Raw genomic sequence first — 72,089 nt, forward strand, 5'->3', positions numbered from 1 at the left:
CCTGGATGGGTGCTTGAGGGCTACACAGCACCCACAAGGGAGTGAGTACAATGGCTATCATTACAGCTTACTCATGGTGGGGTGGTATCCGAGTGGTGGTTGTGTGTCAGTGGGTGCTCCTAGGCCAGGCCAGACATAGCAGCGTAGGTCCTCTGGTGGCTAGGAGTCTGAAATGAAAATAATGGCTACCTAGCTTGTTAGTATCCACTACTGACCAGGGCTGTGTGGGTCCCAGGAGTGCTGCTGTTGGCGGTGTGTGCCCCTCCTCATGCTTTGGTGGCTGGCAATACCATTGGTAGTGCAATGCATAGTGCGTAGGCCTGTTCCCTATGTGTGAGGGTGCTGTGTACGCCAACAGTGGTGTTGGTGCAGTTATTGTATCCTTTGTCTCTCTCCCCCCTTTCTTGTTTTGTCATCCTTTCCTTATGTGTATTAGCATCATCTGGTGGAAGAGCAGAGGCACCGGCGACGGAGAGTGCTGCATCCCACAGGACCCAAGAGGAAGAGTCCACCGACGCTGAGGGCACCAGTGGGGCAGAGGGCGAGGGGAGCACCACAACAGAGACTGGAGGGGACAATACAGACTCAGAAACCGCTTCTGATGAGAGCTCCTAGGTGGTGGTGGGCACCTCCGTGACCACCCCAACTACAGGTACAGCCGCCACCGCCCCATACCAGCATGCCCCTCAGCAAGTTGCCCATGCCCGCTCACCCAGGAGGGTGGGCACCTCCTTTGCCCCAGGCACCACAGGCCCTGCCCCAGGCAGCTCTGCTGCCCTGAGTGAGGAGGCTATTGACCTCCTGAGATCCATCTCTGTATGGCAGTCAACCATTGTGAATGCCATCCAGGGCTGGCAGCCCAGATGCAACATTCTAATGTATTCCTAGAGGGCATACACACTAGATTGGCATCCCAACAGAGATCGATTCAGGCTCTGGCCTCCTCTCTGATGGCAGCCATTGTCTGTGTTTCAACCATCCCCCCTCCAACTTCCACTTCCAAGTCCCATTCTCCTCAACCCCAGCCCATCCCAAGCACACAGCCTGACAAAGCATGCACACAAGACAACACCCAAGAGTGTCACAGGCAAACACAAGCACCACACTTCATCCCACAGGCACTCACACAAACACCATCCAGTTGCAGACACAACAACATCCACAATTTCCACTGTCTCCCCCTCTTCCTCCTCCTACACCTCCCACACAGTTACATCCACACCTGCATGCACTACATCATCATCAACTACCTGTATCATCACCACACCAAGCAGAACACACACCTCACTGGCAGACACCTCTACAACAGCCATGCACACGTCTCCTGTGTCCTCTCCCACTGTGTCTGTCCCACCCTCCTAAAGTACACAAACTCAAGCACTCAGACACTCAACAGCCATCCACCTCAAACAACCACTCCCTCATCCTCCACTCCCATTCTTTCTCCTACTTCCTGCCCCAATTACCCTAAAAAGCTTTTCCTTTCCACCACTGACCTCTTCCCTACTCCACCCTCCAGCCTGCATGTATGGCCAGGGTATCAAGAACCCAGCCAAGCACCTCATCCACACAGTCCACGGGCCCACTTTCATCCACACCCACTCGTGGTGGAAAAGATTCCAGGCCACAAATACTGAAGGGGAAGGAGCCTGCACCAGCCAGCAAAAAGGGGAAGTAGCCTTCACCAGCCAGCAGAAAGGGAAAGGAGCCTTCAACAGCCAGCAGAAAGGGGAAGGAGCCTGCACCAGCAAGCAAGAAGGGGAAGGAGCCTGCACCAGCAAGCAAAAAGCAGAAGGAGTCTGCACCAGCCAGCAGAAAGGGGAAGGACCCTGCACCAGCAAGCAAGAAGGGGAAGGAACCTGCACCAGCAAGCAGAAAGGAGAAGGAGCCTGCACCAGCCAGCAGAAAGGCGAAGAAGCCTGCACCAGAAGCTGTCAGAGAGCCCCCACCACCAACCGTGGTTGTGCAGCCGTCAGTGAGTAAAGGGGCTGAGCAAGAGCCTCCCTGCTACCACCACCACTACCACCACGGTGCAGCCATTGCAGGTTGCAGGGGCTGAGCAGGAGCCTCCCACTACTTCCACCACCACCACAGTGAAGCCATCGCAGGGTGCAGGTCCTAAGCAGGAGCCTCCCACTACCTCTACCTCCGCCACAGTGCAGCCACCGCAGGGTGCAGGGGCTGAGCAGGAGCATCCCACTACCTCCACCACCATGACAGTACAGCCATCGCAGGCTGCAGGGGCCGAGCAGGAGCCTCCCACTACCTCCACCACCACCACAGTACAGCCATCGCAGGGTGCAGGGGCCGAGCAGGAGCCTCCCACTACCTACACCACCACCACAGTGCAGCCGCCACCGCCGGTGGACGCATTGTGATGCAGTCTGCGTGGGCTGCTGTGCGGCCTGTCCCTTCCAGAACCAGTGGGGAAGACACCCACCCGAGAGACTGTGGCCTTCCACTCCCCAGGACAAGGCACAGGGCATGTTGCCTGCTCCAGAACCAGTGGGGAAGACACCCACCCAACAGACTTTGGTGTTGCACTCCCCAGGACCAAGCACTGGCCATGTTGCCCCCTCCAGAACCAGTGGGGAAGACACCCACCCGAGAGACAGTGGCCTTGCACTTCTGAGGACCTGGCACAGGGCATGTTACCCCCTCCAGAACCCAAAGGGAAGAAACCCACCCAAGAGACTGTGGCCTTGCACTCCCGAGGACCAGGCACAGGGCATGTTGCCCCCTACAGAACCAGTGGGGAATACACCCACCCGAGAAACTGTGGCTTTGCACTCCCCAGGACCAAGCACAGGGCATGTTGCCGCCTCCAGAACCAGTGGGGAAGACACCCACCTGAGAGACTGTGGCCTTGCAAGCCCCAGGACCAAGCCCAGGGCATTTTTCCCCCTCCAGAACCAGTGGTCTTGTTTCCGCATCTGGCTGAGGTACCCTCCCTCCCCGTGAGGTGCCTGCCTATTTACCAGCTGATGCCCCTGCAGTGTTCTCTCCATATTGATGCAGGTAACAAGTTGGGCATTCGACTTTGCCCTGTGGCCAAGTGGCCCAGGCGGACTGAGGACTGGGATGTGTCCCTTTTCTATTCATTTGTACATATCTGTTGCATTGGAAAAATTATTATTTATATTGTGTTGATCTTATTACAATTACTTCAGTCAATTCCTGTTCTCTTTGCATTATTCAGCTGATTTATGGGGATTAACTTGTTTTCTTGGGCAGCTGGTTGTGTATCTGGTGTGTGTGTGTGGGGTGTGTATGGTGCGTGTGTGTGTGTCACTCTCGTTTTCCTCCCCCCTCCCTTGTGTGCTAGGCGGCTGTACTCACCGTCATCATCTTCGCCAGCGTTGGTGTTCGTGTGGAGCATGACGTAGAATATCATTGGGAAATCTTCCAGTTCTGGTTCCATGGCGGCATGGTTCTTCTCTGTGTCTCCAATGGTGAGTCCTTTCACTTCTGTATTGTGTTTCCGCCAGGCTTTTGATGGCATTGGTACCGCCCTGGAAAAGGTGGCGGATTGTGTTGTCATAATATGGTGGGCGGAACTTTGACTTCTCCCTGGCTGTAGGTGGCTACCGCCATGGTGCCTGTTGTTTCCGCGCTGGCAGTCGGTGTGGGACATTGGCTGTCTTTCAGAGATCTTTCCACCATGGTCATAATTTGGCAGTAGTTACCACCAGCCTGTTGGCGGTATTACCTTGCTTTGTAGTGGGTACCTGGGGTACATACACCTTATACCAGGTCCAGTTATCCCTTATTAGTGAAATGTAGTACTGTTCTAGCAGCTTAGGCTGATAGAGATAGTTATAGCAGAGCAGCTTATGCTGAACTAGGAGACATGCAAAGCTCATGCAATGCCACTTATAGTTAACCAAAACTTATACACAAGCAAAGACAATACTCAGTGTTACCAAAAATAAAGATACCTAGAAACAATGTTCTAACTTTCTGAAAAGTTCTGCTTAACTTAGCAAAAGTTTTTCAAAGTTCTGAAAAGTTTTCTTCTTTTCTCTAAAATGTTAGCTCTGTTATTCTACTAACATTTTACTCACTTTCCCAAAACTTTTTTTCTTTCAATATGTCTTCTGTAGATGCTACCCCAAGAGTTATGAAAATAACATATGAAAATCTAAACTTTAAAAGTTTGAGGGGTCTCTGTATTGAAAAAAGTTTAGGGATTGGGAAGAAGCCCAATAAGGACATCCTCTTAAATCTTCTCCTCCAAGATGACCAGGGACTCAGCTCTGGTTCAACTCAGACAGGGGAAGAAGTAGAGGATTACTCCAGCCAGGAAGTCTCAGAGGAGCATGATGACAATCCTGGGGATGGTCCTTCCTCAGACCTATCTGTCAACAAGCCCCCTTATATAACTGGTAGTGGGAAGGGTTCACATACAAGTAGGGCTCCCTTCACCCCTAGAGGCCAGGTCACTAGAGTGGCCCCTGTTAGAGTTTCTAACCCTGAGGACCAGTCCCTAGATAGGGAACTCAGAACGCTGGGGTCAGAGGAGGCCAGGCTGAAGCTAATGAAGCAGCAGTTGGCCTTAGACAAGGAATCCCTGGCTGTGGAGAAAGAGAGGCAGGGTTTGGGGTTAGTTCCCCATGGTGGCAGCAGCAGTTTTAGAAATAGAAATGTTAGGGAACCTTAATTTGATTCTAGGAATCTGCACAAAGTTGTCCCTCCTTACAGGGATGGTGATGACATCAACAAGTGGTTTGCTGCACTTGAGAGGGTCTGTAAAGTTCAGAGAGTCCCTCAAGTACAGTGGGCAGCTATCCTTTGGTTCTCCTTCTCTGACAAGGGGAGAGCCAGACTTCTTATTGTCAGAGAGGATGATGCAGATAATTATCAGGTTCTTGAATGGTCTGGGCTTAACCACTGAACAATACAGACTTAAGTTCAGAGAGAACAGAAAGGAGACATCACAGGACTGTACAGACTTTGTAGAGTGTTCTGTGAAGGCCCTAGAAGGTTGGTTTCATGGTAGAAAGGTGACTGATTATGACAGCCTATATAACTTGATTCTGAGAGAGCATATCTTGAATAATTGTGTGTCTGACTTGTTACTTCAGTATCTTGCGGACTCACATCTGACCTCTCACCTCGAATTGGGAAAGAAGGCAGACAAATGGGTCAGAACAAGGGTGAACAGAAAAGCTCATACAGGGGGTGACAAGGAAGTCAAGCAGAAATATGGTTAAAAATCTCAGGACAAGCATGGGGATAAAAGTAAACACAAAGATCCTTCTTCAGGTCCAAAACACTCCTCTGGGGGTGGGGATAAAACTTCTTCATATTCTTCAAACTCTTCAAACAGTCAGAAAAAGCCTTGGTGCTATGTGTGTAGAAATTAAGGCCATTGGACAGGGGATAAGTCCTGCTCAGGTAAAGCCCCTGAGCCTACCACCACTAAGACATCAGACTCTAGTGCCCCTAGCAGTAGTGGTAATAGTGGTGGGACTACTGGCAATAGTCAAACTAAATGTGTAGTAAGGTTCCCTTTTGGGACTGAGAGAGCGTAGCTTATAAAATCTATATTAACATGAAATGTTTATGAACTAATGTGTGATAATGCCGCAGAGAAATTGTACTAATATATTTTGCTAAAACGTGCACTTGAAATGTGACCACGGGGAGTGGCCGTCAATGTATACGTGGACTAATGAAAATGACTAATGTTTATGAATTATTGTAGTTTAATAGTTTTATTCTAATTATTAATGATTATGTTATTAATGTTTTGCTAAATAAATCTTGTAGGCCTTAGTTAGCATGAGTTGAGGCCTAGCTGCCTGGCTCTCATATTAAAAGTGTTTTTCTAATGTGGAATGTGCTGACTCGCAAAAGGACATGACCTCTTGTTTTCTTCAAACTAGAAGCTGAATGTAACTATAGTAGATCCGTTCTCATGAAATTCATATTGCTGGTAGAGATGTTTAGCCAAAATGCAACAGTGTAGATTAATATAATGTACAAGGTTGTTTAAACCGGTGAAGACAATGGAGCTACTGACCAAAAGATGTGCAAAGAATTACAGAAGGATGAAATCATACCGGACGTGCTACCTATGAAGACGTCAATCATATGGACCAATAAAAAGTCTGAGAACTAATGTGGGGTGAAAGTTTAATGACATAATTCGTTTTTTAATTGGCTAAAGATAGTGGGGTATAACATTTGACCAATTAGATTTTAGGGGAATGTACAATGAACAAGGGATAAAAACCCATGACGGGGAGCCTTTTAGAAATTAGTTAGGGAATGCTATTGATTTTATCCAGAAACTCCGTTTGGTGACTCATTGATTTTACTTAGAACCATCCTTGTCCTTAGATTGCCCATTTACACTTTACCTCCTTATGAGGGAAGTGCCCCTTTTCCCTGGGAGATAAGTCCTTGACTGGTGGCGAATCGACTAATGTCCTGAAGACAAAGACTGAGACAAAGACTGAACCTGAGTGCTAACCCAAACCTTGGAGGGTAACTATGACAATAAAATTGTGATTTGTCTGTTTGCTTTCCTTTCTAGGTACCAACTGCTTACATTTTGACAGAGACCATAGCTAGATGTTTTCCAAATTAATGTTCCAAATTGTTTTGCATGAAGCCCAACATGCCAATGCTAATCAGTGGTTAGGACAGGCGTTCACTAAACTGAAGCAAATAGACAAAACAACTGAATCTATGCTTTGTTGAACCGACGTGTTAATAACACTCTGCTAAAATTAATCTATGTTTACGCCGTGTTATGTTTTGATGTTTATGATTATTGCCTTAATGAAATCCTATCAGAATTGCCATATTGTGACTATGCTATTGTGTTTCTTGGTTTTGGGATTAACACAACTGCTTTAGAATTGTAACTAATAGGGAATAAAACTCACAAAATTCTACTAAACTGGCGTGGTTAATCATGAGTGTAAGGTCATGGGTGGTGTCTTGAATTGATTAATGTCTTTGACTAAGGTGAAATGCATTGTTGTGATAAATATTGATGATATTATTGACGTATTGATTGACATATTGATTAGTGATCTCGTGCTAAGGTGTCTCTCAACTGGGTCAAAAGGTTCATTGGCCTAAAACGAGTCCTGATGTGTAGTAAATTATCATAAAGGGACACGTTTGCAGTTTTGGTAGCAGAGGACGGAGAATTGCTGTTTAGATTGTTTTTTCTGAGATAATGCAAGTTGGAGATATGATGTATTTCTAAATTCCCCGTGACTTTCCCGGGATCTCGGAGCCTGTCTAAGTGAGTTGGTAATGTTCTCGGTGTTTTAGCATGTGTGGTGTAGAATTTGCGCTTGCTTAGCTTATGCATTTTGCAGGTGAATTGTGAAGGTTGTGTGTGTTTAGGCCAGGTAATGTTGTTTTAGCAGGAGTGGGCGTACTCCGCAGTATGAGAGTAGGGAAGTCGGCGTACTTCATATGAGTGTGAAGCTTTGTGCTAAAAAATTATCCACGTGGTTGGTTGGAAATGTACGGAACCGTGGTGGTCTAAGACTCCGTAGTATATTGACAAGTGTAGGAGACAATTGGGTTTATGTTGTAACTTGTGCGGTTTAATAGGTCAATCGGGCGTGGTTGACAAGTCGAGTTTGAGTCAATTGTATGTGTGAAAACTTCGATGAAGATTTGGTAAGTTCTAAAGTGCACTAGGACAAACCATTGACAAGTTGAGAGTAGGATTTGCGGGTCGAATTCTGCTTGCATATGTGGGAACTGAGAAGGAGAGAGTAGCGGCCGAGGCTTCAAGTGAAATCTCTATAAAGTTCTGAAGTGATTGTGTACCCTTCCTGTAGTAAACCGACAAATTTGAGTTATTGTTGTTGTTGTTAAAGGTGCTCGCAGTAATTTTGCATTAGTGTGGTGTGAATCCAGTAAGGGGCGGACAAGCCGCAAGACTTTGTCAGCTGCAATGTGCGAGTGTGACGTCAGTGGTGCCGTGCTGGGATGGGTCAGTTGCCGAGAGGGGTCGCGCACGGATTGGCAGCAGTGCATGTGTAGGGCCCCAACCTTAGGTATGCCTGATTACACAAAGCCTTTTCTACTGTTTTGTCATGAACGTGATGCTTGTTCTTTGTCTGTCTCAACACAGGTCCATGGAGGTGCAAACCGCCCTGTAGCATATTTTTCAGCTACTCTGGACCCAGTCGCAGCAGCCTTACCGGTTTGTTTGCGCGCAGTGGCAGCAGTTGGTCAGAGCCTCACACAGTGTGAAGGCATAGTGATGGGACATCCCTTAACAGTATTGGTTCCTCATTCAGTTGAAATTCTGTTGACCCAAACTAAAACTCAGCACATGACAAATGCCCGATTTACCCGATATCAGACAATTATTTTGGGGTCACCTAATGTCTCCTTAAAATGATGCACTGTATTTAACCCGGCAACTCTACTTCCTGTTGAAAACACTGAGATTAACAATACAAAGGAAGTGGAGCACGACTGTCTTGAGGTGACAGAACTATGTACCAAACCCAGACCTGACATTAAAGATATGCAGTTAAAAGAAAATGACTGCATTATGTTTGTTGATGGATCCTGTTTGAGAGACTCAGTTGGAATACTGAGAGCTGGTTATGCTGTGTGTACAATCACTGGTATTATAGAAGCTTCTGGGCTCGAAAGAGTATATTCCGCACAAGTGGCTGAATTGATTGCCCTTACTGAGCCATGCCACGCAGGTGCAAATCTTAAAGTCACTATCTATACTGATAGCAGGTACAGGTTCGGAATTGTACATGATTTTGGCCAATTGTGGTCACAGAGGGGTTTCATGACCTCTTCTGGTTCACCAGTGAAAAATGGCGAACAGATTAAGGATTTGTTGCATGCGATTCAGTTACCTCTTGAGATTGCCGTGGTGAAATGCAATGCTCGCGTTAAGTCACAGGACTTTGTGTCAATGGGAAAAGGCTATGCAGATCAAGTCGCAAGGTTTTGCATGTGGAACTGTATATCGTTCAAGGATCAGTGGGAATTGTTACCGCAAACTGAAAATGAGACATGTTTAAATTTTGCATTAAGAGTTGTTGACACATTAGATGAGCTAAAATCACTGCACGGTCGTGCTAGCAGGGAAGAGAAACGCTCCTGGCAGAGAATGCAATGTGTACAAAGAGCTGACGACTTGTGGGTGTCAGAGGAGGGGAAGTTGGTTTTGCCAAACAGTCTTTTGTCACAATTTGCTAGGCTCTATCATGGTCAGGCACATCTTGGAAGAGACGCAATGATCAGGTTGTTCAAGATTGACTGGTTCAATCCATAATTCAGACAAGCAGCAGAGGTTTCCTGTCACAGGTGCATCATCTGTCAACAGATGAATGCAAGAAAAGGAACTGTGTTGACTTTGAGCCACATAGGGAGAAATGGAGGTCCGTTTAGCAAGATGCAGATGGATTTCATTGAGATGCCTGTATGTGGAGGCTTGTGGTATGTGTGTGTTTTCAGTCACTGGATTGAAGCTTACCCTACCCGTAGAAATGACAGTCTCACCGTAGCAAAGCTGTTGCTTAGAGAATTGATACCAAGGTTCGGATTTCCAGTCTCTTTAGAATCAGATAGGGGCAGACACTTCAACAATGAGGTGATAAAGCTCTTGTGTGTTGCATTAGACATTGAGCAGAAGCTGCATTGTAGCTATCGCCCCGAAGCATCAGGTTTAGTGGAACAGATGAATAGCACCTTGAAGTCGAGAATGGCAAAAATGTGCACAGCTACCAACATGAAGTGGCCAGATGCATTGCCTTTAGTGCTGATGTCAATGAGAAATACACCTGATAAGAAGACAGGACTATCACCCCATGAAATCTTGATGGGGAGAGCAATGAGGTTGCCCGCAGTACCTGCAAATGCTCTTGTGAATATCACGGATGATATGGTGTTGGACTACTGCAAAGGTTTGGCTGTAGTGGTCCGCTATTTTTCTCAACAGGTGGAGGCCAATACATTGCCACCGATCAGTGATCCAGGTCACACCTTACAAACCAGTGACTGGGTGGTTGTCAAGAAGCACGTGAGAAAGTCGTGTTTGGAGCCACGCTGGAAGGGGCCATATCAAGTAATACTGACAACAACCACTGCTGTGAAATGTCCACGTGTTCCAAACTGGATACATGCCAGTCACACAAAGAAGGTGACATGTCCAACTGATGAGGAACTTGAAGTGCCCGAAACAGCAACTCCAGAGAAGGAAGTCTCAGGGCCGGAGAGTATTCAAAGGGGAACTGAGACTGCAGGAGAGCCCACTGAGAATGGCCTAGTCCCTCAAACAGTAAACAAGCTTGAGAGAGGTGACGGTGAGCCTATCTCAGTAGAGGCGGCCGGAGGACCGCAACAAGGAGAGGTTTTCCCAGAAGTAGACGGATACGGGTTAGAGCTTAAACCCGTTACAGACCCAGAAGACGAGGGGGAGGGAGCAGAAGGAGATCAAAACATAGAGATACCTCCAGAGCCAATTGCAGGTCCGTCAAGAGAAAACACCAGAGTACAAGAGGAGGGTGCTGTTCAGCATCCTGAAAGGCCAAGCAGGAAGAAAACGCATAAAGGTGATAACTGGCCAAAGAAACAAGCTGCAAGAGAAAAGGTCATACCAGGTGAAACAATAACAGAAGAAATTGATACAACTAGAAAAGAGGATCTAAGTGAAGGAGAATTGCAAAGTGAACCCAGGCTGAAAAGGAAAAGAGTCGCAAATAGAAGATACGCAGGTCCTGAATGGGCATATGCAACAGCATCTGAATGGCAACAAGAATTCTTAGCATTTTGCTTTGATCGAGAAGCAGCAGGCCAATACTATGGTACCTGAATTCAAACAGGAAAAAAAGACTGTGTTAAAAGTTGAAATTGAAATCGAAGCTGAAAGCTGAGAAAAGAGACGTATAAATTACCAAATGTGACACTTGAAACCTGATTTGACTCTGAAGAACCGATTATGACAAGCTGCTAACCTGATCTGACAAAAACGGTCCTGGGGTGAGTGAAACGCTGTAAATACACGCAGAGAGAAAGAACGACTTTGCATGAAGAAAAAATAAAAGAGCTTTTAAATCATCGTCAAGTCGATTGTTTATTTTGAATTGATCTGCTATATGATTCTTTACAGATCATGACTTACACTAGAGGTAGTAGCAAAAGAGGTAAAGTGTGTGGTTGGTTAAGTGTTATTCTAGGTATTGTGTGTGCGATAATAATCGTAGGTGTGATTGTGGGAATGCCATGGTTGGATAAGAAAGTGACTAACAATGCTTTAAAACCTGAGACTGCTACTCTAACTCCATGGGAGAAGTTTGAGCAAGATACAAAATATTTGCATGAGGGAACTAATTCAAAGGGGAAACTTTCTACTAATGTTTTCTATTGCTTACTGAATGAGTATGTTGATACTATGGATGCGAGGAATTGTTATGTGTGTACAAAGATTCCTTCATCAGTACAAGAAGGGGTCACTTACCCTAGTCTGCCTTTAACCTACGGGATAAGTTGTAGTCTGATGCTAACAAGATTCTATGACCAGGAATATGTGCAATATTTTTATTCAAATCTAGATGTAGTGTTTTCTTTTGTGCCTGTGATTGAGTTTCTGAACAAGCTAGCTAAAGAGAATAGTATAAAATTAGTTAGAGGATCCTTTGAGCCGACACTAACATTTGAGACAGCTTATGCACACCGGAATAATCTGACCTGCTTGTTAACACCTGTTGAGAAAAGCTTCTTAGATCACACTGATGATAGACGCAAAGCACTGAAAGAAAGATTCGAAAAAGGGCTAGAGAAACGCACATATGCAAATGATTATGCTTACACCGCAATAAAGAAGCAGGGCAAATTAGCTATAGATGCATTGCATGTAGGTAGGCTTTGTATATATCGGCCGAAATCTGATCATGACACTTTATTTGTGGGAACGAGTGAATGCAGGCATGTGTTTTTGTTTCAGAGTAAGTGGACATTCATGTTAAATGGACAGGATCCAGCGATCCCTGGGATCTATTATATCTGTGGACTTAATGCTTATTACTGTCTCCCTAAGTGATGGTATGGGACATGTTATTTGGGGATAGTTTTCCCAAAGATTTACCAGATTAATGACTTAAAGCAAATACCTAAAATGTCTGAATTACAACATGCTAGACAAAAACGAGAGACAGCGGCTGCTGTCGTTGGTGACATATTTGGAGCCATAATTCCTTCAGTAGGGGTTATGTTAAACTCCATAAAGATTTGAAAGTTGTCTACTATTGTGGATAACATGCTGACAAATTTTACAGGGGCCATACTCCTGATGGATACTGAACTTGCTGCAGAAAGAGCTATGACTCTTCAAAATCGGCTTGCTTTAGACATTCTTTTAGCAAAGAGCGGAGGAAATGTAAGATGCTTAACGAGTGTCATTGTTGCTCATTTATTCCAGATAATAGTAAAAAGATTAAAGGTATGCTTACTAACTTAATGAGAGATAGTGCAGATTTGAAGGAACTGAAGGAACCTGGAGTCTGGGAGAAAGTTGGAAAAGGAATTGCCAGAGTAGGGAGGTGGTTTAGCAATATTTGGAACGGGGTGCTTGCAAAAATATTAGGGAGTTTATTAATTGTCCTGGTTTGTTTATTGGGCTTATGGGGAGCATGCACAATTAATGAGAGAATTAGAAGAAATTGGACAAAAAGAAATAGAAGAAACAAAGAAAATGAAAGGGAGAAAATGTTTAATGAAATTTGGGAGAGTTCACACAAAGGTCAAGATGTTGAAATGCACATTATGTGCAAAGTAAAAAATTAAAAGTGAAAGTTTGAAAGGGAAAGGTTCGTGTGATGACGAGCGTCATCAGAGGAGGGACTGAGAGAGCGTAGCTTATAAAATCTATATTAACATGAAAAGTTTATGAACTAATGTGTGATAATGCCGCATAGAAATTGTACTAATATATTTTGCTAAAACGTGCACTTGAAATGTGACCACGGGGCGTCCCCGCAAATGTATACATGGACTAATGAAAAGGACTAATGTTTATGAATTATTGTAGTTTAATAGTTTTATTCTAATTATTAATGATTATGTTACTAAAGTTTTGCTAAATAAATCTTGTAGGCCTTAGTTAGCATGAGTCGAGGCCTAGCTGCCTGGCTCTCATATTAAAAGTGTTTTTCTAATGTGCAATGTGCTGACTCGCAAAAGGACATGACCTCTTGTTTTCTTCAAACTAGAAGCTGAATGTAACTATAGTAGATCCGTTCTCATGAAATTCATATTGCTTGTAGAAATGTTTAGCCAAAATGCAACAGTGTAGATTAATATAATGTACTAGGTCGTTTAAACCGGTGAAGACAATGGAGCTACTGACCAAAAGATGTGCAAAGAATTACAGAAGGATGAAATCATACCGGACGTGCTACCCCCGAAGACGTCAATCATATGGACCAATAAAAAGTCTGAGAACTAATGTGGGGTGAAAGATTAATGACATAATCCATTTTTTAATTGGCTAAAGATAGTGGGATATAACATTTGACCAATTAGATTTTATGGGAATGTACAATGAACAAGGGATAAAAACCCAGGACGGGGAGCCCTGTTGTGGTTAATCATGAGTGTAAGGTCATGGGTGGTGTCTTGAATTGATTAATGTCTTTGACTAAGGTGAAATGCATTGTTGTGATAAATATTGATGATATTATTGACGTATTGATTGACATATTGATTAGCTATCTCGTCCTAAGGTGTCTCTCAACTGGGTCAAAAGATTCATTGGCCTAAAATGAGTCCTGATGTGTAGTAAATTATCATGAAGGGACACGTTTGCAGGACCATCATAGAAAGTGGAGTAGAGAGTCCCAAGACAGTTTCTGTCACACCTAGTGGCATTGGCCTTGCCACCTTGGTTGCTTGTCTCCTTAACATGGGTAAGCACAGGCAGTCAATCTTAATAAATGGTGTTGAGGCCGAGGCCTACAGGGACACAGGTGCCAGTATCACTTTGGTGACTGAAAACCTGGTGTCACCTGCACAGCACCTCCTTGGACAAAAGTACCAAGTTACTGATGTCAATAACTCCACTCAGCCTCTCCCCTTAGCTGTAGTTCAACTTAGTTGGGGTGGAGTTACTGGCACTAAGCAGGCGGTGGTATCACCTAGCTTACCTGTAGACTGTCTCTTAGGAAATGACCTAGAGGACTGAGGTTGGGCTGAGGTAGAGTTTAGTACCCATGCATTCATGATTGGTGTCCCTGAGGAATTGTTTCCTCTCATTTCTGGTGAAATGAAAAAGCAAAGGAGAGAAAAAGGCCTGAAATCTCAGGATCCCTCCCCACCAACAGGTAAGACGGGTATCAAAGTATCCCTTCCCCCCCCTGCCACTAAGGATACCATTCCTGTGGTGGGAGAAACCTCTCCCGCGTCGGGACCTGTACCAAAGGAGCCTTCAGCTACCACAGCTGGACTCCCAGAGGTAAAAGTACCTCTCTGTGGAATTACTAAGCCGGATGTGCAAAAATGCACAATTTTAGTAAATATGGAGCATCCCTCCAGCCCTCCCAGAGAAACATAAGTGCAGCAGCCCTGCACTACCTCTAATTACTTAGGACAGCAGTTGTGTTCTAGTGTGGAGCTTATAGGACAGCAGCCCTGCCCTGCTCCAACTCAAGAGAAACAGCAAGCCTGTTCTCTCTTACAGCCATATGGACAACGTTTTTGGCCAGCTATGGCTTTATTGAGACAGCATCCCTGTCTAGCATTTACTGCATTTGACATAGGCCCAGTGGACCAATCCCACTGCCTAACTTTAAAACATACTAATAGGAACTCTGAGAATTTACACTCACACTGTTGGTTAGGTAAAACATCTCCAAACAGGGTGGTTTACATCCCCACAGTGAAGTAACCATATAGTGGATGATAAAGGGAGTAACCAATCTATTGCAGATCTACTCTACACTTATCACCACTTAGACAATAAAGTCTCAGCTGGCCAAGGTTAGCCTTATTGTCCTTCATTTGGGGGCGGTGGGGGGTTGTGTGAGAAAGTAGCCTCTTTCTAGCATGGTTACCCCCAGTTTTGGCCTGGTTGTGAGTGTGTGTCAGTGTGTTTTTACTGTGTCACTGGGATCCTGCTAGCCAGGACCCCAGTGCTCATAGATAAAAACCTATATCTCAGTGTGTTTTGCCTGTCTTATTGGGATCCTGCTAGCCAGGACACCAGCGCTCATAGTTTGTGGCCTAATGTGTATGCTTGTGTAGTGCCTAACTGTGTCACTGAGGCTCTGCTAATCAGAATCTCAGTGCTTATGCTCTCTCTGCTTTTAAATTTTTCACTGTAGGCCAGCGACTACATTTACCAATTTCAATTGGCATACTGGATGCCCCTTATAAGTCCCTAGTATACTGTACCTAGTACCCAGGGCATTGGGGTTCCAGGATATCCATATGGGCTGCAGCATTTCTTTTGCCACCCATAGGGAGCTCAGACAAACTCTTACACAGGACTGCCATTGCAGCCTGCATGAAATAACACACACATTATTTCACAGCCAATTTAACTGCACTTAAGTAACCTATATGTCTAACCTTCACTTGCTGAAGGTTAGGTGCAAAGTTACTAAGTGTGAGGGCACCATTGCACTAGCAAAGGTGATCCCACATAGTTCAGGGCCATTTCCCCGGACTTTGTGAGTGCAGGGATGCCATTACACGAGTGCACTACATATAGGTCAATATCTATATGTAGCTTCACAACGGTAACTCCAAATATGGCCATGTAACATGGCTAAGATCATGGAATTGTCCCCCCATTCCAAATCTGGCATTGAGGAGACAATTCCATGCATCCTGGGGGCTCCACAGTAGACCCCCAGTACTGCCAAACCACCTCTCTGAGGCTTGCACTGCAGCTACAGCTGCTGCCACCTCACAGACAGGGTTCTGCCCTCCCGGGGTCTGGGCAGCCCAGTCCCAGAAAGGCAGAACAAACCATTTCATCTGAGAGAAGGGTGTTACACCCTCTCCCTTTGGAAATAGGTGTTACAAGCAGGGGAGGGGTAGCCTCCCCCAGACTCTGGAAATGCTTTGAAGGGTACAGATGGTGCCCTCCTTGCATAAACCAGTCTACACCGGTTCAGTAACCCCTTCTCCCCGGCTCTGGCAGGAAACTGGACAAAGGAAAGGGGAACGTCCACTCCCCTGTCCATCACCTCCCCAGGGGTGGTGCCCAGAGCTCGTCCAGTGTGTCCCAGACTTCAGCCATCTTGCTTTGCAAGGTGTGGGGGCACTCTGGAGGCCTCTGACTGGCTAGTACCAGCATGTGATATCAGAGACCCTTCCTGATAGGTCCTTAGCTGATAAGGTAGGTAATCCCCTCTCAGGGCTATTTAGGGTCTCTCCTATGGGTTCTCTTCAGATTCTGCTTTCAAGTTTCCTTGAGGAATCCTCTGCAACAACTTCAGACTCTTCTGACCGTGGATCAATCACAGCCTGCTCCAAGAAACGCTGTAACTGCAACAAAGTGTCGACAAGAGACACTTTTCTTCAGCAACCCCAGCTCCAAGTCAGCAACTGCAACAGTTTTCACGGTGTGCACTCTCTGGGGACTCCCTCTCTTCATCCTGCACCAGAAGAGCCAAAGAAATCTCCCGTGGAGTGATGGAGTCATTCCCCTGCTCCAAGCAGGCACCTTCCAAGGCAAGGACCAGTACCCTGGGACTCCTCTCACGGCACCGAGCGTGCTCGTAAGGACACAGAGCATGGACATCATCCACAAAGACTCTCCTGAGGTCTTTCTGATGCAATTTGGAGGAGGTAAGACCTTGCCTTCCCCAAGAACAACAGTTCCCCTGTGTATTGTGTCTTCTTTCCCTCCTGAGGCCTCCCTGCAATCTTTGCAAAATTCTTTTTGTGCACAACCTGACCCAGGTCCCCAGCACTCCAGCCTGCGTCACTCAACTCGCTAAGTTGTTCTCCGGGGGAGTGGGACCTTCTTTTGTTGTGCTGCATCAACAGTCTTTTGCACCTTATTTGAACCCGGATCCTGTGGCTTCTGGGGTTGCTTGCTGGCATCCTGAGGGCTCTCTAAAGTGCTGAGAGACGCCTCTTCCTCCTCACACAGAGTTGAGGCCCCCAAGTCCCTCCTGGGTCCATCCAGTACCATTTTGATGAAAAACACACTTTTGTCGTAGCCAAGACTCGTTTGTGCCCTCGAACACGAAATCTCATCTGCAACAATCTTCATGCCGTGGGACATCTTTTGCATCATGCAATAACCTGCTGGCATCTTCCTAGGATGCATTTCTGCAGTCTTCTACCAACTGGGTACTCTTCTTTTGAACCCTCTTCTGGGTTGGCAGGGGCTCCTGTCCTTTCTGGAACTTCTTTTGTGTTCTGGACTTGGCCCCCTTCCTTTGCAGGTCTTCAGGTCCAATAATCCAGCAGTTGTTCTTTGCAGACTTGGTTGGTTGCTGCAAAATCCCAAAAACGAGGTGTAGTGTGTCCTAAGGAAACTTGCAGTGCTTTACTCCTGCTTTTCTGGGGTGGGGTAATTTACTTACCTTTACTGTATTCTTACTCTCACAGCGATTCTGCACATGCTACACTTGTCTAGGGGGGGATTTATGATTCACGTTCCACTTTTTTAGTATATGGTTTGTGTTGCCGCTGGACCTTTTTTCTCTCATTCCATTCTATAGGATTTCCTACTGTTTGCATTGTTCTATGATTATTTACTTGTCTTATTTTGGTGTCTAATGTATCTATTGTGTATAATACTTACCTCCAGTAGGAGTATTGTCTCTAAGATATTTTTTGTACTGTGTCACCCAAATAAATACCTTAATTTATGGTAACACTGAGAATTGCCTTTACTTGTGTATAAGTACTGTATAACTGTAAGTGGTATTGCATGAGCTTTGCATGTCTCCTACTTCAGCCTAAGCTGCTCTGCTATATCTACCTCTATAACCTAAGCTGCTAGAACCCTACTACATTCACTAACAAGGGATAACTGGACCTGGTGTAAGGTGTAAGTAAAAACAACAGAAGATGGACGGAATGCAGAACAAATCAAACATTCACCCCCAGTCACAGATCTGGGATTCATCCACGTTTTTTTTTTGCTTGCCATTCCAGCTCAGGCCCACCCATATTCAAATCAGGCTTGACCCTGTTCCCCACGGGAACAGTCCAACCCGAACTGCAAGGCCTGGTCTTCCCTGGACCAGAAACAAGCATCCTGGGACCGGTTTCTGGTTATCACCCTTCATCAGCCAGACTAGCTTGAATCTGGTGGCTTGGCAGTTTGGGCTGGACAGTTCCCATGAGGAACAGGGTCAAGACTGATTTGCATATGGCTGGGTCCAAACTGGGGTGGCATGGTGAGCAAAAGAACAATGGATTAAACCCAGAACTGTGACTGGGGGTGAGTGTTTGCATTGTTCAGCACTCCGCCCATCATCCTTTTGTGTTGCTAAACTTTCCCTAAGTGGGAAGGGCATGCCCAGACGTGGGTCCCTTGCTCACTGTGCCACTGGATTCAAACTAGCCTGGCTGATGAAGGGTGAAACCCTGAAACCGGTCTCAGGATGCTTGTTTCCGGTCCAAGGAGGACCTGGCTTGGCAGTTCGTGCTGGACAGTTCTCATGAGGAACAGGGTCAAGACTGATTTGCATATGGCTGGGTCCAAACTGGGGTGGCATGGTGAGCAAAAGAACAATGGATTAAACCCAGATCTGTGACTAGGGGTGAGTGTTTGCATTGTTCAGCACTCCGTCCATCATTCTTTTGTGTTGCGTAAGGTGGAAGTACCCATGGTACCCACTACAAACCAGGCCAGCCTCCTACTTCTCACACTTAGTAACTTTGTATCTAACCTTCAGCAAGTGAAGGCTAGACATATAGGTGACTTATAAGTTAATTAGGTGTGCGTTATGTCACGCAGGCTGCAGTGGCAGTCCTGTGGTAGGGCTTGTCTGAGCTCCTTATGGGAGGCAAAAGAAATGCTGCAGCCCATATGGATCTCCTGGAACCCCAATACCCTGGGTACCCATGTGCCATATACTAGGGACTTATAAGGGGTATCCAGTGTGCCAATTGAAAATTTTAAATGAAGTCACTAGCCTTTAGTGACAAATCTAAAAGCAGAGAGAGCATACACACTAAGGTTCTGATTAGCAGGGCCTCAATGAGACAGTTATGTACTTTACAGACACATGCATTAGGCCCAAAACTATGAGCACTGTGATCCTGACTAGCAGGTTCCCAGTGAGACAGGCAAAAACATACTGACATACAGTTAAAAATGGGGGTAACTTGCCAAGAAAGATGGTACTTTACTACATTACCGCCACTTTATCATCGGCCGCCAGGGTCGTAATGAGGGCAAAGTTATATAAAAATAAACTGTATTGTACACAACATCATTAGACCAAACAAAACATGTCATTAATACCCTGCTACCCAAGTAGTTGTCATAACATACACGGTAGTGTTACTCTGCAGAAATAAGCAGTAGTCACATATAACACACAAGTTACCCACTATTCTGCAACATAAGCACTAGTCAGGAAAAACATCACTACAATAATGCACTTGTCATAACATCATCATAAATATTCATACCATTGGAAAACACATGGCAAGTCATAAAAACAGGTTAGCATAACATTCCAATAATGCCCATAAAATGAACATCAGAAAAATATATGGCAAGTCATGACCAGAAACATATTACCATAAATGCATGGGTCATAGTAAACATGCCACTAAGAATGCACATGCCCTGGTAAACATGTTACCCTTCATACCCATAGAAGGGACATCATTATGGCTGCACCATCATCGATACATAGGACATCCAACTGCCTATGTGCAAATGGGGGAAATCCCTGTCCCGGTACTGGAGCTCCTATGTCCTGATTGCTGTGGGGACTCCTTGCAGCACGCTCCACCCCGGGGACACCGTTAGGAGTGCGTTTGCTCCATTCTTCAGTTTGCGGTACCCCGGAGGCACAGGACACAGCGCACTTTCGGCGCGCTCAGATTTTCAAACTCCCCGGTCACGGCGCTGATTTCTTCACTCTGCAACTTTTGGAACACCGCTCACAAGGCTCTAACAAATAAAAGAACAAGTGCTCTCAAGGCACTCAGGCAATAAAGATAAGCGCTCTCCAGACGCTTCTGCTCCAACACAGGAGCTATAAAGCACAGTGCTATCCTCGTGCTGAAAAGCCAAAGGTGGCATGGGCCACATTACCCTGGCCCTGGAGGACATGAGGAGAGCACAGGGCAGTAGGGCCCAGCAACAGGCCACCACAAAGGAGATGCAGACAGTGGCAGTTCCTCCTAGTGACCAAGCTGGGCACAGGTCAGTACAGCAGCAGCAGTCCAAAGCAGTTCCTGGGGAGTCCCTACAGCAGCATTCTGTGTCCAGTTCCATAAAAATTCCTTCAGTGTCTCATTTTCATGGGGAAAACCCCCTGTCCTTATACTCAGTTTTGCAGAAGGTTTAACAAAGAGGGGGCAAGGCGGTTCCAACCATTTACAACTGGTTCCAGGAGTGTCCCTCCCTCCTCCAGCACAGGCTCCAGGCTCCCCACCTGTGCTGTGACCTCATTCACTATTAATATTCAGTGCATGCTACTTGTTCCACTTCATGCTTGTGACCTTGAGTAACTATTTGCTAGTCTACATATATATATATACGGTTTAACTAATATATGTCCCTCAGCATTTGTATCTTTGTCCATGGCTCCATTACACACATGTTCCTTTGGAGAGTAGTTGGCATCTTTGCGTCACACAGTCCATTGTGCTTTACTTAGTTCAGCCTCCAACAGACATACAACACACAGGTTAAAGTTAGGGCATTTATTTACATGTGCAACAATTTCTAGGATCACAGGCACAATTATTAGGGGAAGAACATCAAAAGTTTGTTTGAGCCATTGGATGTCCATACAGAGTCCATGGGTGATACTCTACATGTAACATAAAAGGAGTGTTTCAGTGAGGAAGAGAATTAACAAGTTGCCAATAGGAAAGATAGGCCACATTGCCAGTCCACAATGGGTGAGATCAACAAGTGGGTCAGTGAATTGAGGATAGTACCAGTTGGGAAGTACACTGGCATTCTCATCAGCAATGAGCAAAGGAGAAACTGACAAATTGGCACATGGAAATTCTACGGCACAGTTTTACATTGGAAAGAGGTACACATCTTTCTCCTCTGATGTGTGTGTTACTTCCCACGAGGGAGGTGCCGTAGGTCCTTGAGGTGATGGAGGCACACATATATCGAGGGCTGAAGATGTGGATCCCCAATTTAAAGCACCATTTCTCTGTGCCAACAAGTGAGGCAGCACTGCACTAAATGGGCCTGCTGATTTGCCAGCATAGCACCAAGTTTGCAGTGGTAGATACCCATTGTGGTGATATGTGTCCTGCTTCCGCTCCATGGCCTACAGGATGTTGCAGATTCTAGCACCTTGGCAACCTCACTGCTGCCACTTTGGCAAGGCACCAGTGATGTTAGGCAGCAACTGTTGGAGTCCACAGAGAAGAGGGTAGATGCTTCATATAGCGGCTAAGGTGTCCTCATTGAGACTGAGACACCTACGGAGTCTCTAGAGAGCCTGCCATCGTCTCCATCCCCACCCGCACCACATCTAACATCTCCTGCTGGACTCCTACCACATGACTTCTACTTGGGGGTCCTTGGAGTCCAGGGCTATGTGGTGTCTGTTGGGTGAGGGGTGGATCCTCTGGAGATACTGCAACTCTGTCAGCTCTTCCTGAAACAGGATATAGAGTGTCAAAGGAGGCCAAGATTTGCAGGATTGTGTCTTGGTCAAGGGTTTGCAGGCTGTCATCCCCAGCAGGATCATCATCACAGACAGGCAGCTGCTCAGGAGGTGTACGTACCCCCTTTATCCTATCTTACATGTTTTTTTGTTTAACCCACTGGGAGCCTTGGACGTAACGTTATGTCCTGGGCAGCACAGATCAGGTGCCCAGAATGTAACCGTTACGTACTGCACCAGGCCCGGAGGGCAAATGTAAAGGCTCCCCCTGAGGGCCTTCCTCCTACCCCCCCAGTACAGGGCTGGAAGGGGAATCGCTTCCCCTTCCCCTTCCACCCTCACCCCCCCCCCCAACCCCCATCTAATGACATCAGTGCGCAATCGCGCACTGACATCATTAGAGGCCGCCTGACGTGCTGGAAGCCATTTGCTTCCAGTGCGTTGAGGGAGAAGAAGGTGAGTTTCTTATCCGTCCAGGCATCAAGGGTTTTCCTTTCACTCGATGTCTCTTTAAGCATTCCTGCTGCCCAATTGCAATGCGATAGGGCGGCAGGAATGCCCACTAGGCACCAGGGATTTTATTTTTGTTTCATACCATGTTTGATGTGTCAGGGAGCAGTCCATTAGGCACAGGTCGCTCCCCTAGAGGAGCATAATGTTTTCCGCCATTTCTGCCCGAATGGGGGCAGATTCACTGATTATTGCTAGGCCCATCTGCCCCCAAGGAGGGCATAATCCACTTAGTGTCAGGGACCTTGAGTGTGTGTGTGTACTTTGTGTGGGGGGGTGGCCCCTTGGGCAAGGGTCACTCCCCAAAGGGGGCAATATATTAGATTGACCTATTTTTTTTATTTGTTTAGGCCCATCTGCCCCCAAGGGGGCAAAAGCCACCAAAACGCCAGGGAATGTTTTTGTTTCCTTTGGTTTTTTTTGTGTTGGAGTGCCTCCTATGGCAAGGGTCGTCCCACAAAGGGGGAAATTCACTGTTGGGCAGTTCTGCCCCCCTTGGGGGCAGATTAGCCAATTTTTTTTAGGCCCATGTGAGGCAGAATCCACTTCTAGCCAGGGATCTTGCGTGTGCTTTGTGTGGGCCGGTGGCCCCTTGGGCAAGGGTCACCCCCCCAAAAGGGGCAATATATTTTATGCCATTTCTGCCTCCTTTGGGGGTGGGCAGATTGACCTATTTTTTTAGGCCCATCTGCCCCCAAGGTGGGCAGAAGCCACCAAGAAGGCAGGGATTTTGTTTTTTGTTTCCTTTCTTTTTTTGTGTTGGGGGAGCCTCTACTGGCAAGGCTCACCCCCAAAGGGGGCAAAGCACCATTGGGCAGTTCTGCCCCCCTTGGGGGCAGATCAGCCTATTCTTTTGGGCTTCATAGCGCCAGGGATCTTGTGTGTGTGTGTGTGCTTTGCATGGGGAGGTGGCCCCTTGGACAAGTGTCGCTCCCCAAAGGGGGGCAATATTATTTACACTATTCTGCCTATTATTTTTAGGCCCATCTGCCCCCATGGGGTGAAGAAGCCACTAAGGTGGTAGGGATTTTTTTTGTTTATTTTTGTGTGGGTGGCGCCCCGTTGGGCAAGGGATTCAGCACACTACTGGAGGCCACTTCTGCCCCCCTTGGGGACAGATCGGCCTAGTTTTTTTAGGCCCATCTGCCCAAAAGGGGGCAGAGACCACAAGACACCAGGGAAAATGTGTAAATGGTTGGTGGCAGGGTGTTTGTCAACTGGCGGAGTATTTGCATTTGTAATTCTAACAGTTTATTTCTCCTTTTTGTTCTAGTTTAAAGCTTTTGCTTCCTTTACTGTGGCTTGTTGCAGTTTTGGTAGTGGTTGACCTGCAGTTTGCGGAGTTGCATGTTTTAGGTAAGTAAAAACAATTTACTCCAAAGGAGTATTGTTGCCATGCTTGAATGACATGTTTGTAGGTGGTGTACTAAATGCATGATTGTGTGTGAACTTGTCCTTAAATTTGTGCACAGTGATATTTGTGTTGTCTTATGTCTAATTTGCTTTTCTTTTTTCTTTTTAGTGGGATATCATTGGTGATTGTTGTGTCTGTGCAGAGTAGTTGCTGGTGAGTCTAGCTTTATCAGGCAAGTGAGTGGTATAGTTTTTGAGTAGATAACTCTTTGTGATAAAGCCACGCTCTGTTTATTACTTATTTTAGACAGTGCTGGTTGTTGTTGGTGCATTTGTCAAGTTACACTTCTTAAAAAGTATCATGGCTAGCCGCAGAGTGACCTCTCAGCAGGTTTTTGGCATGCTTTTTGAGGTGTCTTCTGACCATGATATGAGACTGACTCTGCATCTGAAGCAGAAGAGGAAGTGAGAGATTCTGGCAGTGAGTTTTCTGTTTAAGAGGAATCTTCTTATGAGGAAGCCACTCTGACTGCAGATGAAAGGTCTGTTTTAGAGGAGGACAATGATGTGCCAATAGCACAGCAGCCTGGGGCTGGAAGGTTTGTCATTGGAAGACCTGACACCTGGGTTGCCCAAACATGGAGCAGCCACAGTTGCCTGCCTTTACTGGTCTCCCATGGTGCAGAGTAAATACAGAAAACTTTTTGCCTGTCAATTTCTTTGTGTTGATTATGGACGATATATTTTTGAAAGAGATTGTTGAGCAGACTAATTTGTATGCAGAGCAGTATTTGAGGGACAACGCTGCCAGACTTAGGCCTCAGTCTAGAGCTACCCAGTGGATTCTCACCAATCTGGAAGAGATGAAAAAGTTATTGTATTTGACTTTTTTGATGGGGTTCATAAGGAAGCTGTCACTGGCTTCTTATTGGTCTAATAGTCCCTTGACGGAAACAGCTATATTTCCTGCAACCATGACTCGTAATCAGTATTTGCTTCTTCTTCGGATGCTGCATTTTGTTGACAATGCTTTATTCTTGCCACAAGATCACCATGATTCTGACTGTCTTTTTAAGATTAGGCTTGTCCTTGATCATTTTGTAGATCGGTGTTCAGAGGTGGATGTTCCAGGCAAAGAAATTTAGTTTGGTTTTAGCAGTACATTCCTAGCAAGAGGGCAGGGTATGGAATTAAATTGTATATGCTCAGAAAGTAGTACAGGATATGTTTATAATTTATGAATCTACACTGGTAGGGATTCCTGTATTGACCCCCCTGGTTGTCCGCCCACTTTTCAAGTTAGTGAGAAAATTGTGTGGGAACTTTGTAGACGACTGTTTAACAAAGGTCACCATTTGTAAGTAGATAACTTCTACACTGGAGTGCAGTTATTCAAGGAATTGCAGCTTGTGGCACAATCCTCTCTAATCAGAAAGGCTATCCAAGGGAGCTTGTCTGGAAAATCTTGAGAAGGGACAGTGCAGTGCCTTGCGGAATGATAAGCTGCTTCAGACATGACGGATGTCTACATGCTAACTACCATCCATGATGAGAGTACTTCACCTGCGGCTGTTTGGGGTCAAGTTGCTGAAGTGCGCAAACCTGTGCTCATTTTAGACTACAACAAGCACAAGGGTGGTGTTGATAGAGTAAATCAGAGGTTGGAACCTTACACTGCTATTCGTAAGTCTTTGGTTTGGTACAAGAAGTTGGCAATTTATTTGTTTAATCTAGCAACTTTTAATGCTTTTATTTTGTTCAATGATTGTTCCCCTGAGTCAAGGATGAAATTTGTTAAATTTCAGGAGTCAGTGATAGAGAGCCTTGTTGTGGTGGATCATGCAAGAGTTCCTACAGTAGCAGTGGTGGAGGATGTGGCTAGATTGAAAGATCGCCACTTTCCTGATCAGATTCCTCCCACCCCCAAAAAAGACTTTCCTGCTAAGAAATGTAAAGTCTGTGTGTCCGGAATGTCCTTCAAAGACTGGGCTGTGTGTGGCCAGCTGTTTCAGGAGTTACCACACAAAAATGTTTTCTTAGAAATACCGTGAGCAAAAACTACCTGTTTTATATTTTCCTATGTTCAGTTTCACGGATGGCATTACTGTCATGTATTTAGAATGTTGGGGGATCCAGCAAGCCACAGCTCCCTGGACTCCTCCAGGTGTCTAGTTTTCAAACATGTCTGGGTTTGGTAGGTTTCCCTAGATGACTGCTGCACCTGGGACCAAAAACGCACATCCTCCCAACACCCCCCATGCCAAAACAGAGAGTTTTGTAATAGATCATTTTGATGTGTCCACATTGTGTTTTGGGGCATTTCCTGTTGCTGGCAATGGGCCTACCCACACAAGTGAGGTACCATTTTTATTGGGAGACTTAGGAGAATGCTGGGTGGAAGGAACTGTGTGGCTCCCCTCACATTCCAGAACTTTCCATCACCAAAATGTGAGGAAAAGTTTTTTTTGCCAAATTTTGAGGTTTGCAAAGGATTCTGGGTAACAGAACCTGGTGAGAGCCCCACAAGTGACCTCACCCTGGGCTCCCCTAGGTGTTTGTTTTTGAAAAATGCACAGGTTTGGTAGGTTTTCTTAGGTGCCAGCTGAGCTAGATGCCAAACTCCACAGCTAGGAGCTTTGCAAAAAACAGGTCAGTTTTATTTAGGAAAATGTGGTGTTCCATGTTGTGTCTTGGGTCATTTCCTGTCGCAGGCACTAGGCCTACCCACACAAGTGAGGTATTTGGGGGAACACAAAGTGGAAGGAAATTTGTGGCTCCTCTTAGATTCCAGAACTTTTCATCACCAAAATATGAGGAAAAAGTTTTTTTTTTTTGTGCCAAACTTTGAGGTTTGCAAAGGATTCTGGATAACAGAACCTGGTGAGAGCCCCACAAGTCACCTCATTGTCAATTTCCTTAGGTGTCTAGTTTTAGAAATGTCCAGATTTGGCAGGTTTTCCTGTGTGCTAGTTGAGCTAAAGGCCAAAATCCACAGCTTGGCACTTTGCGAAAAACAGGTCAGTTTTCTTTAGGAAAATGTGATGTGTCCACGTTGTGTTTTGGGGAAATTTCTGTCCCAGGCGCTAGGCCTACCCACACAAGTGAGGTACCATTTTTATCAGGAGGCTAGGGGAAATGCTGAGTGGAAGGAAATTTGTGGCTCTTCTTAGATTCCAGAACTTTCCATCACCGAAATGTGAGGAAAAAGTGTTTTTTTGCCAAATGTTGATGTTTGCAAAGGATTCTGGGTAACAGAACCTGGTGAGAACACAACAAGTCACCTCATCCTGGGCTCCCGTAGGTGTCTAGTTTTGAAGAATGCACAGGTGTGGTAGGTTTTCCTAGGTGTCGGCTGAGCTAGACGACAAAATCCACAGCTAGGCACTTTTAAAAAAACATGTCAGTTTTCTTTAGGAAAATGTAATAAGTCCATGTTGTGTTTTGGGGCATTACCTGTCGCAGCACTAGGTCTACCCACACAAGTGAGGTACCATAGTTATTGGGAGACTTGGGGGAATGCTGGGTGGAAGGAAATTTGTGGCTCCTCTTAGATTCCAGAGTTTTCCATCACTGAAAAAGTGTTTTTCACCAGATTTTGAGGTTTGTAACGGATTCTGGGCATCAGAACCTGGTGGGAGCCCCACAAGTCACCCCATTCTGAATTCCTATAAGTGTCTAGTTTTTAGAAATGTCTAGGTTTACTAGGTTTTCCAAGGTGCCGGCTGAGCTAGAGGCCAAAATCCACAGCTAGGCACTTTGCAAAAAACAGATCTGTTTTCTTTAGGAAAATGTGATGTGTCTATGTTATGTTTTGAGGCATGTCTTGTTGCTGCCACTAAGCCTACCCCCACAAATGAGGTACCATTTTTATTGGGAGACTTGGAAAAACTGGGTGGAAGTATATTGTGGCTCCTCTTAGATTCCAGAACTTTCCATCACCGAAATGTGAGGAAAAAGTGTTTTTTTTTTGCCAAATTGTGAGGTTTGCAAAGGATTCTGGGTAACAGAACCTGGTGAGAGCCCAACAAGTCACCCCATTCTGAATTCCCCTAGGTGTATAGTTTTTAGAAATGTCCTTTTTTGCTAGGTTTTCCTAGGTTGCAGCTGAGCTAGAGGCCAAAATCTACAGCTAGACACTTTGCAAAAAACAGGTCAGTTTTCTTTAGGAAAATGTGATGTGCCCATGTTGTGTTTTGGGAAATTTCCTGTCACGGGCACTAGGCCTACCCACACAAGTGAGGTACCATTTGTATCAAGAGACATAGGGGAACGCTGGGTGGAAGAGAATTTGTGGCTCCTCTTAGATTCAAGAACTTTCCATCACCGAATGGAAGGAAAAGTATTTTTTCGGTCAAATTCTGAGGTTTGCAAAGGATTCTGGGTAATAGAACATGGTGAGAGAATCACAATTCACCCCATTCTGGATTCCCATAGGTGTCTAGTTTTAGAAAATGCACAGGTTTGGTAGGTTTCTCTAGGTGCCAGCTGAGCTAGAGGCCAAAAGCCACAGCTAGGCACTTTTAAAAAAACAGGTCAGTTTTCTTTGGGAAAATGTGATGTGTCCATGTTGCATTTCCTGTCGCGGGAATTAGGCCTACCCACACAAGAGGTACCATTTTTATCAGGGGACCTGTGGGAAGCAGAATAGAAGAACAAGTGTTTTTGCCCCTTGCCTTTCTCTACATTTTGGGCCAGATGTAGCAAAAATAAAAATTGCGACTCGCATTTTGCGAGTTGATGCGACTCGCAAAATGCGAGTCGCAAATTGGAATGTCAGAAAAAAAAGCGATCCGATTTTGCGACTCGCAGCCGGACTCGCAACGCTGTGTGCGAGTCCGCAGTTTGCGAGGTCGCTGTTTGCGAGTGTGCAAAAAACGAACTTGCAATTAGCGAGTGGGTGTCGCAAATTGCGATTTCCTTCAAAATTGCTTGCAGGTGCAGCAGAACACTCCAGAAAGCATACCAGAACACTCTGGAAACACTTCCTGGCACATGATGATGACATCACAGCCAGGAAGTTAACAAATACACCTGGGAGGAGGCAGGAGATCATAGATAACAGCCAGGACAGATTAATGTGGCACATGGCGTTAATGTGCCACATGACTGGTTGGCATTTTCCTGCCCATGGACAATTTCAACTTGTATATAGTTTCTTCATGACATTAATAAAACAGTTATTTTTGTTCCACTTAAGAAATGGTAAATAGGTGAGTATGGTGGGAGTTGACACGTACCGTCCAAAATATTGCGTTGCAATGTGGTCCCGTCTCAGTCTGCCTTGATTAGCTAGACTCCTATCCCCATGATGGCGATGTGGTTGTTCTTGCTCTTCATCATCAGGATCTGGGTCTGCAGGGGTGAGAGGTAGCCCACGTCGGGTGGCTATGTTGTGGAGGATGGCGCATGCGACCACAATTTTGAAAGCGGTAATGGGGGTGTATTGGAGGGCGCCTCCACTGCGGTGGAGGCATCTGAATCTTGCCTTCAGCAGTCCGAAGGTGCGCTCGATCAGGTTCCTGGTCCTCTTATGCGCACTGTTGTATTGCCTCTCAGATTCAGTTCTGGGTGTTAAAAACGGAGTCATGATCCAAGGCCGTAGAGCATATGCACTGTCACCTGTTGGGCACAAAAGTACACGGTTAGGAAGTCCAGATTGTCGTGCACAGTGACCTGTGTGTATGTCTGCAAGTGTCTGTGGCTCTACCTAGGAGGTAACCGTCTCCAAATTCCCCACGTTCCAGGCGTTGATGTATCCACTATGCCTAAAAATGTATGAGTCATGAGTACTGCCAGGAATCTTAGCTACGATGTCCGTGATGACATAATGGGCATCACAAACAACCTGTATGTTGAGTGAGTGGGTACACTTCCTGTTGCGGAAAATGTGTTCCAGATTAGCAGGGGGGCATATTTGAATGTGTGTCCCATCTACACACCCTATGACATGAGGAAAGTGGGCAATGCGGTAAAAGTCCAGCTTGGTGCTGTTAATTTCTGCCTCATTCCTCGGTAAGTATATGAAGTGAGACATGTGCGTGACTAAGGCATCTAGGAATGCCCTGAGGAACCTTGACACTGCACTTTGGGATACCCCACCTGCCATGGCAATGACCCCCTGATAGCTCCCTGAGGCCAAGAGGTGCAGTGCGCATAGTACTTGCACATACGTAGGGATGGCGCAGCCACGCAGAGTCTTGTGTTCTAGCTGTGGTTTCAGTAAATCTATTAATTCTAGAATGGCTGCACTGCTAAGGCGGTATTTGTCATAGATCTCCTCTTCAGTTTGCTGAAAAAGAGTCTGCCTGGTTCTATATATCTTCTCCTGTCTGTGGCCCCTCCTCCTCCTCTGCTGGGCTGCGTAGACTCTCCTCCTCACTGCTATCAGGTATATCTCCGCCATCTTGAGTAACCCAGATGCCTTCTGGGTCCCCTTTTATACTTTGGTAATGGTTACCACCTGCTCTGAGTTAGTGGTAAATGGGACATGCAAACTGGGCTTTTTGCGACTAGTCGCAATTTGCGAGTTGCAATTGCATATGGGTTGCGACTCGCAAATTGCGACTTGCAATTTGCGGGTCGCAAAATGGGGTCGCACCGGATGCGACTCGCAAACAGGTCCCATCGCTTTTTGCGAGTCGGAAATGGGCTTTTTGCATCCCATTTCCGATTTTGCACTGTCGCAAATTGCGATTTGGCCCGTTTGCGAGTCGCAATCGTTTGCTACATCTGGCCCTTTGTCCTTCCAAATGTAAGACCGTGTGTAAAAAGATGTCTACCCTGTAATTCACATGCTAGTATGGTGACCCTGGAATTCAGAGATGTGCAAAGAACTACTGCTTCTCAACACCTTATCTAGTGCCCATTTTGCAACTACAAAGGTTTCCTTGATACCTATTTTTGACTCACTGTATTTTACCCAAAAAATTGCTGTATACCGAGTATACAATGAAAACCCATTGCAAGGTGCACCTCATTTATTGACTCTGCGTACCTAGGGTTCTTGATGAAACTATAAGTCCTATATAGCCCCCACAACCAGAAGAGTTGAGCAGATGTAACGGTATATTGCTTTTGAAAATCTGACATGGCAGGAAAAAGTTACAGAGTAAAACGTGGAAAAATGGCAGTTTGTTTTGCCGCAATTTCAATATTTTTGTATTTCAGCTGTTATTTTCTGTAGGAAAACCTTGTACGATATACACAAATGACCTCTTGCTAAATTCTGAATTTTGTCTACTTTTCAGAAATGTTTAGGTGTCCGGGCTCCAGCATTGGTTTTACATGTATTTCTGTCACTAACTGGAAGGAGGCTGAAAGCACCATAAATAGTAACAAGCATTTTCACCTCTAGAATCCCTTGGATGTTGGAAAAAAAGGACACAAATTTGGTGTGGGTAGCCTATTTGGACAAAACGTTGTGAGGGTTTAAGCTCAAACTGCTCCAAATAGCCAAAAAAAAGGCCTTGCATGTGAGGGGGGAAAGGTCTGGCAGCAAAGGGGTTACATTTCTTTATTTGCATTTATGTCAGATACTAATAACAAGCATTACAATATAAATTGAGCAGCTCTTGAATATCTCAAAGACAAGGCTTCATCTCCTATCACAGTAATGTTTACACCAGTATAAAGAACCACTAGTAGGCTGGTCTGAGTCTTACAGCATCATAGTGTGAGAACCAGTGAGAATAAGTAATCAGGTAAGTCGTCACAGTATCGACTATCAAGTCTAAGGATGATCATTCCAAAAATAAAAACAAAAAAGAACAACAAATAACCAAACTTCTACATAACTGTCAATCACCTCTGTCAAATGTTCCATCACTTGGATCCATGTGGTTTGCAGTAGCGGGCAGTCCAATTTCATATGAATAAATGTGAAATCTCCGTATCTGCACCGGGGACCAACCAGTGGCGTTCCCCGGGATATCTTATGTGAACAATGTGGTGTGAGGTATGTGTGGTGTATGTAATAAAACTGTGTGAATTTCAGGCGTGCGTTAAGTGACACTCGCTTCACCTCTTCCAGGGCAATGGACTGTTGCTTGGCAGTGAAAGCTGTGCCCAGGCAGTTGTCTCACTTAGTTTTGCTACTAGTCTGGGGCAAACCATCCCTCCCCATTAAAGCTGTGTATAAGCCATGCCATCCATAAGCTATGCATTAGCACATATTGTATTGCACCATGGGTCAGTGGTTCAGCCAAGCCAAGCCCCCAAATACCTCCAAGGACTGCCCTGACCACAGCATATGCAAGAAAATGCCCCGCCTCTAGACTATAAGTATCCATGAACTTCTGGAAGGACAGTAGAGTGCCCTCTCTGTACAAATCCCCCACTAGAGTAATCCCGGCCTCCCCGTGTCCTATGTAACACGATGACACGAGTAATCTGATTGACTAACAGAGTAGCTAATATTTGAATTTCAATACAAAATGTATGTGTAGAATGTCCGTGACACGGAGGTATGGAGACCAAGTTGCACTGTAGTTGCCATTCACATGGCAGGATCACTGCATTCTTAATACAACAGCTGTGTAACAAGACATACTTTTTGGGTCATGGAACATATTCCAACACTTGTACACAGGTCACTGGGCCTACCATTCCTGGACACATAATAAGAGGTCAGGTCCACATCTGCCAAGGTGATTTGAACTGTTTTTCAGGATGCCTATAGTGATTGTATTTTAATATATTGCAAGCATTATTGTTCAGATTGCACCTAATCCCCAGCATACCTGCATTTCCTGTGGCCAGTATTCACCCCACTCCTCCTGTGCTGGTGATGTGTGTTTGACCATAAATTTGTGATGACCCTGCCCTCTGGGTTTCACACTGTCCATTATAGCACTATGCCTTGTGCATCATGTGGTTAAAGGCTGATTTGAAACACCTATCCTGCACAACTCTACTCACCAAATTACCTTGCTACACTCAAGGAGTGTGTAGGGTCATGTACTTATGAGATATTTCCTATTTCTGTCTCCTCAATTGATTTGATTGGATACACTTTTGGCTTAGTCAGTGTGAACAATGGCACTGTGTACCACATCTGAGGGCATTGGCGCTGTCACGCTAGGTAGGTTGTTAGCACTGACACTCACCCCAGTTGATAATTGCCATAGTTGGTTATCTGCAGGTATGACACATCCTTTGACTCAGGCCCACTCACTTGTACATGTACATGCCTCCTCAGCTACTCCTCATTTATTGCTAGTGATACAACATATGCCACAAAGTGATGGAACCCAGATCATACATTGACCCTGATGTGCTTACGACAACAACAGTATGTGTGACTATATCCAATGTACTGACATGTCTGGCTGTTATTTAGGGGTATGGGTCAAGCTGTACCCTGCATGGTAGTAGTGCTGGAATTGGTGACATGTATCTACCCAGGTTTGCCACATGAGTGGCCACATCCATCTCAGTCTCCAACCATTGCTGATTCCTGCCCTTTGTGGTGGCAGACTAGTTTTTCCTGTACATTGACATATCCCTACTTCACAACCTACTACTGAGACTTATGTAGCATGGTGAGACAATTTTCCTTCAGACTCTCTTCTGCCACATGCTACAAATTCACCCAAGACCACACCACATATAGAATGCTGTATCCTAATGGGCTCTTCTCTGTCATCCATTCCCAGCTGCAACACGAGTCTGACACTGTCAGACACACCAGTGCATGTGCATTGATCTGGCTATCTTGCAATACACATATCCATTCTGACCTATTTGCTACTCAATGGCTCCCCATTAATTCAAGCTACTCAGCAAGCACTTACAATGCACTGCACAACCATGGATCCACCAAGAACACACCTGAGCTTTGATTAAAACACACATGGTCCTCTGATGTGCATCACTTGCATTAACACAGTAACTGACCCAGTTAAATGTAATACATGGCCTGAGTTCTGGTGGTCTCTACCATGCCAACTGACACCTGTGTGATATTACCACGCACATCGACAGATGTGTGCTATGTATTGTCATGCCAGTTAATATACATGTGGCTCTTGGCATGTTCTTATGTGTTGATACTTCACATGCCCCACACCTGACTCCCCTCTCACGTGAGATTTCTCCTCTGACAAGCACGTTCCTTTGGTTTCCTTTACAATGTATATTAATGTTTATGGGCCCATGTACGGCACAATGGACTCATGGTGCAAGGTGGGTTGCATTGCTACCATCAGGTTTTATAGGGTACAAGGTGCCCATGCATGATGAGCTGTTCCAGTACATGGGGCAGTTTTAAGGTGACACATCATTTATACATGGAGACTGTTTTGGTTCCGGTCCAATGCCTTCCTGTTATTACTTTTTCCTGATGAAGACCGTGGACAATTTATTTCATTAGTGATCAAAAAGTCAACTTATATATGGTCAATCCCTGTTGATTCACATTTGGAAATTGGAATGATTTATGGATTTTTATTGATTCTCATGAAGTTCAATTTATGGGCTTGACCTAATCTTAAATTTTTTCACTTTTGTTTTATTTACTTTATTTTGCCATATTGGTTTTCACTATTCACTGTGCCACCACTTGGAGCACCATTTTGTTTGACAGATCAGTTTCTGTACAAGAATATGTTTAAAAAAATGTATACTTTGTTCAAGCATCTACAGTTGTGTCTATTTGTCATGGGTAGTGCAGCAGGTTTCCAAAGGTTTCCCATGGGTTTTGTTGCATTTCCTGATTTAGAAGAATCTGTGAACAGGGGATTGCTACAAATTCTTACACCTTACCAGAGGAGCCATAACAAGAAGTAATGATTTTAACTCCTTGTTTTCTCCTCTTTCTATGTGTGCTGCTGCAGCACACATTGGAAGAGAACGAAGGCTGACATGATTGTTTTTGTGCAGGAATATATCCCTTTCTGCACAGAGACAATCCTGTTTGCAATGCAGTCATCCTTGCACACCGGTGTAAGGGTGATTGCGTTGGGGCTAGGCAGCCCAGTACGTGCCCGCACAGGGAAAGAGGACAGGAATGTCGATGTGGCACAGGGCAGCACCGCAAGGTGACTTGCAGCACTGCCTGCACCACTTACCTTTTGATTGGCCCCCATGTTTTTAATCTTGTATCGTGGGACTTGTAGTTCTGGTCAATCATGTTGTACATTCCACCACACATGCCAATACAATCGCTGACGGAGGCTGGGAGATCGCAACCTGAGCTGCATGGTTTTCAGATCATCGTGTGGCTGAATTTCCAATGCAAGTACCGCTGGGCATGTAAAACAACGCAAGGCCTGCCCGGACCTGAGAGGGCTGACCGGATCGACGCATCGCTCTCCTGCAGAGAGAAGAAACAACGCGCCTGACCCACGAAAGGAGAAACAACGCAAGGTCCCGCTCGTGAGTGGAATGGGCGCATCGCAAGCCCTTTTTGATGCACACTCGCCCGTGCAGGGTTATTTTTGATGCACCCAAGGTACTTTTTCATGTTAACAGTGTTAGTGTGTTTTTAAAACTTCTTAAATACTCTTTTTGCATTTTTATTGATAACTTGACTTGTGTATTATGGATTTTTGTCTTTCTGGTCTTGTTTTGTTTAGATAAATATTTCCTGTTTTTCTAAACTGGTGTTGTGTCATTTTGTAGTGTTTTCAGTTAGTCACTGTGTGTGTTGGTGCAAATTCTTTACACCTAGCACTCTGAAGTTAAGCCTACTCCTCTGCCAAGCTACCAAGGGGCTAAGCAGGGGTTAGCTGAGGGTGATTCTCTTTTACCTTGACTAGAGTGAGGGTCCTTGCTTGAATAGGGGGTAACCTGACTGTCAACCAAGGATCCCATTTCTAACAAATGGTTGTTTGTGTCAGGTGTAAATGAAATATCATGTACTCTGTGCCTGGTGAAAAACATAATGCCTCCATTTAGCCACCTACATATTTATTTTGCACAAGATACAACAGCAATATAATAATATAATATAATATAATCTGTTTCTGTTACTTGTACTGCCATTTATTTTTCTGTGTTGCTATAAATTGTTTCTGTTACTTGTATTGCCATTTATTTTTGCTGTGTTTTTCTGTGCGTTTTTCTGCCCCCCCCTGTATATCTTTTGTTTTGCCTGATTCTCACTGCCCGTTTCTTGCTACCGGCTCCATCCGGTCACTGTTCCGCCTGCCGCTGCCTCCCCTGCGGCCCGCCCCCCTCAAACACCCATTGGCCCAGCCTCCCAGCTGCTCCACCCTCCCACCCCACCCTCTTAAAGGAGGCCGCTGCGCGGAGCCCCGTGTAACTCCCTGACTGGGTTCTGGCCAGGAGTTTCACTTGGCTCCACCAGCCTGCCCCCGTGCCCCTGATACTGCTGACTGCTGCCTGAACAGCAGTTCGAGGCCCTCCTCCACCCGCAGGCACCCGCCTGCGCCTCATCCCTGGTGCCTAGTGGTAGGCTTTCCCTGCTTTCGTCGCATGAGTAATCCTTTCTGTGTTGCTATAATCTGTTTCTGTTACCTGTATTGCAGTTTATTTTTCGGTGATGCTACAATCTGTTTCTGTTACTTGTATTGACGTTTATTTTTGCTGTGTTTTTCTGCACGTCTCTGCCCCCCCTGCCCCCTCTGTACAGCTTTCATTTTGCCTGGTTCTCATCACCCGTTTCTTGCTACCAGCTTCGGCCGGTCACTGTTCCCCCTGCCGCTGCCTCCCCTGTGGCCCCGCCCCCTCGCACACCCATTGGCCCTCCCTCCCGCCTCCCAGCTGCTCCACCCTCCCACCCCCCCCTCTTAATGGCAGCCCCTGCGCGGAGCCCCATGTAACTCCCTGACCGGGTTCTGGCAAGGAGTTTCTCTTGGCTCCACCAGACTGACCCCGTGCCCATGATACTGTCGACTTCTACCTGGACAGCAGTTCGAGGCCCTCCTCCACCCACAGGCACTCGCCTGCACCTCATCCCTGGTGCCTAGTGGTAGGCTTTCCATGCATTCGTCGTGTGAGTAATCCTTTCTGTGTTGCTGTAATCTGTTTGTGTTACTTGTATTGCCATTTATTTTTCTGTGTTGCTATAATCTGTTTATGTTACTTGTATTGCCGTTATTTTTTTTTGCTGTGTTTTTCTGCGCGTCTCTGCACTCCTGCCCCCCCCTGTATATCTTTCGTTTTGCCTGGTTCTCACCGCCCATTTCTTGCTACCTGCTCTGGCTGGTCACTGTTCCCCCTGCCACTGCCTCCCCTGCGGCCCCGCCCCCCTCGCACACCCATTAGCCCTCCCTCCCACCTCCCAGCTGCTCCACCCTCCCACCCTTCCGTCCCACCCTCTTAAAGGTGGCAGTGCCGCTGGCGCGCCAGAGGCAAGCCCATCTGCGCCCGTCCCAGCCTGGACAGCATCCAGCACCAGTCCTCCTGTTCCCCCTAACCCAGACGCCCCTAGACAACACTACTCAACAACCACACTCCACTCCCTCAACCCAGGACTACTCCCCGCCTGCACCCAAGCCAACACCAAACACACGCAGGGACCTTTCACCTGCTATGCCTGCCAGTTCTCCTGCTCCCCCACAAACACCAGAAAAACCCACATGCCCCACACCAACCCCAACGCTCCCCACAACAAACACCACAACTTCGACGCAGAAGACTCTCACACAGTCCCCACCCACCACAACAGACCCTACCCCAAAACCAACAAGCCCCACAACCCGAACACACTCCACAACAACACTACCACAACCCACAGCAGAACCAAAAACCCCCACACCAACACCATTGCGCACCACAACAACAACAGCCCCCACAACTACCTTAACTGCATGCTCCTAAACACCCGCTCCCTACACAAGCATGCCATCGAACTCTGGGACCTTATCACATCACACTCACCAGACATTGTCTTCCTCACGGAAACTTGGATGAACCACTCATCTGAGCAAGACATAGCCACAGCCACCCCAGATGGATACAAACTCCATCGCAGAGACCGCATAAACAAACCAGGAGGTGGCATTGTCATTATACACAAAAACACCATTTAGGCCACCACCAACACACATGACACCCTAGACAGCGCAGAACACATGCATTTCCTAATTCACATAAACGACAACACCACCCTCAGAGGAACCCTCATCTACAGACCACCAGGGCCTCGCCCCGCCCCTTCTGTGACGCCATCGCTGACACCATCAGCTCTCAACTCCACAGACTACATCCTCCTCAGTGACTTTAACTTTCACCTGGAGAACCCCCACAACCACAACTCCTCATCCCTTCCAGATAACCTCACGAACCTCAGACTCAAACAACTGGTCACAGCACCCACCCACTCAGCAGGACACACACTAGACGCAATCTTCACCTCGAGCAACCACATAACCTACACTCACACCACCGAACTCCACTGGACAGACCACTAATGCGTCCACTTCTCCATCTCCAAACTCCCCACACACCAACACACCACACCCTACTGCGTGTGGGACAAGATCACCACAGAACACCAGAACTCCCAAGTCACGCAGAACCCCCCCACAACAACGACCCCAACATTACTGCCCATAACCTCATACAATGGATCACAACCTGCGCAGACTCACTCGCCCCCTCAGAAGAAACATCACCACCCGCAACATCAAGAACACCCCCTGGTTCACCACTGAACTCCAAGCCTCCAAGCGTAAATGCCACAAAACGGAGAAAGGTTGGCGACAGGAACCCCAAACCACCAACTTCTCCACCCTCAAAACCACCATTTGCAAACACCACCAACTCATACGCACCACCAAAACAGCATACTACAAGGAAAGATAGACAGTAACTCTCACAATAGCAAGGAACTCTTTACCATCATTAAAGAGCTCTCCAAACACAAAGCCAGCAACATCGACCCCACGAACACACAACTCCTCTGCGACTCCCTCTCCAACCATTTCCACCACAAAATCTTAGACATACACAACAGCTTCACACCACACGAACCCGCCACACACACCACCGACTCGATCAGCAAAGAGCCACCACCCCCCCCAACCTACTACTCACCTGGGCCCCTACCAACAACGAAGAAACTGCAAAAACGATGAATTCCATCCACTCAGGCTCCCCCTCGGACCCCTGCCCCCACAGCATTTAAAACAAAGCCAGCCCAAGCATCGCTCCCAAGCTTCGCGACATAATCAACAGCTCTTTCGGCGGAAAATTCTGTGAATGGTGGTTCAGAACTTAAGTTGCAATTACTTCACAAAAAAATTGGAAAATTGTTGAGGAAGGAGATTTCTAAGTGGTGGGAGATTGAATCTTTCCAAAAATACATAGATGTGGAAAGAGTAACGAGAGGTCTGAGAATATATACCATACCTACGTATGAAGATCCGGACCCTGATATGCTTGAGGAGTGGGCGGAAAATTTAAAAAATAGCTCGCTGAATATGATGAAGATTTTAATCAAATATTGGGAGGAAGCACTGGTGAACAAAAGTTTTTTGGACCTCCATTTGGTGTCCGGGAACTTTCTGCATGTAACAGGAGGATTGTTGGCAATATATATATATATATATATATATATACCATTACTTAAACTTAATGTACTCTAACTGTGATCATGCCCTGTTACCTAGGTGCCTTGCAGGTCATTCAGGTCCTGCTCCTGCTCAAGGACATCTGCCCAGCAGTGCGTCAGCTGCAAGTGGGTGCAAATGATCCCAGTGCTGCTGCACACACACTGCTACACTCAACCCAACAGCAGTTGAAGCCCACAGGGCCAAGCTCTTGTCGGGCGTGCCACCTACTGATAGTATGTTGGGAAGGTGGTGCATCACCCAAAAAATGAGTGCTTCCACTTCTGCCTCGCTAAAGATGGGGCAGAGCGACATCCCTGCGCTTCTCTGCCACCAGCATGGTGTGGGGGTGTGCCTGTGCTGCCTGCTTCTGCCATAAAGTAGTGGAGATGAGGGAGACAAAAAGGGAGTGTTACATGAAGAATTAGGACTGAAACAAAACAGGAGGAGGGCAGACAGGATAGGCCAGGAAAGGAATAAAATACAAAAAGATGCCAAAAATAAAAATAAACACCAAAATAAACACAGAGTGTTAGAATTGACAGCCTTAGGATGGTCATCCCCAAACGTGTTGCCTGCCTCCCTCCACTTTTCTGACACTGTTTTTGCTGGTTTTAGGACTCTGAGCACTTTACCACTGCTAACCAGTGCTCAAGTGCATATGCCCTCTCCCTTAAACATGGTAACATTGGTTCACTACCAATTGGCATATTTGATTTACTTGTACATTTGTAGTGAAGTGCACTACATGTGCCCAGGGCCTGTAAACTGATCGCTACTAGTGGGCCTGCAGCACTGGCTGTGCCACCCACATAAGTAGCCCCTTAACCATGTCTCAGGCCTGCCATTGCAAACCCTGTGTGTGCAGTTTCACTGCCACTTTGAATTGGCATTTAAAATTACTTGCCAAGCCTTAAACACCCCTTTTTCGACATATGATTCACCCCTATGGTAGCACCTAGGTAATCCATAGGCAGGGTACTATGTAGGTAAAAGTCATGACAGGTACATTTGTGTTTTATCTATCCTGGTAGTGGAAAACTCCTCAATTTCTTTTCCACTACTGTGAGGCCTGCTCCTTTCATAGATTAGCATTAGGGCTACCCTCACATATTGTTTGAGTGGTAGCTTCTGATTAGAAAGGGTTAACCAGGTAATATTTAGTATGGCCAGAATAGTAATATAAATTCCTGCTTATTGGTGAGGTTGGATTTTGTTACTATTTTAGAAATGCCACTTTTAGAAAGTGTGCATTTCTGTACACTTAAAATCCATCTGTGCTTTACAGCCTGTTTTCAATCAACGTCTGGGCTGGGCTGGTTGACAGCTTCCTTGTGTATTTCTCCCACAAACACTGGATACTCAGTCATACCTGCACTCCTTTGCATACTGAATGGGTATTCCTAGGCCAGAAGAGTGGAGGGCCTGACACTTAAATTTCAAAGGCTAGAGGCCTGCCCTCACACAATGGACTGACAAACACCCTACTGGAACCCTGGCAGACAGACCTATACTAAAAGGGGACCTTGTGCACTTTAAAACCACTCTTTGAAGTCTCCCCAACTTCAGAAGCATTTTTGGGTATATAAACTGGGTCCCTGACTCCACCAACTCAGACACTTCTAGACCTGAACCTGCAATCTGTCAAGAGGAACTGCCTACCTACCCAAAGGACTCATCTGGACTGCTTTGCTCCGAAGGACTGCGGCCTTGCGGTTGCCCTTTTGCCCTTTGACTTTGCTGAGAAGTGCTCTCCAAGGGCTTGGATTGAGGTGGCCTCCTGTTTTCTGAAGTCTCAGAACCATAAAGACTTAGGTGGTCATTTTGACATTGGCGGTCTTTTACACAGACTGCCAATGTCACGCCTGCCAAATGACTGCCAGTTTTGGCGGTCTTCAGACTGCCATAGTATGGCTGCTGACTGCTCTCTGCCACTATTAGGTCGGGAAGCAGTCAGCAGCCATACTGGCAGTCAGCGGTCTAGTGGAGGTTGCTCCACCACCACAGCCACGTCACCACAACACCGCCCGCCATATTACATCACTGTAAACGGAGTGGCGGTGTAGTGGTGATGGAGCACTGGTGGCGAAGCAAGCGCCATCGACCCCGTTCCCTCCCAGATGACCACCGCAACCACCAGGTAAGGTGATCGACTGACGGGGGTGTTGAGTGTAGTGTACGTGAAGGGTGGTGTGTCTTTGTGTGAATGGAGGTGGGTGGGGGTGTTGTTTGTGTTTGTGTGGGTATGTATGCAAGTGTGTATGTGCTTGTGTGAATGCATGTATGTGGGGGTGGAGGGTGTCATGGCCGTGTGTGCATGTGTGTGCGAATGAGTGTGCATGTATGTCTGATGTGTGCCTGCGTGGATGTACATGGCGGGGGGTTCAGAAAGGGGATCAGGGGTGGGGTGGTTCAAAATGGGGATCGGGTGGGGGTCCCGAATTGGGATTGGGGCGGGGGCTCAGAATGGGGATCAGGGGCGGGGGGTGGTGGGAGGGTCCTACATGGAGCAGGGGTCGTTGGGCAGTACTGCAGTGGCAACAGGAATGAGTATTCCTGTCGCCAGTATCGTTACCGCCAGGGATTCTGTGGTGGGGATGCCGCCACTGAATCCCTGGTGGTAAGGATGCTCAAAAAACTGTGGGTGGGGTTAGGTAGACTACCAGGTAGAAGGGGGTGAACCTTCGGCCAGCCGGTCCTACCCCCAGGTAGTACAGGTGGTGAACTGGCTGCAATGCAGACAGGTCACCACCATTGCCCTAATTTAGCGGTTCTGCACTGACACGTTGTCGGTGGTCTGGCCGCTACGGCCAGCGTGGCGGAGCAGGACCACCAGAGTCATAATGACCCCCAGAATCTCTTGAGGAAACTTCTTGTGTGCCAATAATCAACGCACAGCCTGCTGGACAGGCCACACAGCCATTTTGCAGCTGAGAAATTGCCGAACAGCCGAGCCGGAGTGACGCAGCCCGACTTCCTGAGAGAAAGATCGATGCAGCGCCTGCCTTGCTTCTGGAAATTTGACGCACAGCCTACCAGATCAAAGCACAGTCGAACTGGAATGATGCAGCCCGACTTCCCAAGTGAATAATCGATGCAGCGCCTGCCTTGCGACAGAAAATTCAACCTTAGCCTACCGGATCGATGCAACGCCTGTGACTTCTTCCCACATGCCCAGGATTTTCCCGCATCATCCCTAGGCATCAAAAAGATCTTTGCATCACAGTCAGGAACCAAGACTGTGTGCCACAAATCGATGTAAAGCCCCTTGCAGCATGGAAAGAAACAACGTATCATCTGTGTAGCGCTGGAAAATCTAACACACACCCTATTTTTCCATGCATCTCCTCCTCTGGGGTCTCCGTGCGTGTTATTTTTTACACAAACCAGGGACTTGGTGCAAACAAGAGACAACTGTTGATTTCTAAGGTTTAGGACTCTTTGTGATCTTGCAAAAGTGATATCTCAACTTGTGCTTATTGAATCTTTATCGTTTTGACCTTAATTTAACCAGATAAATATCATATATTTTTCTAAACCTATGTGGTGTATTTTTGTGGTGTTTTCACTCTGTTACTGTATGATTTATTGCACAAATACTTTACAAATTCTCTTCTAAGTGAAGCCTGACTGCTCAGTGCCAAGCTACCAAAGGGAGGGCACCAGATAATTTGGATTGTGTGTGACCTAGTGCACTGCACTAGTAAATCAAACATGCCAATCATGGAAAGCCAATTACACATACATTTTACATCGGAGCACTTGCACTATGGCACTGGATAGAAGTGGTAAAGTGCCCAGAGTATCAAAAACAGCAAACACAGAGTCCAGCACACATCCACAATCTAGGAAACAGAGGCAAAAAGTTAGGGAAGACCACCCCAAGGATGCCAGTTCTAACACTTACCCTAAGTAGGATTGTGGCTCCTATTTGGACAAGGGTTTATACCTCTGCCAACTAGAGACCCCATTTCTAACACAGAGACAATGACACAAAACAAAATAAGTGCAACAAGATAGGGCTGGAGGAATAGGAAAGAGTAGATGGGGCTTGCTAAGACCTTTTGGATCATTGGTATGTGGGAAACCCATTAAGAAGATCCTTGGGCCAAGGGCCGAACAGGACATCTTTTCCCACAGCTGGCTGATCCTGAAATAGCAACAGGAATGTCATAAATTTAGAAGTTTGTTGGGTCATGAATACACTTAGAAACTAAGGACAAAGTCCCAGGAACCCACAGAGAATATGCTTAGATCAGGTCCGCCTGAGTGAGAGAACCCCCCGATTATGTAAATGTTCCTAAGGGTCAGTTGAATGTGTTCGGTCCAAGAACCAATACGTTGTTTGATTAAGATTAGAGAGGGAAAACTTATGCTGAACTGACCGGTCAAGAAACACATTGCTATTGTATTGTTGGTTCAGTCCACTAGAGATTCCACCTCAATAAATGTGCAAATAATGGAACTCCCCTCCAGACAGCCACTGAACTCTTTCCAGTTAAAGGTCCCTTGTTAAAAGTAGGAGGCAAGATCACTGAATTTAGGGATTATCGTAGAATTAAGTCCTCACAAATCTCTTGAAAACTCACTCAATAGCTGAGAATGAAAAGTAACACCAGACCTAAGACTTAAAATGGAGTATGCTCACGAAAGAATGCTCAGAGTTCCAGTCATAACACTCTGGACTTGAAGCTGTTAGTGTTGAAAAACACTTATATGCTCCTTAGTAACTGCAACAGTACTCTCAGCCTGATTCTCCTGGTTTTTAAAAGATATACCATCCCCTAGATTGGATGGAATCTGACTCTTATACACTCCAGCTTCACAGATGGAAAGGGAAGAGAATCCTGCCAGTTTCCTGGAACCTAAAGTGCTACAGAGTTCCCACTCTTACCTCTGTACACCCCTTTGACTGGGTCTTAGAAGGGGCAGATATATAAGAACGCCCAACTGTGCATGGACTACTACCCTCTGAGGATGGAAAACGTCTAAGACAAAACTCTGTGGGAGATCTACAGCCCAAAGGCAACACCTGCCTGAAAATGTAGATTAAGAGGAAATATACAGCTTCATTCCCTAAAGGTCCTGTAAACTATAGAAAGCCCTGTGGAAGCAGCCTAGAACTATTTCCTCCAAAAGCACAGGATAGATGAAAGAGTAAATGATATCTGACAGTGATTGAGTCTGTGGACGTTCTGTCTGCAGACTGGAGCCAAAAATATAATATGCAATAAGAATAGGTCTGGCAATCCAAACCCCCTTCAAAGTAGGAAGACTGAAAGTCCCTAGCTAAAGAGAGAAAGGAATGTAGGCTACAGACTTCATCCCTTAAAGCAAGGCTAAGCCCTGCACTTCCTCCTTTTAGGTACTGTCAACTTTATAACTACAAAATCTGAAAACTTTGTCCAAATTCATCAATTCTCTTGTCAAATGTTTTGATCAACAAGGATCATATGCTCCTAGAGAAGAGAGGGTGTTTGGCAGTGCAAAATACAGTCCCCGTCTGTGCTAGACTGACTGTCTTCCACAAATTGTTGACATTGGAAAAAAGGGAAAAGAGAATGAGGATGAAGACACAAAAGCAATGCCACCGTAAGACCTGATTGACGCCAGACAATATACCTTGTTCCTGAAACCCCATAGGTATCTCGCCAAATAAGGAGAAGAAATGATGAGAATCTTTAGTCTGTCTTTCCTCCATAACCACAACTAGTTGCTGCAAAGAGAAAGTATGAAAACTAAGCAGACGTAGCTCACACAATCCATAATACTAAAAGACCATTACTGAACTTCAGTCAATGGCTGTTAGAGAGGACCCCTAGCACTCACTACTAGGGATTGGCCCCAACATGTTCTCATCAAACATCCTCTGAGAGCAAGAGAGAAAATAGAAAAACAGAAAAAATGACACCAAGGGGAAAGGTAGGTACCAGCAAGAGTGGGACAAGGGAGCAATGGTGACCTGCACTGAATCATAGAGGCATGAAGCAGCTGCAAGGTGGCTCAGCCCTGGTATTATGTGGAGCAACATTAAAAAGCAGCTGGCTGGGCTGAGCAACACTTTGAGCATCTGGAGGCATAATATACCAATTAAGCACTCCCTGAGCCAAAGAACTGACAAAGAAAAAAGAATCCTTTGGTCAAACTCTGAAAGAGCATTTGTTAAGCCTCTGTAAGAAACCAAGGCACGATAAATATACTGTCCCTTTTGTCAGACTAAAGAAACCTGTTCATCCCTGTCTCTGGTATCACAAAGGGGGATGATCAAATACCAACAAGTTTCATGCTGTAATCACAGTGCTACAGCGGCTACAGGGAGGAAATTTTTAAAACTAACCTCTAGGCCACAAAGTAACTGCTGAGATCAAGAGTTATAGCGATTGTGGCACCTGCAATGTCCAAAGGATAATGCTGGACTTCTCCCTTGAAAAGAAGAACAATGCAGTGCCTCTAAATATTGTGTGTCTCCTCTCTCAAAAACAATCCACAAAGTGTGCTAGGAGTAGCTGAGTTACAAATGAATAAGCGTCGCCACCAGCAACCTATAAATTAACTATAAGTGGTGTTTGCCCCTGCCACTAGTGAAAATGTGGTAACATCAATAGGCAGTGCCTGTGCAGCCCCACTACTAATAATTAAGCAACAACTGTGGAACTACATTTGACTGCACACCAGTGGAATTTACCCCTCGGGTGCCCTGGACATAATCATTACGTCCTGGGCAGCACAGCTCGGGTCCCCAGGACGTAACTGTTACGTCCAGCTAGGGGCCCCCAGGGGGAGTGCTAGTGCTGGCAACCCCCTCCCCTGGGCAGGGAGGAAGGAGAATTGCTTCCCCTTTCACCTCCGCCCCCCTGGCCCCTCAGTGGCATCTAATGACATCAGCGCGTGATCACACGCTGACCTTATCAGAGGCTGCCCCCACTGCGCTAGAAGCTGAGGAGGAGAAATGCAAAAGCATTCCTCCTCTGATCACGTGGAGGGGGCGAGAGAGGCATGAAAGGAGAGGGAAGGCCTTTCCTCTCCTTTCATGTCTCTCTCAGCATTTCTGCTGGCCGATCGCCATGCAATCGGGCAGCAGAAATGCCACTAAACACCACGGAATTTTATTTTTTTGTTGTTTATGTCATGAGGGGAGCGGCCCCTTGGGCAAAGGACGCTCCCCAGGGGGGCAATTTATTTTTAGGCCATTTGTGCCCCCCTTAGGGGCAGATCATCCTATTTTTCTTAGACCAATCTGCCCTCAAGGGGTGCAGAAACCACTAGACACCAGGGAATTTGTTTTGTTTTCTGTGTATGTCATAAGGGAAGTTGCCGCTTGGGCAAGGGCTGCTCCCAAGGGGGGCACTTTATTTTTAGGCCATTTCTGCCCCCATTAGGGGCAGAAACCGCTAGCCACCAGGGGTCATTTTTTTTTTTTTTTTTTTTTTAATGTATGTGGGGAGAAACCCCTTAGGCTAGGGTCGCTTCCTTGGGGGCAGATCGGCCTATTTTTATTAGGCCAATCTGCCCCCAAGGGGGGCAGAAACCACCAGACACCGGGGAGTTTTGTTTTTTATTTATGTTTATACATAAGGGGAGCGTCCCCTTGGGCAAGGGCCGCTCCCTAGAGGGCAAAATATTTGTAGGTGTTTCCCCCTGGGGGAAGATCGGTCCCCGGAGGGTAGAAACCCTAGACACCATGGACATATATTTTTTTATGTTTACTTTTATTTTTATATATGGGGAGCGACCCCTTAGGCAAGTGTTGCTCACCTGGGGGCAAATTGTGTTAAGGACATTTCTGCCTGATCAGCCTATTTTTGTGAGGCTAATCTGCCCCCAAGGGAGAAAGAAACCTATAGACACCAGGGATTTGTATTTTTGTGCGTCAATTTCGCGCAAGGGGAGCGACCCCTTAGACAAAGGTCATTCCCCGAGTGGGGGGGAATTTGTTTTAGGCCATTTCTGCCCCCCTTGGGGGCAAATCAGCGTATTTTTATTAGGCCGATCTGCCCCCAAGGGGGCAGAAACCATTTGGCCCCAGGAATATATTTCTTTGCACCAATTTCACGCAAGGCGAACAACCCCTTAGGTAAGGGTCGCTCCCCTGGGGGGGCAAATTTATTTTAGTCCATTTCTGCTCCCCTTGAGGACAGATCAGCTTATTTCTATTAGGCTGATCTGCCCCCGAGGGGTGAAGAAAACACTTAGGCACTAGGGATTGGTGTGTGTGAATGTGTGTGTTTTGTTTGGGGGGCAGCCCCTTTGCCAAGGGTCACTCCCCATGGGGGCACATTACTGTTGCCCATATGTGCCCCCTCTGGGGGCAGATCAGCCTATTTGTGGAAGGCCCATCTGCCCCCAAGGGGTGCAGAAAGCCCGCCAGAGACCAGGGAAGATTATTTTTCTAAAATAAGAGGGTGGGGGTATGGCCATACTTCGACCCCAAATAAATGGGGCCAAAGTTGCTCTGTCCACCGGTGGGGAGATGGGGCAATTACCCCGTATCCACTCCGTTGGAGGCAGAACGCATACTAGATGACAGGGAATTGAAAAAATATATAAAATAGTGGGGTGGTGGCTACCGACCAGTATGGGCCTGGTTATGCCTCCACCCCAACTGAAGGGAGTAACAGTCTTTCAGCTCTCCCCCAGCACACTAAAACATCTTATCCCATGGCAAGCAAGAGTACATTTGATTATTTTGGGTTTTGGTTTTACTTTTGGGCCATGAGAGCTTGGCTAACTTTCAAAATCGTCCCACTTGGAATGGTGAGGACAGCACTTTTTGGACTTTGGGACGCTGCCATGTAGAAAAATCCACAAGACCTAGACACATCTGAAAACTAAACATCTAGGTGATTCCAGGGTGGTGTGCTTCACATACACCCGCACCATTGTGTTACCCACAATGCCCTGCAAACCTCTAACTTTGCTGGAAATCACACTTTTTTCCCACATTTTTGTGATGGAACCTTCAGGAATCTGCAGGAATCCACAAATTCATACCACCCAGCATTGTCACCTCTATACTAATAACAATTCTGCTGCACTTGTCAGCCTCAAAATGTTTTTTTTCAAACTGCCCTTTAGGACCCGCTTTGGTTCCCCCTCAATTTCAACATGTTTTTGGCTCTTCCCTGTCACAGGCACTTAGCCCACCTACTAAAGTGAGGTATTATTTTTACCGGGAGACTGAGGGGAATGTTGGGTGGTAGGAAATTTGTCCTGGTGCGGTGATCCCACACAGAAAGGTGGGGAAAATGTGATTGTTTAGCTAAATTTGAGGTTTGCTGAGGATTCTGAGTAAGAAAACATTAGGGGATCCATGTAAGTGACACCTCCCTGGACTCACTTGGGTGCCTGGTTTTCAGAAATTTCTGGATTTTGTAGGTGTCCCTAGATGGCTGCTGAGCCCAGGACCAAAATCGCAGGTGCCCCCCCCCCCCTATAAAAACAGGTAGTTTTGCATTTGATCATTTTGATGTGTCCAGATAGTGTTTTGGAGCATTTCCTTTTGTGGGCGCTAGGCCTAGCCACACAAGTGAGGTACCATTTTTATCGTGAGACTTGGGGAAACACTGTGTTTAAGGAAATTTGTGGCTCCTCTCAGATTCCAGAACTTTGTGTCACCAAATATGAGGAAAACGTTTTTTTTTATTTTTTTGCCAAATTCTGACGTTTGTAAAGGATTCTAGGTAACAAAGCCTGGTCAGAGCCCCACAAGTCCCCCATCCTTGGATTCCCATAGGTGTCTAATTTTCAAAAATGTGCAGGTTTGATGGGTTTCCTGAGGTGCCTGCTGAGCTAGAGTCCAAAATCCACAACTAGGCACTTTCCAAAAAACAGCTGTTTTCTTAGGGAAAATGTGATGTGTCCATGTTTTGTTTTGGGGCATTTCCTGTCGCGGGCGCTAGGCCTACTGACACAAGTGAGGTACCATTTTTATCGGGAGACTTTGGGGAATGCTGGGTGAAAGGAATTTGGTGCTCCTCTCAAATTCCAGAACTTTATGTCACCAAAATGTGAGTAAAAGGTGTTTTTTTGTCCAACTTTTGAGGTTTGCAAATGATTCTGGGTAACAGAACCTGGTGAGAGCCCCACAAGTCATCCCATCTTGGATTCCCCTAGGTGTCTAGGTTTCTAAGATGTGTAGGTTTGGTAGGGTTCCATAGGTGCCAGCTGAGCTAGAGGTCAAAATCCACAGCTAGGCACTTTAAAAAAACAGGTATGTTTTCTTTGGGATAATGTGATGTGTCCATGTTGTATTTTAGGGAATTTCCTGTCATGGGCGCTAGGCCTACCCACACTAGTGAGGTACCATTTTTATCGGGAGACTTGGGGAAATGCTGGGTGGAAGGAAATTTGGTGCTCCTCTCAGATTCCAGAACATTGTGTCACCAAAATGTGAGGAAAAAGTGTTTTTTTTGCCAAATTTTGAGGTTTGCAAAGGATTCTGGGTGATAGAACCTGGTGAGAGCCCCACAAGTCACCCCATCTTGGATTCCCCTCAGTGGCTAGTTTTAAAAATTGCGCAGGTTTAGTAGGTTTCACTAGGTACTGGATGAGGTAGAGGCCAAAATCTACAGCTAGGCACTTTGCAAAAAGCACATCAGATTTCAATGTAAAAATGTGATGTGTCCATGTTGTGTTTCCTGTCGCAAGCATTAGGCCTGCCCAAGCAAGTGAGGTACGATTTTTATTGGGAGAATTGGGGAAACACAGAATAGTAAAACAAGTGCTATTGCCCCTTGTCTTTCTCTACATATTTTCCTACCAAATGTAAGGGGTTCCATACTTCACCAAATCCCAGCGCCCACAATGGTAAAGCGCAAGGGGAAAAGAAGCCCTAATATGGGCTCAGTGCAACCTAAACTTCCGAGACTCCATAAACCATCAAAGGCTTCTAATAACTGTGTATCCAATGAGATTGACAATTTGATAGAAGAGGTCGAATCCATAATCAAACAAAAAGAAATGAAGCTCCCACAGAAAAGGCTAAAATCTGGTTCCCTTGTCCCCTTCTTTTTTCCAAGTTGCTCGTCCAAGGGGAATTCCACTCTGAAGGAAGTCATTACGCGGGCATCTGGATCTTAGCCTGATGGCCCAGATGCCAAACTAACTGAACAGACTTTAGTACAACTGGTACCAAACGACATTACGCCAGACATTGACATTGTCCATAATATTCCATGTTCACATGGTTTCCTTCCATTGGTCTCACAACCAAGTGACTCCGGGAGCCCGCCACTGAATTTCCAACCTTCGGATTGCTTATTCCCCGTGGTTTCTTCCCAAAAGGAGCTGATCTCTGTTGTGCTGGTTCTGCAAGAAGAGGTCAGGGATTTAAAACAAGTATTATCAGAAGTATTATCTATCTTTTGTGTTATTAGCCCGTCAGGGGCTTTAGTATCTGCACAAAATAAAGTTTGGATGAGCACTACTGCTCCTTCACTTTTGCTCCCCAATCCTATTGCGAATGCAGCTGGTTCTAGTGACTGGCCCTGGCCACCTCATAATGTAAGAGAAGCTCCGATCAAGCACCATGAGCCTTTGCGTTCTAGCGCACCATCTAGTGTACCATCGAGGACAAGCCGGTATCCCAAAATGAAGTGGGACTATATGGTAACTCAATTATCTTGTACACGTCCCACCACGATCAACTCTTTATATATGTGCAAGGTACCTCCTTTATCTCCCAACTTGCGTGAAGATGATGTATCCTTGAAAAATAAGGTTGTCCATTGGATAAGACACGCTAGACAATGTAGTTCCATTATTTATTCTGATATAATTTCGGCCAACAGTTATACTGATCCGCCAGGCCAATGGGACTTTATCAGATTAAATTTAGCCAGTCCAAGTTTGGTAAAGGGATTGTTATCCATGGAAGCATGTCTCCCCATGCAAAATGACTCAAGTATTGGTCTTCAAAACAACCACCCGAGCCCATGTCTACGCAGAATATAATCCCCTTATGTGTAAGTAACAGGCCCTCCAAGGTGGATGCCGATTCACTAGAAAAGCCCAAAACCCAAAGTCGTACAATCATGGAAGGGTGTCGATCCGCTGAATTCCAAACTAGGAAACATGACTCTATAGAGTACCGATCTTGCTTATCTGTCTTAGACCTTTCAGAGGTCTTATCAGACATTGACTGACTATCATTTAGGCCAAGCCCAAAAGACAGAAGCTTACCCCTTCCTAAATCTATTGTAAACACAGCCAAAGGTCGGCCTACAGAGCCTCTCTTGCAGAGGATTTTACCTTTGCCTCCCAAAGATATTATATCTAAAACACCACTCTCTCAGCCCCAAGCTGGGGTGAGTTTACTTGATATCCCCCAGGAAAACCCTAGGGTCCATAAGATACTGACCTCAAAATTCTTAACATGGAATGTGGCTGGGATTAGAAATAAAATAGATGATATTGATTGGGGGCTGTTTATAGATAAATTCAGTATATGTCTGTTTCAAGAGACCTGGGCTATTACAAATATTCATAGAGATGGGTTTACCTCCTTTTGTACGGAAGCCTGGCTGTCCCCTGCGGGTAGAGCAGCAGGAGGGCTCATCACATGGCTAAGAATATCGGATGTGGGTGAAGTTAGCGAACTTTATGTGGAGTCACCAGATATATTAGCTCTGTCTAGCCAGACAAAGCAAGATTTACCCTTGCTTTTAGTCAATGTATACAATAGACCTGGCCACCACAACCAATCATCCAAAACTATCCAGATTTTGAACACTTTTTTGTCAGATTATAGCACGACTCACTGCATTATCATTGCCAGGTATTTTAATGTAATGCTGGAACCCATTTCCGCGTTCACAGAAGCTACACAGATAGATGATAGTGTATGGAATATTCCTCCCTACGCAGCTCAGAGAAACCATCCAAAATCCAATGCCAGGGCTTTGCAAATCATTGACCTTATGCTAACTTATGGTCTTCTTCCAGGAAATGGCCGTTTTCCATCTGATACCCCTGCTAAATCCACGTATTTTAGAGGGTCCTACAGCAGTATACTTGACCTCATACTTATTGATGTGAGGCAGTGACATACTGTTCTAGACCTCAATGTGGGTGACCAATACAATAGCGACCATGCCCCTCTTATTATAACTTGCAATAGCCAACTTCTTTTGGGAAATCATGCACGATCACCTCATGAAGTTTCTTTCCCCCTAAAGGTTTGTTCCAACAAACGTACCCTGAAATGGGATTCATTTAGAAACTCACCCAAACTATGGGAGAAACTTTGCAAACTAATTTTTAGTTACCAACAGCCTATTACCTCTTTTCTGCACTTCCCAAATGAAGTGTTGGATTTGCATGGGGACTTATTTGTGCCTGTAAGAATGCTATCCATTAAATCCAGTGGTGGGAACAAACGACTGGGTAAAGAATTGCACTTAAGGTGGTTTGGCAAGCCATGTAAGGTTGCAAAGAGCAATCTCTTACGAGCTAACAAATCGAAAGACAGAACTGAGATAATGCATGCTAGGCGCGAATATACATCTGCTATTAAGTCCAGTAAACACTTATGGGAGGAAATATCATGGCAGGAACTATTGATGGCGGCTAGGGATAAAGACTCTTTTCGCTTTTGGTCCCTGGTAGCCAGAAATATACGTGGTGACAATTTAAGACCTGATTGTCATATTTCTTCTGAGGTTTGGACTGCTCACTTTACTGAATTATACAGTTGTGATCCCATCATTGCTTGTGTCCTTGAAAATGATCTCATTGAGGAATTGCCTCGTACATCCAGCCTTACTCCCTTCTCCCTCAAGGAAACCGGGATGGCTCTCAGGGCCCAAAAACCAGGTAAAGCCCCCGGACTGGATGGTATACCGGTGGACCTCTTTAAATCTGATCCTGTCTTCTGGGGTCCGTACATAAATAGGGTGTCCAATGCCATTTGAGAAAGTGCCAACTATCCTAAAACCTGGAAGGGAGCAATTATTGTCCCTATTTATAAAAAAAGGCAAAAGGGGGTTACCGGGAAACTATAGACCCATTAGTCTGTTGGACAACTTACTAAAAATATTTTGTCATCAGGTACTGGGTAGATTAAATGACTGGATGGATGATAACCAAGTATTGAGTCATTTACAGGCTGGTTTCTGAAAGAAGATCAGTACGGTTGACCAGGCTTTTAGTTTCCTCACGATCAAATGGAAGGTAGTGGACGTGGATGCCAGGAAACTCTTTGTTGCCTTTGTCGACCTTAAGTCTGCCTTCGATTTGGTCCCACGTAGGAAACTTTGGGGAGTTTTGAACAAAGCTGGAATGCCGGGCCCCTTGTTAAATCTGATTAAGGAGTTGCACTCAGGGAGCTATGCCAGAATTAGATGTGGGACGCAAGGAGAACTTACAGGCGAGATTGCTCAATGCAGAGGAGTCAGACAGGGATGTGTGTTGGCCCCTACCCTATTTTTACTGTTTATCAACGCCTGTATCCCCTACCTAATGGATTGTGACAGTGATGCCCCCAAGGTTGTGTGAGAAAGGGTACCGTGCCTGCTCTTTGCAGACTCTGCTATTATCACAAACTGCCTCCGGCCTAACTAAATTGTTAGATAAGTCCACATGCTTTTGTAAAGACTATGGTTTGGAAATAAATTCTTCCAAAACCAAGTATATGGTGTTTGGTGACCCCAAACAAAAGGCCAGGAAAAAAATATATTTGGAAAGAGAGGCTTTAGAAAGAGTTTTTGAATTTGATTATTTGGGTTTTAGGTTGGAGAACTCCCAGAAATGGAAGGCACATTTGGCTAAGTCTGCCATGAGTTTAAAACAGAGATCAGGATGCATTTTGAGATACGTTGCCAAATCCCCTAGCTTCGCAATTACTCCTCCATTAGAAATATACAAAGCTCAGGCCCGGGGTGGGGTACTATATGGCGCAGAGCTATGGGGTTATTGTAATTTAAATGATCTGGAGAAAGCTGAAAACTCCTTTTTGAAAATGCTATTAAAAATTCCTGCGAGCTCTCCAACCTTGCCCATTCGGTTGGATGTAAATTTTCACTCTATCTCACATATTGCCGCCCTACGGCCATTGATGTACTGGCCTAGGTTATGGTCCTCGGATATATTTGGCCCATACAGAGCCGGGTTTAGTACCTTAGTGAGTGCGCAAGCCCTAAAAAGAGTTAGGTGGTGTAAATATGTGAAAGAATCTCTCCTCGCTCTTGGATTGAGCAGTTTCTGGCTGGATCCTGCACATATTCAGCTTGTGTAACATGCATATTGGCTGAGAGTCCAAGTGGAAAAACTAGCAGAGGTTCCCTCACCCAGTTTAACTACACATTTTTTCTCCGTGAAGTGCCACTACGAATTTGAGAATTTTATGGACGTGATTGTTTCCCCTTTTGCATGAGCACTTTTTATTAGATTTAGGTTGGGAACACTACCACTCTGTCCATTTACTTGTAAATGGCCTAATTCAGGTGCTGATAGTGATTTATGTCCAATGGGATGTGGAGTTGCTGAGCACGTAGCACATGTATTATTTTGTTGCCCTGCGTATCGCAAGCAAAGAGCACGTTGGCTCATTCCATTCTGTAAATCCACGGGCTTTGCGAGTGGGTCAGTAGATTTTAGGATTCTTAAATCAAACGCCCATGGCGAAGTGGCATGTCCACTGGCGAAGTTTCTGGAGGCCATATGGCCAACCAGACATAAATTTCTGAAGTCAGGAGTATGTCACCCAATTTAACCCCACTTCGCCATGAGCTGGTAATAGTAGCTGAAGCTAATCTTTGGTGCTGAGATTTAAATGAGTTTTATGTGCTGCGGATTGTACTTATTTATTCTTATTTTTATTCATTTGATACTTTTCTTTTAAACACAATTTATGTACAGTATTTTAAACGAGGGTTGAGGTGCTTGATGTATTGTTTTATGTTGTCATTTTTATCCACTTAACTTAATACCTTTTTCAATACCATGTATTTATGTCTTTTTATCTGCTTTGATGGCATTATTTTGCTGAATAAATCTATCTATCAGGTTTCACACCCATTTCTATCACTAACTGGAAGGAGGCTGAAAGCACAAACAAAACAAAAATGGGGTATGTCCCTCTAAAATGCCAAAATTGTGTTGAAAAATCGGGTTTTCTGATTCACGTCTGCCGGTTGCTGAAAGCTGGGAACCTGGTGATTTTAGCACAGCAAACCATTTGTTGATGCCTTTTTCAGGGAAAAAAACACAAGCTTTCTTCTGCAGCCCTTTTTTGCCATTTACATTTTTTGGGCTACTTCAGGGGAACACACTATGGTCCTCATTACAACCCTGGCGGTCGGTGTTAAAGCGGCGGTAATACTGCCAACTGGCCGGCGGAAAAAAAATGGAATCAAGACTGTGGCGGAAACCGCCAACATAGACAGCCACTTTAACACTCCGACTGCCATGGCGGTACAAACAAACAGCGAGGGGGACAACGCCAACAGACAGGCAGAAGGCAATGTACCGCCCACACTATTATGAGAGGCCAATCCGCCACCTTTTCCGGGGCGGAACCAAAGCGAACAAAAACACGGCGGAAACAGGACTTGGAAGGGAAAACACTCACCACTCCACACCCCACGAGGAACCAGGACGCCATGGAGCCAGAACTCCAAATACTTCCTGCAATGGTATTCCTGCTCCTCTATCAGGAGCTCCAAAGACGGCGGTGATGACCACGGTGAGTACTGCACCTACAACACAGGGGAGGCAAAAGAGAGTGACACACACACGCAACACGCAAAACCCCCACCCGCACCCTCACCCACAACAACATACACACAAATACATGCTGCAACATTACATTTACACATTTACTGGAAGAACGCAAGGACGAAAGGAAATGAGTTGAATGATTGTAATAAATAAAAATCCATTAGTCAAAACTTGAAATACAGTATATACAATTATGTACACCAACTACACAAGTCCGGATAGTGCACCAATTATAGTCCATGGACCACTGGGCCCAAAATGCATGGGCGAGGCCCACACTCGATATCAGACTCCAAATGGAGAGAACACTGCAGGGGCATCAGATCGAAATTAAACAGGCACCTCAGGGGGAAGGGAAGGGCGGGGCACCTCATCCGGATGAGTGCACAATGCCACTGCTCCATGAGGGGGCTCCATGCCCACTGCTTCATATTGGGGAGTGCAAAGCCACAGTCTCTCAAGTCTTTACAGTGGGTGGTTTGCCCACTGCTGCATCCTGGGGAGTGCAAAGCCACAGTCTCTCAAGTCTTTACAGTGGGTGGTTTGCCCACTGCTTTATCCTAGGGAGTGCAAAGCCACAGTCTCATAAGTCTTTACAGTGGGTGGTTTGCCCACTGCTTTATCCTGGGAAGTGCAAAGCCACAGTTTCACAAGTCTTTACAGTGGGTGGTTTGCCCACTGACTTATCCTGGGGAGTTCCAAGCCACAGTCTCACAAGTCTTTACAGTGGGTGGTTTGCCCACTGCTTTATCCTAGGGAGTGCAAAGCCACAGTCTCATAAGTCTTTACAGTGGGTGGTTTGCCCACTGCTTTATCCTGGGGAGTGCAAAGCCACAGACTCACAAGTCTGTACAGCGGGTGGTTTGCCCATTGACTTATCCTGCGGAGTGCAAAGCCACAGTCTTTCTAGTCTCTCCAGTGGGTGGTTTGCCCACTGACTTATCCTGGGGAGTGCAAAGCCACAGTCTCTCAGGTGGATGCCTTTCTCCACTGGTTCTAGACGGGGCTTTGTGCCCAGAGTGCTTCATCCTGCCAATGACTGAGGTAGTGGACGCCTTTCTCCACTGGTTCTGGAGGGGGCTCTGTGCCCAGAGTGCTTCATCCTGCCAAGGACAGAGGTAGTAGATGTAAATCTCCACTGGTTCTGGAGTGGGCATTGTGCTCAGAGTGCTTCATCCTGCCAAGGACAGAGGTAGTGGATGTGATACTCCACTGGTTCTGGAGGGGGCTCGGTGCCCAGAGTGCTTCATCCTGCCAAGGACAGAGGTAGTGGATGTGATACTCCACTGGTTCTGGAGGGGGCTTGGTGCCCAGAGTGCTTCATCTTGCCAAGGACAGAGGTAGTGGATGTGATACTTCACAGGTTCTGGAGGGGGCTTGGTGCCCAGAGTGCTTCATCCTGCTCGTAGCGGCCTCAGTAGCGTCAGTGTTTTTGGCGCTCATGGGCCTGCGGTGCTTGTGGAGGCGGTGTCCTTGGCAGTGGTGCTTGTGGTGGCGGTGTCCTTGGCAGCGCTTCAGCTGCTGGCGGTCCTGTCTTGGGCAGCGGGGCTGATGCTGGCGGTCCTGTCTGGGCCAGCGGGGCTGCTGCTGGCGGTCGCCTCCTGGGCCGTGGGGCTGATGCTGGCGGTCGCCTCCTGGCCAGCGGGGCTGCTGGTGGCGGTCGCCTCCTGGGCAACGGGGCTGCTGCTGGCGGTTGCCTCCTGGCCAGCGGGGCTGATGCTGGTGGTCACCTCCTGGCCTGCGGGGCTGATGCTGGCGGTCGCCTCCTGGCCAGCGGGGCTGCTGCTGGCGGTCGCCTCCTGGGCAGCGGGGCTGATGCTGGAGGTCCTGTCTGGGCCAGTGGGGCTGATGCTGGCAGTCGCCTCCTGGTCAGCAGGGCTGATGCTGGCGGTCCTGTCTGGGCTAGCGGGGCTGCTGGCGGTTGCCTCATGGGCAGCGGGGCTGATGCTGGTGGTCCTGTCTGGGCCAGAGTGGCTGATGCTGGCAGTCGCCTCCTGGTCAGCGGGGCTGATGCAGGCAGTCCTGTCTGGGCCAGCGGGGCTGCTGGCGGTTGCATCCTGGGCAGCAGGGCTAATGCTGGCGATCCTGTCTGGGCCAGTGGGGCTGCTGCTGGCCAGCTCCTGGGCAGCGGGGCTGATGGCGGTCTTCTTCGCCGTGCTGATCTTCCCAGACTTGCCAGGTGTCTTGTGCCCCTTCCCCACCTTGGAAGGTGTCGCAGCTGACTCCACACTCCCACCTTTACCCCTGGAAGCGGGTTTGCTGGCTGGTGTCTTCCCCCTCTCCCGCCGGGCACTGGCCAACTTTTGATGCTTGACAGGTGAGGGACTGTCCGTGCTCTGGCTCCTTGCCACATTGGCTGCCCTGCTGCCTGGTGCACTCCAGAATCCGGTGACTACTGGCACCACTGGACCCGCCGATGTTGTGGCTAAGGTGCTAGGTTGGGACATGGATAGTCGGGCCCTAGGAGACTGACGGGGTGGGAGAAGTGAGGGAAAGAGGTCAAGGGTGGACAGGAAAGGTTTCTTAGGAACACTGGGGCGGGTAGCTGGAGGGGGTTTGGGAGTGGAGGAAGAGGTTGTGGTTGTAGGAGATGTACGTTTGGTGACTTTGGGTGAAGGTGCATGCGCTGGAGGCTGTCGTGAGGTGGATGGCTGTTGGGTGGGTGTGTGCCTGCGTTTGTGCACATTGGAAGGTGGCGTCACAGACACACTGGGAGAGGACACAGGGGATGTGTGAATGGTAGTGGGGGTGGTGACTGCACGTGAGAGGGGTGTGGTGGTGGGTGTTCTGGTGATGGAAGTAGTAGCAGTAGATGTAGTGCATGCAGGTGTGAGTGGCGACGAGACAGGGAGGGAGGAGGGAGACGAGGAGGAGAGGGACCCAATGGAGGCAGTGGATTTTGGTGTGTCTGCATGTGTGTGACGCCTGTGTGAGTGCCTGTGGGATGTGTGGTGCTTATGATTGCCTGAGCTTCCTTTGTGTGTTGAGGTGTGTGCATGCTGGTCTGATGTTGTGCGTGGGGTAGGCTGAGGTACAGGGGACTGGGTCTGGGTGGAGGAAGTTGGAGGGGGGAGGCTAGAGACAGGGACAATGGCTGCCATCAGTGCTGAGGCCAGAGTTTGAAAAGCTCGCTGAAGGGCTGCCTGACCAGAAGGAATGCTCTCCAGGAATGCATTGGTTTGTTGCAACTGTCTCTCTACACCCTGGATGGCATTCAAAATGGTAGACTTCCCAACAGTGAGGGACTTGAGGAGGTCAATGGCCTCCTCACTGAGGGCAACAGGGGTGACTGGGGCAGGGGCTGAGGTGCCTGGGGCAAAGGAGATGCCCAGCCTCCTGGGTGAGCGGGCACGGGGCAAAGGCTGAGGGGCTGCTGGGAGGGCGGTGCTGGAGGGGGGGTGGCGGCTTTACCTGTAGATGCAGGGGACACAGATGGAGCCGCCACCACAAGGGAGCTCCCATCAGAGGACGAGTCCGTATCACTGGTGTCAACTCCTGTCCCCGCCGTGGAGCTCCCCTCGCCCTCCGTCCCACTGGTGAAATCAGACTCCATATTGTCACCCCCCAGGGCCATGTGGGATGCAGCTCCCTCCTGCTCCGGTTCCACTGTTCCTCTGCCTGAGAATGCTAATGCACACATGTACAGGGAGACCACAAAAAGGGGGGGGACAGAAGAAAGACATGTTCAGTGCATGCATTACCGCTACCGTTGGCGGACATGACAGACACAAAAGCCCCCTGCACTACGCCACGCACTTGGGGTCCACTATTCAATCCCTGGGACATGGCCTACAAGGCTATGGCCGATATCTGCACACATGGATGTCACAGGAGCCTGACTAGGTATAGTTGGCACTGTACCCAGGTGGGGTGGGGTGCCACAGGGTCTGCCTGAAAAAGGGGACTCAACTTGCACACTCGCCCTGGCCTAGGGAAACCCACAGCCCACCTCCCCCACCCAGACACCTCCACTGCGCGCTGAATCAGCAGAATGAGAGTGTACTCACCCCCTTGTTGCTGCTGTGATGCCCTCAAGCACCCATCCAACTCCGGGTACGCCACCGACAGGATCCTGAACATCAGGGGGGTCATGCTGCGACAGGCACCCCTCCCAATTTGGGTGGCCATCCCCAGCTGGGCATCCGCAGTCTTCTTGCTCCAGCGGCGAATGCCCTCCCATCTTTTATGGCAGTGGGTGCTCCATCTGTGATAGACCCCCAGGGTCCGGACGTCCTTGGCGATGGCATGCTAAATATCCTTCTTCTGGTGGGCGCTGACCTACATGAATTGTACAGGGGAAAAAGAGAAGTTATTACCAACTGCACCGTCACAGTCATTGGCCCGCATCCCTATCCTTGCCATGTGGCACATGCACTCACCGTCGTTTCATGCATGCATCATTCGCCCCCCGTATCTTTCATCCACACCACTCCACACAGGCATTGCCCATACAGCATGCTCACAGTGTACTTACCTGTTTGTCTGGAGGACCGTAGAGTAGAGTGTACAGGGTGAGGACGCTATCCACGAGTTTCTCCAACTCCTCCGTGCTGAAGGCAGGGGCCCTTTCCCCAGACGCACATCCATTGTCTCTTCCAGACTGAGGTCACAGCAGCACTTGCAGTGTAGGTCCTCTCCTGTCGAAGATCAGGTATCGAGTGATTGAACAGATAGAAAATGGCGGTCACGTCCGCGGTGGTGCATACTGTCACCTCCTGCGTACATCGTCATTGGCTCCTGGGACCCATAGGGTCCAATGTTAACCAATGCAGAATTGCGCTGCGGTCTTCGACCGCCTACCGCGACGGTGTACAACGCCAGCGCAGTTACCTCACATCCCATTTTCCCACTTTACAGGTCAGGCAGCCGCCAATTCAGGGGCCCACATGGCTTTATTTTTAACTGTGTCACACATACCTAGGCCTTGCCTCAACACTCATACAGGCAAAATTCGGGTTATGAATGGTTTTCTGAATAAGCTGTGTTTACGTACCTCTGAGTTGGTTGACTCTATGCTCGCTGTTGTCCTTCATAGGCACCGTCCGCTGGGACATGTGAGGAGATGGCGGCATCCTCTGGTGTACAGACTGCTGGTGGACCTGTCGACAATGGAGGAAAGACATGTAAACATCACCTACAGGCTTGATCGTGCCACAATCCTAGAACTGTTTGCCCAGTTGGAGCCAGACCTTATGTCAGCTATCCGCCATAACCCAGGAATCCACCCTCAAGTGTAGGTGTTGTCAGTACTCCATTTCCTTGCAAGTGGGTCTTTTCAAACTATAGTGGCCATAGCATCAGGGATGTCCCAGCCTATGTTTTCCAACGTGTTGGCCAGAGTGTTGTCTGCCCTGCAGAGCTACATCATGTTCCATCAGGTGGAGGATTTCCCTACAGTGAAAGGTAACTTCTATGCCCTTGGACATATCCACAACATCATAGGTGCCATTGATGGGACACATGTGGCCCTGGTCCCCCCGCAGGAGTGAACAGGTGTACAGAAACAGGAAGAGTTACCATTCGATGAATGCGCAGATGGTGTGTTTGGCCGACCAGTACATCTCCCATGTTAATGCCAAATTCCCTGGCTCAGTGCATGACGCTTACATCCTGCGGAATAGCAGCATCCCTTATTTGATGGGGCAACTCTAGAGGCACCATGTGTGGCTATTAGGTGAGGACATGGACCCAATACAGTGTGACTAGGTGTCTAGGTCTGGGGATGTCCCTAGGAGTTAGTGTGTGTCTAACAGTTGTACCTCGCCATAGGTTACTCAGGGTACCCCAACCTGTCATGGCTACTGGCCCCAGTGAGGAATCCCAGGACAAGGGCAGAGGAACACTACAATGAGGCCCATGGGTGAACTAGGAGGATTATTGAGCGGACCTTCGGCCTCCTGAAGGCCAGGTTCCGGTGCCTCCATATGACAGGTGGTTCCCTATTCTACTCACCAAAGAAGGTGTGCCAGATTATCGTGGCCTGCTGTATGCCTCACAACTTAGCTTTGCGATGACAGGTGCCTTTTCTGCAGGAGGATGGTCCAGATGGAGGTTTTGTGACAGCTGTGGAGCCTGTGGACAGCAAAGAAAAGGAAGCAGAAGAAGAGGACATCGACAACAGGAGCTCTGTGATCCTGCAATATTTCCAGTGAGCCACAGGTAAGAATACAAACCTGCCTACTACATGTACTTTAACACTACTACCTAGATTGTTTTGTGCTTTAAGTGTGTTTATTTAAGTGGTCTATATTGGAGGGGGTTGTAAAATCATGAGGGGTGGTGGTGGAGGTATGTCCATGGCAGAGTCCAAGCTAGTAGTCTCATAGGTGCTTTGTCCAAAGGGGCATAGGAAGTGGAGCTGGGGCAGTTTGAGGATGGACAGGGTGACAAGATGGGACAAAAGGATGACATTCAGGGCGGTCTCATTTCTTGGCGGGGGTCTTGGCATCCTTCTCTGTCTTTGTCCTGGATCTCAGGGACCGTTTGCGGGGTGGTTCTCCCTCTGCAGGGGGTGGGGTGCTGGTGTGGTGGTCCTGTGGTGGTACCTCCTGTCCAGCGCCAGCGGAGGTGGTGGGCAGTTCATCGTCCAGGCTAGTGTCAGGGGCCCCTTGTTGTGCCACTGTGTCCCTCTTGGTGTTGAGGACTTCCTTCACGACCCCTACAATGGTGCCCAGGGTGGAATTGATGGATCTGAGTTCCTCCCTGAAGCCCAAATACTGTTCCTCCTGCAGCCGCTGGGTCTCCTGAAACTTGGCCAGTACCGTTGCCATCGTCTCCTTGGAATGATGGTAGGCTCCCATGATGTTGGAGAGGGCCTCATGGAGAGTGGGTTCCCTGGGCCTGTCCTCCCCCGTCGCACAGCAGCCCTCCCAGTTCCCCTGTTTCCCTGGGTCTCTGTCCCCTGAATGGTGTGTCCACTGCCCCCAGGTCCCTGTTGTTGTTGGGGTGGTGGGTTAGCCTGGATTCCCTGCAGTGGTGGACACACTGCTGCTTGACATGTCCTGGGGACAAAGGTATGGGCCCGCTGGGTGGGTGCTGTGCTGGTATTTCCAGAGGGGGCAAGCTCTGTAGTGGCCTGTGCCAGTGTGAGGGGAACCGACTGTCCCGAGGTCCCAGATGGGCCGGGCTGGTCGTCTAGATCCAGTTGGACAGAGCTGCTGTCATCACTGTGGGCCTCTTCTGTTGGTGGTGTGGACATGTGTGGACCCTCCTGTGCGGTGACGTTGGGTAGGGGTTCTGCAGGGGTGTAAGCATGATTATTGCATCTGGGTGTACCATGGTGTGCAATGGGTGGGTGACCGTGTACTCCAGTGCTTGCATTCCTGTGTGGGACCTTGTGTGATGATGGTTTAGGGGGGTGTATGGGTATGTGCAGTGGCCATGCATTGGTGATGGGTGTCCATGCTTTGTTGTTGCATGCAGGGCTTGGTGTTGGGATGTGTGGTTTGTGATATTGGGACATTTGTGAGGAGTTGGAGTGATGGGTGTGAGGGCGAGGGTGGGGGTATGTGATGGTATGCAGGTAGGGTGGGGGATATAGTAGTTAAAGTTTGACTTACCAGAGTCCGTTCCTCCAGCTACTCCTTCGAGGCCCTCAGGATGCAGAATAGCCAAGACTTGCTCCTCCCATGTTGTTAGTTGTGGGGGAGTAGGTCCGCCGCCAGTCCTCTGAACCGCAAGGTGGTGTCTTGAGACCACGGAACGCACCTTCCCCCATAGGTCATTCCACCTCTTCCTGATGTCATCCCTATTTCTTGGATGCTGTCCCACTGCGTTGACCCTGTCCACTATTCTTCGCCATAGCTCCATCTTCCTAGCTATGGAGGTGTGCTGCACCTGTGATCCAAATAGCTGTGGCTTTACCCGGATGATTTCCTCCACCATGATCCTGAGCTCCTACTCAGAGAACCTGGGGTGTCTTTGTGTGCCATGGGGTGGTGTGGGTGATGTGTGGGGTGGTGTGTGTTGTGATATGTGGGGTGATATTTAGTGGTGTGTTGTGTGAGGTGTGTGGATGTTATGTGGGTGATGGTATTGTGTGCCTGTGGATGCTTGGTTGTAGATTGTAGCGTCTCTCTCTGGCCTTCTGTCGCAATTGTGGTCGTAGGGGTTTGTGGGTGATGTGGGGGTGTGTTTTATATTGTATTGGGTGTGTGGGAGTGGTGTGTGTATGTGTATCACGTGTGTGTATTTTGAATTGTCCAATGTGGTAGTGTTTTGTAAGAGTGTGTGCATTTTGAGCGCGGCGGTGTGTACCGCCAATGGAATACCGCGGTTGAAAGACCGCCACGTGGATTCGTGGGTCGTGATAGTGTGGGTGTATTTCTGTTGGCGTGACGGTGGAGGTTTTGTTTTCGCCAGTTTATCACTGACCTTTGGTGTGGCGGACTTGTGTGGGTGTCTCAATTTTGGTAGATTCCAAGCTGTGGGTCATAATGACTGTGGCGGAATTTCGCTGCGGCGGCGGTGTGTTGGCGGTCTTCTGCACAGCGGTAAGCGGCTTTTACCGCCAAAGTTGTAATGACCCCCATAATTTGTTGGCTCCTGCCATTCATGGATTTCTAGCCAACGACATGTTGCATTCCGGGACTTGTATGTTTAGATGTTTACATTATAAATTTGTGCCCAAAAAAATAATAACCCATACATAGAGCTCTTGGCTTAGTAGTCATGACTGACTAAAAATTACCGACAGGACTATGCTGGGAGTAGGGAGGTAAATGACACCATATGAGGCAGCCAGGCCAAATATTTTAAGGAATTAAATGCCACCAACCATGCATGAAAAATCTATGTAATTCACTAGGTACTGTAACTAATAAAGCCCGAGGAGGCATGCTTTATATGATCTTGGAAGTTTTCGGTGAATGAGAATGAAAAGTTGGGGTCCTTTACTCCATAAATAATGTCGATTGGTGGTGCCATGCTTACGTTTTTTGAAAATGCGGCCTTTTTCTGTAACCACGTATTGTTCGAAGAATTAGAAACGTTTTAAAAGAGCGTGCATATGCTAACTTACAAAGGGATAGTTGAACTATTTATCAAATACTAAGCTTTGAGTTTTTCCCTAAGGAAATAAAAACGGCCTTTATTGACAAGAAGTATCAGAGATCACATCGGAGATAACTACTCACCTTAAATTACAGTGATAAAAGTCAGTGCTTGTGCTTTCTCTGGAACAAATGAATTGGAGTTTATTGTAATGGCTGCCAGCTATCTTGTGGTATTTTGTACCATAGGCTGCCTTACACTGACAAATAAATGGACAGCGGTATATATTCTGCCAGCTGGGTGTTTCTTTCTCTGGTTTCCTATTGATTTTCCAATTAAGGTCAATAACTATAAAGTTACAGAAATTATTGTGCACAAACTCTGTTATTGACGCAAACTCTCTAACCAAGGTGGCAATAATTTTTCAGATTTTCACTATATCTGGTTAATTTCACTTACCTTCTTGTTTCCGTAAGGGTGAAGATATCTCACACGGTTGCCCATACAGAAACCAGCCAACATTTTCCGAGCTATAAAAATAAGCCAACGATATGCTTGTGCCTTTACTGGATCTTCACAAACACTTCTTTCCATTCTGGACCAGTGTTTGCTGCCTACATTTTTTATGCATTCATCGGGGTAGCATGGACTGGCTTCTTTGATTCACAGGCTGTTAATCATCTTTTTGACGTCATTGATGAGGTCATTGTGATTGATATACTGATCATGATAGCATGATATAGCCATGTCAGGCGGACAATGTAGCGCTGTATTCTATTTTCACAGCATCTAAGAAGTTACTGTGAAACTTGCAGCTGTGCATCTGCTGACCTCAAGATCATTTGGAAACGTTGGAAGGGATTGCAGCGCATGTAACGTTAACTGTTCCATGCTGCTTGAAGATGTCAGCAGTTAAGCACTGAAGTGAGCAGGAAGCAGTAAGCGTGCTTGGCAGAGGAAGGGAGCTTGTAAAACTAGTCATCACTGCATTATTCCCAGATAGAGATACACAACTATCCGATGCCGATAGGGCCAGAACAATGGCACCCAAGAACAGCTTGACTACTAATCACTGTGGGGTGAGAACCTTCAAGTGTGAGTGTTGCTTCTAGTTAATAACAAGCAGAGGGAATTTAACAACACTGTAAACTTGGCTCTGTGCCTTGTGATGGTGTATTCAGCATACATCCTGACCTGCTTGTGGCTCAATTAATACACAGCACACCACTGTATATTTGGGGGCAGACTGACCTAGACACCAGTCTTCCCTTTCATTTAAAGACCTCTGGCCTCTCGGCCCGAGGAAGTTAATTCCCGGCATCCGGGTCACGGTCACGAGCCCACATGGGCATGACACCAGACCTCGACATGCCATTACATCCCTATCCAACTTTCTTCAAAAACGTAATAATGTAATGAACATACAAAGTCTTTCAGTCTCTGGCTGGGCGGCAGATTGGGCCAGAGGTTGTATCTCTGGGACCGTAAACCGTGTTCTTCTGCTTGGGTCCAGACTGGTCATCCTCTTGAGAGCATGGTGCATCCAATCCACCTGTTGACTGGCTGAGATGTGGGCTTGGGGTTTCCAGACTATCTGACACATGCCTCTGGTGAGGGTGAATTAGCTCTAGTTCTTTAGTTTGTGGTTCCTCAAACATTACTTTGCGAAACCAGGGGATGTTTCAGGACACTGTATCCCCTCCTTTTCGCACTGTCACCATGATGTCTGCATTCTGGTGGCAATCCATACACCTGGCTCATATGATGTGTGGAATTTCCAGCCAGGCTTTCAGTCTTTGATGATTACTCGTTCGCTGCACGCCTCTTCCTGCTTGCCTGGCCATTCGTCTCTCATCCTCTTATTTGGACCTGCTCAGGATGAAATTGAGGTGCTCGCCATCCGGGATGGGTGGGCACAGTGTCTTCCCTTGCCCCCACCAGCATAAGGGACTATAATGCTTGCATTGTAGTCCAATGGGGCGTTCCTCTATATTTACTCAGGAAAAGGTGCAGGTTGATTTCTGTGTCCCTTCCTTCCCGTGTGGTAATATGGAGGGCCTTCTTGAGTGTGCGCATGAAGCACTCGACATCACCATTCGCTTGAGGCCACTGCAGTGTAATTTTGTGTTTGATTCCCAGGTTATTCAGAAATTCCTGGAATTTGGCCCCTTGAAACAGGGACCCATTGTCCGTCTTAATTTCTTCGGGTAGCCCGAACATGGTGAAGGTTTTCTCGAGGCCTGGGGTCTTGTTAAGGAAAGCAACAGAGGTGATGTCCTCAACAATGGGATATTTGGACTAACTGTCTATCAGCACCAGCATGATCCGGCCACCGGGGAAACTTCCAAAGTCAAGGCTGACTCTGGACCATGGCTTGGTGCACAGCTCCTCGGTTATAATTGATGCTGGTGTTTCTGGGGTGCTGGTTATCTGGCAAGCTGTACATTGCTTCACCAGGTAGTCCACTTCTGCTTCTAGATTCAGGCACCACACCTTCTCCCTCATGCACACCCAAATTTTGGCGGAACCTTGGTGTCATCCATGTGCGAGAGTGGTGACTCATTGTTGTAGACTTGCTGGGATGACCGGGCAATGCCCTCGCAGGATGGGGCCATCTGGGGTCAGACTAAATTAATCCCAGACTCTCCACAGTTTTGCCAAACTGTCTCTCTCACTGCTTGCCCACCCATGGGTGTCTTTGAGAAAGTCTCTCCATGAGCTTCCATCCAGGGCTTGCTTTAGTCTAGCTAAGACAGTGTCCTCCGTGGTGGCTGTGGATATTTATTTCAGGTTGATGGTTTTTGGGCAGCTGCCACTTGAGAGGGCTCACACATGGGCTTCCATTTATTCCGTATCTTCAGTGGGTCCTGTCGCTTGCTAGTACGGGTGAAGAGAGAAGAAATTGTCCGGGTTCTTTGCACTGGTACACCATTTCCATGCCGTAGTGTTGAAGCTGGATGGCCCACCTCTCTATCCATGGGGGCGGGTGTGGGGCTGTCCACTTGAATAAAGGTACTAATGCTTGGTGGTCTGTGATTACTCTGAATGGCCTTCCACTGAGATGCAAGTGGAAGTGTTCACAAGCCCACTTGATTGTCAGGGCTTCCCTTTCTATTTGCATGTAGAATTGTTCTGTGGGGGTCAGAGCTCTGCTGGTGTAAGAGGGTGGGGCCCACTGACCAGGTTCAAACTCTTGGGTTAGGACGGCTCCCAGGCTTACACAGCTGGTGTCAACTGTCTATTCAGTTCTCTTTAGTGGGTCGAAGTAGGCCATAGTGGTTTCACACAGCAGTGCTTCTTTGAGTGTCTGGAAAACTTTGGCCCGTATTTATACTTTTTGACGCTAAACTGCGCTAACGCAGTTTAGCGTCAAAAAATGTTGCGCCGGCTAACGCCATTCTGAAGCGCCATGCGGGCGCCGTATTTATTGAATGGCGTTAGCCGGCGCAAGCAGACCGGCGCTGCCTGGTGTGCGTGGAAAAAAACCACGTACACCAGGCAGCGCCGGCGTAGGGAAAAATGGCGTTAGGGCGTCTTAAAAATGGCGCAAGTCAGGTTGACGCTAAAAAATCGTCTTAACCCGATTTGCGCCATTTTAAACGACGCCCAGACGCCATTTACATGACTCCTGTCTTAGTAAAGACAGGAGTCATGCCCCCTTGCCCAATGGCCATGCCCAGGGGACTTCTGTCCCCTGGGCATGGTCATTGGGCATTGTGGCATGTAGGGGGGCACAAATCAGGCCCCCCTATGCCAAAAAAAAAATATACAAAAAAAGAAATTTATACTTACCTGAACTTACCTGAATGTCCCTGGGGTGGGTCCCTCCATCCTTGGGTGTCCTCCTGGGGTGGGCAAGGGTGGCAGGGGGGGTCCCTGGGGGCAGGGGAGGGCACCTGTGGGCTCATTTTGAGCCCACAGGCCCCTTAACGCCTACCCTGACCCAGGCGTTAAAAAGTGCCGCAAATGCGGGGTTTTTTGACCCGACCACTCCCGGGCGTGATTTTTGCCCGGGAGTATAAATACGACGCATTTGCGTTGCCGTCATTTTTTTAGACGGGAACGCCTTCCTTGCATCTCATTAACGCAAGGAAGGCGTTCACGCAAAAAAATGACGCTATTTGCCCATACTTTGGCGCTAGACGCGTCTAACGCCAAAGTATAAATATGGCGTTAGTTTTGCGCCGAATTTGCATCGAAAAAAACGACGCTAATTCGGCGCAAACGGAGTATAAATATGCCCCTTTGTCTTCACAATCACCCCACACCGATGAGGCATCTGCTTTTGTCAGGGCTCCTAATGGCTTGAAAGGAGCGGCAACGTTGTGGATAAACCTCCCACAGTACGTGGTCATGGCCAGGAAGCTCCGTACCTCTGTCACAGTCTTTGAAGCAGGTGATTACTTGATGGCCTCAGACGTTCGTGGGTCGATGTGGATTCCTTGTTGGTTGAAGACACATCCAAAGAACTCTATCGTTGTTTGGAAAAAGAAGCACTTCTCTCTGTGCAATGTAAGGCCGTGAATTGACAACCGCTTGAGGGTGGCTCTTAAGTGTTGATGGTGTTTTTTGGCTGTGGTTGAGTGTATTAAAATGTCGTTGCTGACATTCATTACTCCTTGCAACCCGGACAGTGTTTTGCAAATGGCATCTTGGAACACTTTTGCAGCTAAAGAGGTGCCAAAGTTCAGCCGTTTGTATCTCCTCAGTCCCAGGTGCTTCGAGAAGGTGGTGATGTACCTACTCTCCTTCACCAGGTTTAGTTGGTGGTATCCCAAATTGAGTTTGAGCTTTGGGAACCACTTGGAGCCATTCAGGTCGGCGATGATCTCATCAGTGATGGGTGTAATGTGCCACTCCTTTCTGATGGCTCTGTTTGGGAGGCACATGTCAATGCACAGCCAGATCTTTCCAGATTGTTTGGATTTCTCTGCTATTACCATGGGTGATACCCAAGGGGTGGGTCCAGACACTCTTTTGATCACTCCTTAATTTTCAAGCTTGGTCAGCTCCTTTCTACTAGCAGGGGGAGGTGGAACAGGATCCCTCTATGCCGAAGGGCGACAGGTGTAACAGCCTTGTCAATGTGTAGCTGGATTGGTGGTGCCTTGAGGCAACCTAGGCCGGTAAACAGCTCAGGGAATTGTAACAGCAGCTCATCCAGTTGGAATGATCGTACACTTCCGGCAAAAGATACCAGGCCTAGTTCCTCTGCTGAGTGGCTAAAAAAGAGGGAGTCTGCTCCTTTGCTGACCACTTGGAAAATGGTTGTATTTCTCTATTGTTCGATCTGACATTCACAACCATACGCCCCTTGAGCGGTAGTGGTGTGTTGCATCCATAGGTGATCAACAGTTTTAGTACAGGGCGGGGCTGAAGGCGCATATACTGTTGCAGGACCATTATGTTCATGGATGCTCCTGTGTCTGTTAGGGCTTTTTACTGGGGATCCACCTATCTCAATTACACACGTCGGTTGGGGCCTCTGGTGCCTCTTCAAGTCTTTTGTGAACGATGTCAGGAACACCTCTTCCTCTTCAGGAAATGAATCATCTGTGACACACAGAGTGTGTTGCTGGGTCTTCTAGCAACAGTTGTTTAATGGTTCTTGGGCTGGCAGTCCTTCCTCTCCTGCTTTTCCTGCTTGCATTGCTCCTGCAAACTGCTGCAAAATTAATTAACTTCCTACAAGAGGAGCATGTTTTTCCTTGGGCTGGACACTCTTTTGGGTTGTGTTCGTCTCTCCCAGAGTAGTTGCAGCTGCTCCCTTGTCTGGTTGGGGCATCTTCTTTGAACCTTCTCCTGGACTGTTGTGTTAGTACTACGTCGGCATGTCCTACTTTTACTGCTGGGGTTTTCTCGGGGCTTTGTTAGGGCTAAGTTCATTTCGGCTACTTGGACCGCTGAGAGGTTGTGCTATCGTGCCATGATTAGTATGTCATCCAGGCTGATGTTTGGTTGCCTCAGGATCAGGCCGCTTAGTGTTTTGTTCCTGCACCCTTGGATATTTTGGGCCCAGATTTCCTTTGGTTAATCATCCTCAGTGCAGGCGCTTGCAAGCTCCCTGAGGTGTGCGTAGAATTTGTCGATGGACTCCCCTTCTCTCTCGTATGCTTGGCAGAGTTTAAAACGTTGAAGTCTGGGTTCAGTTGGGGGTCAAAATGCATGTTTATCGCTTTGACTGCTGCATCGTAATCGTCGACAGCTCTAGTGTTTGGGAGGTGTCTGAACAGTATATATTTTACCCCTCCCCCCACTTGACAGCTCAATTTTGTTCCCTGGTTGCCACAAAGTAGTTTTTCAGTCTGCCAACCCAAATCCTCAAACAAGGGGACGCGGTTGCGAGGACTACAAGCTTGCTGAATGGTGGGAGTGCACCAACCATGGTGTGCTGTTGTGGAGAATGTGGTGAGATGGGGGCTGGCAAGTGGCCATCAGCCATGGCACAGGTTAGGCAGTCTTTAGTGCAATGGAATGATGGGCATGGAGTGGCACACCAGCTTTAGGAAGGTGTGCAGCATTGTGTGGGGGTGCAGCTGAGCTGGTAGTATGCAAATGGATAGGAGGCACAGAACCTGGCAATGACGTTACCAGCTGATAGGATTATGAGCTACGAGCACCCAGGCTCTTCCAGGGCTGTTGCTACAAACCGCAGCCTGAACGGTGAAGTAGGTACTCCGGTCTGGGTGCCCGAGTCTCGCAGTGGAATATGGATGGTGCTGGTGTCAAGCCGGGATAGCATCTCTGGTGCCTAGCATGAGCGTGTGGTCCGGTAGACCGCAGGAGTCCTTTTGGGTGTGGCCGATGGGTGGAGCTCTTGTGCGGCACCTCACACGTGCCATTACAGGCTTCTGACAATGAAGGTGGGAGTAGCTGTGGGCAAGGGCTACACACCGGCAGCGTACGAGGGCAGCCTTGTGCCTCCTAGGATGTCACTGAAGGTGAGTTGACCCACATAGCGCTCGAGTGGCTTTGGCATGATGCCGGGCAGCAAGCAGCTGGAGCACGTGACAGACACAGTAAGTCTTGGATCTGGCCATGTCAGAAGTGATGGGAACAGAGGGCCCATCCTTATCGACAGTGCGATGGGGCACGCAGCATACAGCCAGGCATGCGCGTGGCTCAAATAATACACAGCACACCACTGTACATTTGGGGGTGGACTGACCTAGACCACCAATCTCCCCTTTTATTTATTGCCCTCTGGTCACGA

Source organism: Pleurodeles waltl, chromosome 4_1 (assembly GCF_031143425.1).
Source record: "Pleurodeles waltl isolate 20211129_DDA chromosome 4_1, aPleWal1.hap1.20221129, whole genome shotgun sequence".
In the NCBI taxonomy this organism is placed as follows: Eukaryota; Metazoa; Chordata; class Amphibia; order Caudata; family Salamandridae; genus Pleurodeles; species Pleurodeles waltl.